At 39.7% G+C, this 68,058-nt stretch overlaps 2 protein-coding genes across 3 annotated transcripts; one reads left to right on the top strand and one right to left on the bottom strand.

The window, feature by feature from the left end:
• Positions 1–8,280: 8,280 nt before the first annotated feature.
• On the bottom strand, positions 8,281–37,963 carry oga.S (O-GlcNAcase S homeolog). Of its 2 annotated transcripts, XM_018227458.2 has the most exons (17): positions 37,476–37,963; positions 32,557–32,608; positions 31,905–32,002; positions 30,802–30,932; positions 29,614–29,785; positions 29,247–29,345; positions 28,047–28,331; positions 27,596–27,754; positions 26,667–27,277; positions 25,748–25,807; positions 25,274–25,448; positions 22,269–22,354; positions 21,381–21,485; positions 14,350–14,438; positions 14,063–14,255; positions 11,079–11,238; positions 8,281–9,620 (listed from the first exon to the last, which is right to left on the bottom strand). In XM_018227458.2, exons 1-17 carry the CDS (start codon positions 37,636–37,638, stop codon positions 9,484–9,486), a joined length of 2,775 nt encoding a protein of 924 aa, XP_018082947.1. In that variant the 5' UTR covers positions 37,639–37,963; the 3' UTR covers positions 8,281–9,483. The 2 variants fall into 2 exon arrangements, with proteins under 2 accessions (XP_018082947.1, XP_018082948.1); XM_018227459.2 differs by lacking the exon at positions 25,748–25,807.
• Positions 37,964–44,768: 6,805 nt separating this feature from the next.
• On the top strand, positions 44,769–50,231 carry npm3.S (nucleophosmin/nucleoplasmin 3 S homeolog). The gene is given in 5 exon segments (NM_001093806.1): positions 44,769–44,881; positions 46,796–46,881; positions 48,288–48,407; positions 48,914–49,007; positions 49,615–50,231. Coding segments are annotated over 5 exon segments (516 nt in total). The 5' UTR covers positions 44,769–44,811; the 3' UTR covers positions 49,761–50,231.
• Positions 50,232–68,058: the final 17,827 nt, after the last annotated feature.

Raw genomic sequence — 68,058 nt, 5'->3', positions numbered from 1 at the left:
CCATTGTTCTTTTGTTTGGCTGCTGGGGGAAAAAGGGAGGGGGTGATATTGCAGTACAGCAGTAAAGAGTGATTGAAGTTTATCAAAGCACAAGTCACATGACTTGGGGCAGCTGGGAAATTGACAATATGTCTAGCATCGAATTTTCACAGCCGATTTGTGAATTTATTCGCCGTAGGCGAATCGCACAAATTTGCCGCAAAATTGCTCCTGGCAAATAAATTCGCCCATCACTAATTGTAACAATATAAGATAACAGGTCTATTGGGAGAAGTTAGACTCACAGCTCAAAGGGCAATTCACCTTCATTAGCAAAACTGTAATAACTGAAAAAAAAACACAGAAATGTGTTCAGACTTTCATAACCTGCCAAATTTTGTAAAATGAACATGGTAATTAGGGGGTGTGATCACAAAAAAGGGAGTGGTCAAAAAACTGCGGGCTCAAACTTTTTTGTCCCTCTTTTTATTTCCAAAATGTTGGGAGGAATGAGCGCTGTTGTCTCAGATTCATTATATCAGCAGTGTAAAAAACTGCTAATATCTACAAACGTAGGGAAAGAAAGCAAAAGTGCTTAAAAGAGCTCAATTTTACACTAATTTGTTTTGAGGTTTCACATTTCCTTTAGAGAAAACCAATCGTTAGTCTTGAACCAATTCAAGTCTCAGGGGGCTAGAAGAAGAGGGTTTCTATGCACGTCTTAATTCTTTCTTTTACTTCTGTTTTTTTAGAAAGTGCAATAATATCCCAACTAGTTTATATTTATTGTGTGTGTGGTGGGATTGGGGTTTTGTTTTTTTTTTTGGGGGGGGGTTGAATAAATGAAGCAAGTGAATAGCATGCTTTAGAACCTCAGGACATTCCTTACTTGAGCCTCTGTATATTGATGACTCCGGGTGCCAGCACTACAAGGAGTCAGAAGAAGTTGAGGTCCAGTGAGCAATATCCCAAGGCTGGAGACGATCAATGAGAACTTTATCAGCCGGCTCTCATGAGATGACAAGGAGGGATGCCTTGTTGTGAATAAGGAATGTCCCCTCTCACAGCATGACCGACATGGACTGAAAGTGTGTATTAACCTCTCATTGATCCGAAGGAGTGTTTCCACCGTATATTCCTTTCAAGTAATTTGGTAACGAATGCCTGTCTCGCCATGAAATATGTAGGTAATACAGCACTGACCTAAAAAGTGACATATACACGCATGAAGCTATTGTATATATCTCACTGCTCCACTGTACTTTCAGCTGTCGTTTGCTAGCCTACCAATAGCTGCATTGCATCTCAAATCTGTATATTTTGTACAAAAAGAAAGAAAAATAAAACCAAGATTGCTATGCACACGTGTCCTGACGGAGTCCTCAGTCAGGGATTTCTCATTTACAGGGGGGGAACCACTGGATTCTTACCCAAATATTCAGCACGTTATTTTTCAGTTTCTCGGTTTGGCAAGAACACCGTCATATACAGAGGCCTTATTCTCACCACTTCTGCTACTGAAAGACACTTAATACATAGATAAATGATGGCTAGAAAATTGATAGGGATTGAAACATATATGATTAATTGATAGATGATGAAGATAGATGTTAGAGATATATAGATGATAGATATATATAGATAGAACTAGATGATTGATATATAATTATATATATAGATGATAGATAGATGATAGACAGAGACTGATATAGATAGGTGATGGATGGATAAATAGAGATAGGTGATATATAGTGTAAAATATAAGGATATTATAAGTTTCATGACCATATAAAACAGGGCCGGAACTAGGGGTAGGCAGAGTAGGCACGTGCCTAGGGCGCAAAGCTGAGGGGGTGCCAGTCTCTCCCTGACTGGCGCTGGTAATTTAAGTTTAAATGCGCTTGCACGCTGGCGTGTAGTTTCGCGCATGCGCAATTGAGCACACCTAGGGCGCCTGGCCAGGTTGGCCCCGCTCTGATATAAAAACAAGAGGCCGAAGGTCATGGAACTCCGAGGTAACTTCTAATATCCTTATATTTTACAACTGGGGGTACTTTATTATAATACAAAAATTTCAGTGAGTCATGTGACAGAAATGACCGTTTATAACTGATGACATCAGAACTCACCGTTTATACGGATATCATTTACAAGATATTCATGGCTTTTGTGTATTATATATAAATATAGATATTTTTTCTTTCATCAATAGATGATTGATAGTCAGATAGCATTAGATAGATGATAAAGAGATTATTTCTTCTTTTTTTTTTCTTTATCAGCAGATGATTGATAGATGACGATAGACAGCTATAGATGACAGATAGATATACATAAATAAATATAGAGGAATAGACAAATAAATAGAGATAGATACAGTATAGCCAAATAGATATAGCTAGATGATTGATTCAAGGTTAATGTTTTATTCATTATTTCTTTATCGATAGATTGATAGATAGATGATAGATAGATAGATAGATAGATAGATAGAGATGATTGATAAATATTTTCTTTTTTTTTTCCTTTCTTTATCAATAGATGATTGATAGATATAGTTAGGTGATAGATGATTGATAGATGACAGATATAGGTAAAAGATTAATTGATGATAGATTAATGATGGATAAATAGTTTTTTTCTTTCTTTACAGTCATGGGGCAGATTAAGGTGGGTTTGTCTGCCTGAGAGTAAAAGTAAATACCAGGGGTGGAATATGAAGTTACAGAGTCAGTGCCCACAAAAATGCCTAAAATGTATCTAATTGAAACAAAATGAATGCATTTAACTTGTGCTTCTCCCCTGGGGGCAGCGCCGCTCACAGGCCTTTTTGTCTGCGCAGTCAGATCCATTTCTGGTGCATTCCAGCTAAATCTATAACCCTATTGAGCAGCCCTTGCACACAGCCAGGCCTTTCTGCTAATGGATCCCATCTTTACCCAGGCAGGTCATGGCTCCCACTAAATTTACTAATAACATATGACTATATCAAATGCCTTAAAATATCGCACAAAATAACACGTTATAAAATACCGCACACAATTCAGCTAAAATGAACGTAAAAATATCACTTCTTAAGTTAGATAAGCAAACTTTTAGGGGCCAACTCACTAACTTCAAGTGAAGTATTCGAAGTAAAAAAAACTTCGAATTTCAAAGTGTTTTTTGGGCTACTTCGACCATCGAATGGGCTACTACGACCTTCGACTACGACTTTGAATCTAACTATTCGAACTAAAAATCGTTCGACTATTCGACCATTCGATAGTCGAAGTACTGTCTCTTTAAGAAAAAACTGCGACCCCCTAGTTCCCCATCTAAAAGCTACCGAACTCAATGTTAGCCTATGGGGAAGGTCCCCATAGGCTTTCCTAAGTTTTTTTGATCGAAGGATATTCCTTCGATCGTTGGATTAAAATCCTTCGATTCGAAGGATTTAATCATTCGATTGAAGGAATAATCCTTCGATCGCACTATTTGCGCTAAAATCCTTCGACTTCGATATTCAAAGTCGAAGGATTTTAATTCCCAGTCGAATATCGAGGGTTAATTAACCCTCGATATTCGACCCTTTGTGAATCGGCCCCATCGTGAATCGATTGTTAATTCTAAAAATATAAGAAGTCATCGTTTTTACGCCATGCTATAAATAACACTCACTTTATCGACCTTTAATGAATCAGCCCCTAGGTGGTTTAATCCCAGGGTGCACATTGCTCTGCCTTTATAAAGTGCTGCTCTACTATCAAATAGTGCACAGGTTGGGAAATACTTATTCTAAAATACTTTTGGTATACAGTATCCATGTGCAGGGTATGAGAATCCCTAGAGTTGTTGCTCCTTTAGAACTTTCCATTACACCCTGTTCAGCTGGGACATGGTGTTGGTGGTGTCGTGTGAACAAGAAGACGTGGGCCTCCCGGCACTCTACGAAATCCACTAGGCCACAGATATAAAAGTAAAAAAACACTTTTATTAGAAATAAATTAAAACATGGACATCTGCAGGGGCCCTACGCATTTCATGCTCAACAAGCACTTAGCCATGAGATCCATGGTGTCAATAGCCAGAAAGGTTTTTGGCACAGACAAAGTGCTTGTTTTTTGTTTTTAAATTTTAAATTGCCCAGGGTTAATGATGATAAGCACTGGGGGTGCCTAATAAACTTGCACCCCCAGTGATACTCCTTTTCTTTCAATGGTGCCCCTGCAACTCATTAGCTTCCTCCAGTTCAGCTTCATCCATTAATTCATGCCTTCCCCCCAAACTGGAACTTTTTAATAGGTTAGTAGGGATTGAGGGACTACATGTGCGAGTTGGATACCTAACTACAGGGGCTGTACATTTCATGATGCGGCAGGGAAAGTGTTCTGGAATCCTGTTATCCAGAAAGTTCTGAATTACAGAATAGCTGTTGCCCATAGACTCCATTTTATCCAAAGTTTTAAAAATGATTTTCCCTGTGATAATAAAACAGTACCTTTTACTTAATCCAAACTAAGATATAATTAATACTTTTTGGAAGAAAATAGCGCTCCTTGAGGGCAAAGCACTGTACAACAAATTAATAAATTAGTAGTAACAAACAAGGGGTCATTGAAATAAAAAGTAACAATAAGTACATTATCAAAAACAAAAACCAGCCTATTGGGTTTATTTAATGTTTACATGATCTTCTAGTAGACGTAAGGTATAGAGATCCAAAATACAGAAAGATCAGTTATCCGGAAAACCTCAGATCCCGAGCATTCTGTATAACAGGTCCCATACTTTGATCCGTTACCCTGGGGCAATCCTACCCAATTTGCCGCCTGAGGCGGCCTATGTTTTTGCCGTCCACGACGCTAGTGCAGAGAGTGCAATTGCGCTCTCTGCACTAGAAGAGCCGAATTTCCAGGTTTAAAACCTGAAATTCGGCTCTTAGTTACCAGGAGCGCCATTTTTGCCACCCCTGGCAAACAGGGGGGTGCTGCCGCCTGAGGCGAGTGCCTGAACCCGCCTCATTGGCGGAGCGCCCCTGCCGCTACCCAACCCGCAACTGCCTTATCCGCAACTCGACCAACAACCCGCCGACCACCATTAAACAGGAAGTGATGTTGCTGCAAATCGGAAGTGACATCATGAAAAGTGGGCGGGACAGAAACAAGTTTTGTAAAACTATAGAAGGAGTAAAATATGGACAATAGTACATAAGATAAGAAATTGAGAGGAGACCCGCACATGAAAATCCTCCCCTCATTCCACAGGGTGCTCGCTTTTTTTTTTTTGCAACCCGACCCACTGCAGGGCTCTACTTTAGAGTATCTATGTAGAATGTAATACTTTAAATTAATACAGAATAGGCAATACTTTAAATGCAAGACTCACTTTAGAAGAATATAGAAAATTCGCTTTCGATTATCTAACATGTAAGACTCACTTTAGGGTAATGTAGAAAATAATACTCACTTTAAATGCAGGACTCCCTTTAGACTGTCTATGTAGAATGCAAGGCTCACTTTAGATCAATACACAATAAGTCAAGCTCACTTTAGAGTATCTATCTGGAATGCAAAACTCACTTTGGATTAATAAAGAATATCCAAGACCCGATTTTAATCATCTTTCTAGAATGTAAGAGTCACTTTGAATTAATGTAAATTAATGAACATGAACATTCTGCTTGCAGAACAAAAGGGCAGACAATATGTTTTGAGAACAGTTTTTATTAAAAAACAGAACTTACATTCTACAAAAGTTTACAAGGAACTTTAACATCAGGGTTTTTTTTGTAATAGTTGATTCTAGCCATATAGTCTTAGACAAATGCATCAATAACACTTTATTGTCCACCTATAAGCTTTGTATGTTTGGTACATTCCAAGTTATCTATCTACTTAACTGCCTATTCTTTAATGGGAAGCCCATGAAATAAAACAATCTGTCATTACAGGAAATAAAACTAACGAACGTCATATCCCCCCCTCCCACCCCAAATGTGGTGTCAACCTCCTTCTGACACATACAAAAAAAAAAAATGTAGTCCCCATTATATTTGTGATGCAAGGCACCACTGAGCTTTATAGCCCCAATTTATCATAAGCAGAAACGAAAATCAACATGTTTCCATATTGGAGATTAAAGGGGTTGTTCACCTTTGAGATAACTGTATGATGTAGAGAGTGATATTCTGAGACATATTGTATTGGTTTTCATGTTTTATTATTTGTGGTTTTTGAAAAATTTAGCATCTCTCCCGTTTTCTAATTTCAGCAATCTGGTTACTAGGGTCCAAATTACCCTAGCAACCATGCACTCATTTGAATAAGAGACTGGAATATGAATTAGTAGAGGCCTGAATAGAAAGATGAGTAATAAAAAGTAACAATAACAATACACCTGTAGCCTTACAGAGCATTTGCTTTTTAGATGGGTTCAGCGACGCCCATTTGAAAGCTGCAAAAAAATCAAAAGGCTATAAAAACTATAAAAAATAATGAAAACCAATTGAACGGTTGCTTAGAATTGGCCATACTATAACAACTAAAAGTAACCTTAAAGGTGAACCACCCCTTTAAGATAAAAAATAACCCTATAATCAGAAGTGCTTATCTGCAGTAACCTACTAAAACTGCTAGAATCCATCCTGCTCTAACAGTTATATATTCAGGACAATGGAAGTCTCCTTACATTTTACTCAACCGACACTTGTGTTGACTTTCATTACAATGGAAAGCAAAAAAAAACATGGCTTCCCTATACCCAGAATCAAGCGCTAGAACAGCACGTTGCCCCTATGACTGAGGCTGTGTAATTTAGGCCTAACATATTGAAGCTGGTATATTGGTTACAAGCAGACATTTTTTGGGAGAATGCAAGATGCCCTTGAAGAAAGAACTAGACCTATTTCTAGATGAATGAGCATTGCACCGGAATTCCTTGGTTGGTAGTACAAGCAGGTATGTGGAACGCTTACAATATAGCCCTTGGTTACCGGAGTAAAGCCAGTCTAGCCAATACACATACTGGATTCATTTCTTCAATGTAAAGAACGGAGATATATTTTTCCTCCATACCGATACCTAACCCATGTCAAATTGGCGTTTTAATCTTGCTCCCCAACCAATGAAATGTTGTATTACAGCTTTTTGTGATCCGTGGTAGCAGATTCGTACTAATAAACCTTTTAAAGCACAATCCACCAAAACTTTGATATCCCAAACCACACAGTAAACAGAAATTCCCAAAACCACTACAAATCTATAGAGATTTTTCCCTTGGTTTAGCATTACTTGTAAGGGAGTAAGGTCCGACACAGAGGAGCTGAGTTGGACCTATAGTAGTGCTGAGTTCTAGGGGCACTGCTGATGTACCGTATAGGCATTTGAAGGAAAGGGTTAAACTGCTGCTGACAACACATGGAGGTGCTAGAGCAGGGGTCCTCAACAGTTTTTTTTACCTGCGAGCCACATTCAAATGTAAAAAGAGTTGGGGAGCAACACAAAAATGAAAATGTCCCTTGGGGTGCCAAAATAAGGACTATATTTGGCCATTTGGTAGCCCTTATGTGCACTGGCATCCTACAAGAGGCTCTACTACTAGTTTTTATTCAATTAAAATTTGCTTTCAAGCCTGGAATTCAAAAATAAGCACCTGCTTTCAGGACCTGAGAGCAACATCCAAGGGGTTGGAGAGCAACATTTTGCTCACGAGCTACTGGTTAGGGATCACTGTGCTAGAGGATAGAAGGTTGGGTTATGATAATAGAATGTAATGTCATGTAGGAGCCATGCCAGACACATAGAAGGTTGCATGTAGAGGCACAGAGCACCACAGGATGGAGGAGAGAATTTTATAATAAAATTTCAAAATCTATTTTTCCATTAAAATTGGCACAGAATAGTTGGAACATCAGAGAACCATAGGTTTGGCGTGTTTCGTGGCTATCCAGACACTTTCTCAAACTTACATCAGTCCATGCACATTACGGTTTAAACCGTAAATAAATTTTGAAATGTTATTATAAAATTCTCTCCTCCATCCTGTGGTGCTCCATGCCTACATGCAGCTTAGACTAAGTTGTCCCGGAGTAACTTTTCCTAACGTGATGCACACAGAGGAAGAGATACACACCGTTGTGCTCCCAGGTAATCAACTTTGTGATTTGTTTCAGACACAAAAAAAGGGCCCATCCTATACTGACAACTGCAGGATTACGCTCGCTGGAGGCTCATACTACAGCCTCTACGAAGGCAAACAGAAGACACTAAAAAGCACAGTAAAAGGATGATTTTGGTATCATTTGGAGTTGTCAGTATAGAAATGGGAGCTGCTATAGGTCCAACATGGCACCTGAAACTCATACCAAACCCTAGTTAGGAATGCAGAAGATACTGAAAGGTAAAGTAAAAGGGGGGTGTTGGAAACATATCTTTAATGCTTCTGAATTGATAATGAAATACCAATTAAATGTTTTGGTGACACTTCCTCTTTAAAAGGTCAACAGCTTCCCCATCCGATGCCCTACCAAGGTCACAGACACAGCAGGCATAACAAAGGTTGTTTTTGTGCGATTTCTCATTAAAATAGTAGATTGTAAAGGATTTGCTATCTAATAAGTACTAGAATTAGGGCTGATACCAGCCTGAAACCATAATGATTGTAGACTCTGAACTGGCTGTACTACCTGAAAACAGGATTTTTTTAATAGCAAAAATGAATCAGAGTTATATCACACCCCAAAAGTCCTTAATCTCTTAAATTCACAGTTTTGACTATTTTCACAATGTATTGTTGGTAGAAGCACGGGAGAAATGAAGGCTTTTCAATGTTGGCTAACCGCTAGAAGAAATACTAAGCCCCAATGCATACAACATCATGACTAGGGGATGAAATGTAAACCAATCAGGGCGGGTGTAACCGTAACACTCACCATCTCGTCTGTAGCGATCGTTCTAAACGACTCATGCTTCACCGAACTCTTTATAAGAAACAAATGAAAAGCACATTGGACTGTACATACAGGTTTTCTACAGTAATATTTACAGGCGCTGTCCCGCGTCATTCTTCGGAGATTCAAGGCATTATGTCTATGATCCATGCTAATCTTGCACTGCCAGAGGATGATGCTCTAGAAATATGTATATGTTTACACCGAGAGGATATGATTAATTAGTCTTAATGATCTCTGTATAAGTGCTGTGTTTGTTTTCAAGCAACTACCATTGGCGTTAACAGAAATAGCTCTTCTTATGCTTATCCGACAGCAGGACGGTTCAGAACGTTAATAAAAAGAGGAGTATTTTTAATGCACGATGAGTAATGCAACATCGGATGATATAAAAGTGTGCAGGAGTTTCATATGTCTTTCACATGAAAAAGCACATGCAAGCCTCCAATAGTGTTTCATATAAGCAAAGATGGTGGTATCTTGAAGCCAGATCTCTCTATCTCTGTGCCAAATACTCTCACCAGGTTTACCTGCTTTCAGTAATTTTTTTTTAGAAAACGTCTTTTTTTATAGCTTCAGAGGGTCCTTCCCAGGATGACTATATCTTTTGGGAATCCTTCCATTTTGGCAATTTCGAAGCAGCCCAGCTTGCTGTAGAAATCCAGGATGCGTTTATCGTCAGGCCTCACTTCACAGAATGCACCACGGGATCCTGTAGCAGAAAGCATACCAAAGTGAGGGATTAGGGATATTACAGAAAATATTTTCAATAAAGGAACAGGCCAGGGCCAACACTTTGAAGAAGGTGATATCCAAAAGCATTGTTCTTGACTGGTGCTGGCCATGCTGCAATCTTACTCCTGGTCTCTGTGATCCTTGATGCTGCTCTGGTTGTTCGCATGTGCAGAAGAGCAAAATGTTTGGAATTCAGGTTAGGAAGCCAAGACAATGGAGATATCTTATAACTGCACCAAGGACCCTGGGATCTGTAGTCAGCAAATATTGATCACACATGCACACACACACTCATACAGTCCCTAGGGTTGTCTCGCCTGAAAGGCCATGTAGCTGCTATAAATTTGATTACAAAGACACGGAGCTATATAAATGATGATAATGCCCCATCCTGGAACGGACTTGCACCAATGGACTCATAGCCTTAAAGGGATACTGTCATGGGAAAAAATGTTTTTTTCAAAATGCATCAGTTAATAGAGCTGTTCCAGCAGAATTCTGCACTGAAATCCATTTCTCAAAAGAGCAAACAGATTGTTTTATATTCAATTTTGAAATCTGACATGGGGCTAGACATTTTGTCAATTTCCCAGCTGCCCCTGGTCATGTGACTTGTGCCTGCACTTTAGGAGAGAAATGCTTTCTGGCAGGCTGCTGTTTTTCCTTCTCAATGTAACTGAATGTGTCTGAGTGGGACATGAGTTTTTACTATTGAGTGTTGTTCTTAGATCTACCAGGCAGCTGTTATCTTGTGTTAGGGAGCTGGTATCTGGTTACCTTCCTATTGTTCTTTTGTTTAGCTGCTGGGGGGGGGGAAGGGAGGGGGTGATATCACTCCAACCCCCAGCAGCCAAACAAAAGAACAATGGGAAGGTAACCAGATAGCAGCTCCCTAACACAAGATAACAGCTGCCTGGTAGATCTAAGATCAACACTCAATAGTAAAAACCCATGTCCCACTGAGACTACTTCAGTTACATTGAGGAGGAAAAACAGCAGCCTGCCAGAAAGCATTTCTCTCCTAAAGTGCAGGCACAAGTCACATGACCAGGGGCAGCTGGGAAATTGACAAAATGTCTAGCCCCATGTCAGATTTCAAAATTGAATATAAAAAAATCTGTTTGCTCTTTTGAGAAATGGATTTCAGTGCAGAATTCTTCTTGAGTAGCACTATTAACTGATGAGTTTTGAAAAAAACATGTTTTCCAATGACAGGATCCCTTTAATAAGGATTGAGATTTCCCTTTTGAAAATAAGCAGCAAGACAACCGGCTTCTACTGTACAGCCTGTTAGCAACAGGTGCTTCGGTATCACCCCTTTCCAGATCCTCTCTCTTCTTAAAGAGGGGAACAGCTATTTCTGTCTGTAATCACTAGATGGCGATAAAAGAACGTTAATATTAAGCGTGTATTTGTTCTGCGCGTAGAAACTCACCATTAGCCTTCAGAGAAGATAGGAGACAGCCCATCATTCCTTTGGCCACACTGGGATCGGTAACCTTTTTGTGAATGTCGACCTTTATTAGTGAAGGGAAGTTTGCGAGGAATGAATCTGGCAGGATTTCTTGCTCTTCGTGAAAACTCAGCATTATTTTCTAATAAAAGAGAATATTGGAATTAGCAGTGGTTACAATGTGCACACACACAACGAGCATCTGCCCAGAGCAGAGATACACACACACGGCCTTGTATAATTTTTACATTCCTTCACTTTAACAATTTACATCAGCATATACCTTCCATGGGTGACTGAATAGAACAGTCACAGGAGCTTGGCACAAAGAGGACAATAATGGTCATTTTGGAACACACTAAAGGGGACATATACCCACCCACACAACTTAATGCTGCACTTACATTACACTTTTCCACACCCCCCCCCATATAATTTTCATATTATCAATTAAACACACTGCTAATATCATGAATGTATAACAGTAGCAACCCCTGCTGTTCTGTCCTGGTGGCATCTCCCAGAACTGCAAAAGCTAAAGATACTGATGCTGGAAGCACTGCCGGATGCTCCTCTGCTCCATTTTATCGATCAATGTAACAGGAGCTATAGAACTGAGAGAGCACAAAGTAATTAAATTGTGCATACCAGCACCATGAAGTCTAACCAGTTTCTCCTGGAGGAGGTCACTGGACTGGGGGTGGCTCAGCCTGACGGCATTCAGACTTTTTGTTGGCTAAAATGTGGGCCTTGACTAAAAGGTGAACCTCCTATGGGAAGCTTAAATTAAAAAAGAACAACCACCACTGGCATAACGCACTTCTAAATAATAAAGGCAGCATAACATAACAAATGAGACATCACTTCAAGGGAGTATTCCCTCAATGACGTCTCTGCCTTGGAAAGAACACAGCAACAAACAAAAACAAAAAAAGAAATCCATTTTTGGCATTTTTGTAAACCGTGTCCTTTTATTTGGCCACATTTTAGAGTGGGAAGCAGTGAATGGATGTAGGGATAGATGGAAATTATTACATCTGTTTTCAGCCCCTTCATCCTGAAACTGGCAGCATACAAAGGGCAAATGCTGTATGCATGGCTATTTGCATACCAAAGATAAAATAAATGCGCCTTCCATAAGTGATCAGCTATAGCAGCACGTATTTCCTAGCGCAGGGTGGAATGAATTGGTTTCCTCTCATGAAAAGGTTTCCTCTCTTGGAAAGTATTCTGTTTCATCTCAGACTTCTACTTGCCAGCTTCATTCATCTTTCAACAGTAGCCTTTGATTCAGGTTGTGCCATCCATGCCGTGCCTGATGGCATCATTCTAGGACAAGCACCACCTAGCAAAACAAACATCTGCCGAACTGAAAAGTCTGAGTCACTGCACTGCAGTCACACTTGGAGCTTTCCCCTCTATCACTTCAGCAGGAGGGGGCGATGCCATAGAGCAGGACTGTCCAACTGGCGGCCTACGAAACCCCCATGTGTGGCCCTCCACATGAAAGTCTGCCTGCTGTTTTCTTACCATGTGTAAACTTTAAAAGGTTTCACTACTAAATTACATGGCCCCTGCATTGATTAAACCTCAAATTCAGACTAATCCCCTGTATTGTTCACACATGTAATCCCCCTTCATTGTTCACACCTGTAACACCTCTATTGTTCACACCCTAAAGGCCTGTACTGTTTACACCTGAGACCCAGACTGATACTGCCCACATTGTTCACGCTCGTGCAGAAGGGGCACCAGCTTTGTGTCACTGTATGTAGTACATCTTAGAGTGGTCCTGATAGGTTTCCCTGTCTCCTGCTCTGTTCTGCCTGCCCTATACTCTGCCTGCGTGTGCCACACTCTGCCTGCACTATGCTGTGTGTGTGCCATACTCTGTCTGCCCTATGCTCCCTGTGTGTGCAATACTCTGCCCGTCCTATGCTCCATGGGTGTGCCATACTGTGCCCGCCCTAAACGGTGTGCCATAATCTGCCTGTGTGTGCACCATACTCTCGTATTTGTTCTGGGGGTTTGAAAATTATTGTTAGGGGCCCTAAGGTGTTTAATCATGTGCTATGGGGGTGCTGTGTTTTCCACGGGAGAGGAGGCGGTATATGATTTAAGGGTATGTCTTAATATGGCAACTTTTTTCACATATGAGTGATGAGTCATATCCATGCATTTTGCACCAACCATTTGTTTTTTTGGTGTGCTACCACCATTAATGTGGACATCGTCTTGTGGTAACATGGGTGTGGTTTAAAGTGGGTGTGGTATAGAAAGTGGCTAACACTGGCTTCCAAGGTTGTTGCAACCATAGCCTGAACTGGTTGGCTTGCTACATTGTAACTGGGTGGGTGGGTGTTTCACTCTCCACTACTTAATGTAGCGGTTTTGCCCTCCACCATGTAGGCCAGAAAAATTCCAGCTCTCTGTACCACAGAAGTTGGACAGCATAGAGCAATGATTTCTAGAACTCCTGTTATAGCAATCTGTTCATAAAACAACCATCCTCTGTGGATATCAGTGAGTGGTCTATCTTATTCCTTTAAAGGGCTACTGAAAGGGCTAATTCTATAATTGCTGGGATATGCTTTACAACATTTCTTTAATAGCATAGTCATCATTTCTGCAAAGACTTTTATCAAAAGACTCATCAATTTGACTGGCACAGCAATAACTGTTACTCATTACCAATCACAGCGATCTAAGTCATTATTTGTTAGACTTCATTGAATTGTAGCATTTCAGGCTCAAACAGCCCCCCCATAGACCCAGTAATTAGAGGTTGTCAATAGGTCTGCATAGCAGCCCCTACGGCATTTCCCAGAATCTACAGGTGGTTAGTGGACCCAACAACAAGTTAAATGGGGACCCAGTGAAAAACCAATGTCCCTTGAATGCATGGCTGCACCCCCTTCCCTGATGTGCCTGACAACACCTCCTACTGGTGGAAAACAAATTGTTACCTCAGCTGCAGAGAGCTCCTTGTCACTTTTGGGTTTGGTATATTTCTCCTGCATGAACGGAATCCAGGAATGTTTGCACTCTTTTACATAGGGGGCAACATCCACTGTGCCCACGGCATATCCACAGATACCATCCTCGTCTTCCAGGACAAAACAATAGTTAAGGCTATGAGACAGAAGTCCACCAACAAGCCTAGATTTGACAGGGGGGGGAATATATATATCTTTATACACGTGACAATTCATATCTGAAATATAAAAATAGTGTTTGAGTTGTCTACACTTACTTGTCTCCAATCAGGTCAGGCTGACTTTCAAAAGGTAGGTCGTCCATTGCATCATCATACATTTCTCTACAAATTTTGTACACGGACGCCTGTAAGTTAGAAAACATTCTGAATCAGTACAGCCCACAATAATACAGAATATTCCTGTTTAACATTTCTCTGATTGAGAAATACTATGAGTGAAACAGCATGAGATGGTGTATATTATACAAATATTTACAATAGTTAGATTTACCTGATAGGACGAATGATTTACCCAACTGTATAAGAAGGGAAAATATTACGGAGTCTGCTGATGCCTGAAACACCAAACCACATCCCTGAGGCTTGCATTCTGCACTAAATAAGGTCTGCTTTTTTTTCAGTGCCCCTGACAAAGAGGCCCAGCTATGAGGGGTCAAAACATGTTGGGGTTTCACATGTAATTCTAATAAAGTATTGTTTTCTTTCTTTATTTGTGTGCCATGCGATTACTTTATGTTAGGACATTTGGGGATCTTAAAGGTGACCCCAGCAGTGAGTACCTCACCATAATGTTATATGGGAGTGATGCCTTTTTTTTTTTAAGAGAGCTGCACATTTTCAGTTAAAAAAACCCAAAACATATCAACTTTTAAAGGAGAACTAAAGTGTAACTAAAAAAGTAGCTAGAAATGTTGTATTATGTTTTGTGCTTCTGTATCAGCCCAAGGCAACCACAGCCCTTTAGCAGTAAAGATCTGTGTCTCCAAAGATGCCCCAGTAGCTCCCCATCTTCTTTTCTGCTGATTCACTGCACATGCTCTGTGCTGCTGTCACTTACTGAGCTTAGGGACCCACTCACAGTAAACAGTACATATATAATTGAAATGTCACAATATAAGGCTGATTAGTAATTAATACAGATAATTACTACATGGCAGCACAGAAACCAGTGCAGATAGCATCAGAATTTATTAAACAGCCCTGTAGCATCATCTTATATTACAGACCAACCTAATCTTCTGATTGATAATTTGTGACGAGCCCTAAGCTTAGCTTCTCAACAGCTGCTCAGAACCCACTGAGCATGTGAGTGTCGCAGACACTTTCCAAGATGGTGACCCCCTGTGACAAGTTTGAAGTCCTGGATCATTGCTGCTATTGACAAGCTGAAACTTTAGGCTGGTGCAATAAGTTCAGTATAAAAACTATGGCCTTTTTAGCCACATTAATTTTTAGGGTTTAGTTCTCCTTTAAATCTTTAGTCAAGGTTTTGACCTTGCTCATGATATACACCAGTCAGGAAGCAACATCGCTGTTGCACTCTATATGCCGCATAAACTGTAAAGGGAATTAAGAAACCGGCTTTATGTTTGATTCAATAAAAGGTCTCAAAAACATATTATATAAACTACATAAAGATCTGAAACATGCACCATGCAAAGACATTGTTAGGGACGACCCATAAGTTGCAAGATTCAACATTAAACAGGGGGTCTGAAATTAAATACTGGGAAAGCATGAAGCGCACTAGGCTTTAAATGCATGGGATTTGTACTGTTTTCAGATTTGTAAAAGTCAAAAATGCTTTTAACCTCATTTTTGTGTTAAATATGCAGTTTACCCATTTTGGTCACTACGGGCACTTTATGCACAATTTTCATAATTACACCAAAGAACCCACTGAAACTGTATTATATGGGAAGTTGCCTCTCCCAATTATTTAAAATACAACACAAACCTGGGTAAACATTTTCGAAATTTTGATTTAAAGTTATGCAGAAGAACTGAACCTCCCAAAGTCTATTAGTCCTGGTTTATTCCTGGGTACCACTGAATAGCGCTAGGGGATTTAGAAGTATTGATGGGTGATAATGACCAATTTTAAAAAAAAGGCAAAAAAATTTGCCAAACAAATTGAAGTCAATCAGTATTTTTTTCACTTATTTTTCTTTACTATACATTAGAGTCTATGGGTGTTTTTTCATGGACTATTTATAAGCCTTCTTATGCTCCATGGGAATAAAACAATTGCAATGCAATGGATGAAATCAGCACCTCCTTCACTGGAAAAGAAATGGATTAAGTCTCAACTGGAACTGTATATATTCATATATAACTAGAGAAGTACCAGCTGTGAAACCTCCATTTTATATTCCCTGGTTGTAAGTGTTCCCACATTTTACATCATTTTTGTGGTGCTACCAGTATATAATGCATTTCCCTGTTTATACACCATTTTTTCTGGTCCTCTCAATAAATAAAATGGGGCTTCTACTGTAAGTTTAAATATGGCTATCAATTCTTACCAGCTGATAATCTATACTGGTTAACTCTTCTTAGTCAAGTCTGCCACATGCTTGTTTGTTCTAAACTTATTTAAATGCAATAAAAAGAAACAATACGGGGCACATTTACTTAGTTCGAGTGAAGGAATAGAATAAAAAAAACTTCAAATTTCGAATGATTTTTTTGGCTACTTCAACCATCGAATTGGCTACTTCGACCACGACTTTGAATCAAACTAAAAATCGTTCGACTATTCGATCATTCGATAGTCGAAGTACTGTCTCTTTAAAAAAAACTTCGACCCCCTACTTCGGCAAGTAAAACCTACCGAGGTGCAATGTTAGCCAATGGGGAAGGTACCCATAGGCTTTCTAAGCTTTTTTTGGTTGTGGAAAAATCGTTCGCTCAATGGATTAAAATCCTTTGAATCGTTCGATTTGAAGGATTTAATCGTTCCATCGAACTAATTGCGGTAAATCCTTCGACTTCGATATTCGAAGTCAAAGGATTTACCTTCGGCAGTCGAGGGTTAATTAACGATATTTGACCCTATGTAAATCTGCCCCTACAAAACTGATTTAAACAAGGTGAATTATTTTTTTGGGGAAATAAAGGGGGATTTACAATGTGATTTAGTTCCTCAGGGAATGAAAAGGTTTAAGACCAATTAATTCATTGGCGTTTTTCTCCAATGCAATCAATCCAAACTTGGTTAATACTTTTTTGTAACTAAGAACTGCACAGAATAGTCTGGATGGGGCCTTACTAGCACTTTGTAGAGGGGAAGAACTACCCACCCTGAGAGTCTGCACTATTTAAAGGGTAAAAACTTGCTCAGGAGCCCCCTGAATTATACTGCCTGCTTTAGGCAAGTATCCACCAGTATTCTTATATCATTTGCCATCAAGATTTGCCTGTCTTGGCATTGTGGTGTGTAATTACTATGTACATTAGATTTATAACCTTAAATTTAAAAGGGTTGTTCACCTTTGAGATTACTTTTAGTATGCTGCAGAGAGTGATATTCTGAGAAAATGTGCAATTGGTTTTAATTTTTTAATATTTGTGGTTTTCCAGATATTTAGCTTTTTATGCAGCAGTTATTCAATTGGCATTTTTAGCAATCTGGTTGCTAGGGTCCAAATTACCCTTGCAACCATGTATCAATCTGAATAAGACACTGGAATATAAATATGAGAGGGCCTGAATAGAAAGAGGAGTAATAAAAATTAAAATAAAATGTGTAGCCTTACAGAGGGGTCAGTGACGCCCATTTGAAAGCTGCAAAGATTCAGAGGAAAAAAAAACTGGAAATTCTACCACATACTAAAGGGCCGATTCACTAACTTCGAGTGAAGGATTCGAAGTTAAAAAACTTCGAATTTCGAAGTATTTTTTGGGCTACTTCGACCTTCGACTACGACTTTGAATCGAAGGATTCGAATTAAAAATCGTTCGACTATTCGACCATTCGATAGTCGAAGTACTGAATCTAAAAAAAACTTCGACCCCCTAGTTCGCCATCTAAAAGCTACCGAAGTCAATGTTAGCCTATGAGGAAGGTCCCCATAGGCTTGGCTAACTTTTTTTGATCGAAGGATATTCCTTTGATCGTTGAATTTAAATCCTTCGAATCGTTCGATTCGAAGGATTTAATCGATCGAAGGAATTATCCTTCGATCGAACTATCTGCGCTAAATCCTTCGACTTCGATATTCGAAGTCGAAAGGTTTTTAATTCCTAGTCGAATATCGAGGGTTAATTAACCCTCGATATTCGACCCTTAGTGAATCGGCCCCTAAAAGTTAACTTAAAAGGTGAACCACCCCTTTAAAGACACTAAATCAATGTTATGTGCCACTTAGTCATCCAGATGGTTCCTAATTCTCACACTGGTTTCAGTGTCCACTGGTTTCAGTGTCCGCATCAGTCATTAATGCAGATACTAAATACAGTTATGTTCAGAATATTAGCAGTGTGTTTAAAAAGTGAATAAAGATCAGAATCCTTATAATGGCTTTTCTTTCCATACATACAAATGCATTGGGAAGACTGCACATTCTATTCCAAGTCAAAATTTCAATACAAATGTAACAAATTTACGTTATTCCTTTACAGAAAGTGAAGAAATTGGAACATTAGGCTGTTCCAAAAATAAGTCTGCATTCTTCTTTACAAACAAACATTCACTGTATAAACTGACAAATGTTTCAAGATTTTGTTTTCCTTTGAATCACTGAACTAATATTTAGTTGTATAAACAGTGTCCACCAACGTCTGGCATCTGTTCCATTACACAATTCTTCTGCATTTCTTGGTTTTGCCTCAGAAACAGCATTTTTGATTTCACCCAAGTTTAATATTGGATTAAGGTCCAGGGATTGGGCTGGCCACTCTATAAAGTCAATCTTGTTGGTCGGAACCAAGATGTTGCTCTTTTACTGGTGTGTTTGGGCTCGTTGTCTTGTTGAAGCACCCATTTCAAGGGCATTTCCTCTTCACCATAAGACAACATGACCTCTTCAAGTATTTTGATGTATTGAATCTGATCCATGATCCCTGGTATGAGATAAATAGGCCCAACATCATAGTATGAGTAACATCCCCATATCATGATGCTTGCTCCACCAGGCTTCATTGGCTTCACAATGTACTGTGACTTGAATTCAGTGTTTGGGGGTCGTCTGACAAACTGTCAAAAAGAACAATCTTGCTTTCATCAGTCCAAAAAATGGTGCGCCATTTCTCTTTAGGCTAGTCGATGTGTTCTTTGGCAAACTGTAACCTCTTCAGCACATGGGTTTTTTTTTCAACAATGGAACTTTGCGGGGGCTTCTTGCTGATATCTTGGCTTCACATAGGCGTCTTCTAATTGTAACAGTATCACAGGTAACTTTACACCTTTTTTTGATCTTCCTGGAGCTGATCACTAGCTGAGTCATTGCCATTTTGGCTATTCTTCTATCCATTCAAATGGCAGTTTTCGGTCTTTCAGGTTTTGGTTGCCATTTGAGATCATTTTAGTTGAGCAGCCTATAATTTTATGCACTTCTTTATATCTTTTTCTCCTCTCCAATCAACTTTTTATTCAAAGTACGCTGTTCATATGAACAATGTCTGGAACCACCCGTTTTACTCAGATTTTAAGAAATGCACTATAACAAGCATGCACATTTGCTCCTTCCTTCCTTCCTTAAAGGAAAACTATACCCCCAAAATGAATACTTAAGCAACAGATAGTTTATATCAAATTGAATGACATATTAAAGAATCTTACCAAACTGGAATATATATTTACATAAATATTGCCCTTTTACATCTCTTGCCTTGAGCCACCATTTCGTGACTGTATCTGTGCTGCCTCAGAGATCACCTGACCAGAAATACTACAACACTAACTGTAACAGGAAGAAGTGAGGAAGCAAAAGGCAGAACTCTGTCTGTTAATTGGCTCATGTGACCTTACATGTGGTTTGTATGTGTACACAGTGAATCTTACGATCCCAGGGGGCGGCCCTTATTTTTTAAAATGGCAATTTTCTATTTATGATTACCCAATGGCACATACTACTAAAAAAGTATATTATTATGATAATGGAGCAGGGTTTTACACATGAGCTGTTTTACTCAGTATCTTTTAATAGAGACCTACATTGTTTGGGGGGTATAGTTTTCCTTTAAATAAGGGCCGTAATTGACACCTGTTTTTTCACAGAATGAATGACCTCACTAATTGAACTCCACACTGCTATTATTTGGAACAAGCTATGATTTTGAACACTGCTATTATTTGGAACAAGCCTCAATTAATGATTCAATGACACAAAATCAGAAGCATGAATGGCATGACTGTTGGGTCTGTTGGTTTTCTATTACTCTACTACACCAACCAGCAAATGATTTGCCATGATTTCTACCAAAAACAGTGATTGATCGTGTTAGTGATGTTCGACTGATTCTGAACTGTAAATGTAAACCCAATACAGAACCCTGTGGCACACTGCTTACAGCCCTAGCCCAATTACTGAATGAACTAATGTCAAGTACTTTTTGCACACAACCATTTTTAAATATTGGAATCACATCATCTTTTTTACAATACCAGATTTAGTCAGAATAAACGGCCTGGCTTAATCTAAACTAAGCACTTGTGTGTATATTTCATCCAGCCCCAGAGCCTTGTTCTCATTTAACTTTTTTTAACTGTTCAAGAATCATGTCCTATATTTAAGTCACTGACAAATTGGTTGGGCTAACCCTTCTGTACTACTACAGTGTGAGTCTTGTTCCAGTGGTTCCTCTACTATACATACTGAGGAAGAGAGTCCACTGTATTTCAATTTTTTAATGGACCCACACTTTCAGTCTGCAATTACTTAATAATAGAACATATATAAATGCTTTGGCATTGATCTTAGCAAGCAATATATTTTTCCTCTTGATTTCTGCTTTACAACAGAATTTTAAAAGGAAATATTAAATCTGTCTTCTCTGAGCTCTATTTTTTTTTTTTTAAATGCTTTCTCCTCCCATCTGTTTAACATCCGATCAAAAGAGTATATTCCATGGACATATACTAAATGGCACTAATGATAACACATAAGGTTAATGCTTTTGTTTTTTGGTTTTAATACTACGCAACACTTATTTTTATATGTGCTGAACTTGGGAACTGAGGTTTCAAACCAAAGAACACCCACTCTAGTAATAAGCATAATTCTGCAGAAACATTGACCTTTTACTAACACTATTTAAAAATGGAAATTATCACCTTTACTCACCTCATCTTTAGGATAGTATGGTCTAATTGTGTAGACTTTCGATGTGGGAGTCAAGGGGGGAGGTTGAAAAAAGAGGTCATTTGCTGCCTCAATTGGAAGCAAACGCTGTGAAAAACAAAAGGAAATTAATCAGATACAGCAAGAACAAAAAATATCGGCAATGTAGAACATCGAAGAAAATAAAACAATGTGACAGGTACAGGGGCAAAAAGGTACATACAAAATTGCGCAGGACAATTTTTTTCTGCTATGGATTAACCTTTACCAATCACCATTACAGGTCACCTTCGGAAAGGAACGACAACACTGCAAATGGTACATGGAGAGGTTTGGTCTGAAGAGGGTTTACTCTGACAAGGGGAGACCTGTCGTCCCAATAGACATTGTAAGGCAACATGCTGCGCGTTTCAGTGCACCTGTGAGGGGGGGGGGGAAATGCATCGCATGAAAATCCATGAACAAAGTTGGCTTTATAAGCAAACAAGTGCAATTCAATTAACTTTACTTGCTACAAGGAGAGTACCCACAGATCATACAGACTTGACAAACCCGTTCCCACCCGTTTGATCATGGAAATTCAGTGAGCAGCCAACCATGCGCATGCTGTGTTCGCCTGCCAGTGCCAAGAATATTGCTGCGCAACCTGCAAAGGAATATGGTGAAATGCAACCCATACCGCTGCGCTACGCAGGCGCTGGGAAACACAGCATCTCCTCTTGCACCTGAAAACAGGATGATAAATTATTTTATAATAGGTCTATGCTTATTAGATAGTGACAGTCGTAGCCTTCAGCAGACCAAGCCTTTCAAAACCTCAGATGCACAGAAATGTTGGTTGAAAATAAAGTGGAAAAATAAAGTCATTCAGTTTTGAATTTATTTCGATACCTGGAACTCTCCTGCTAGACCACCTCTAAAGGCCCAGGGTTCTTGGTCTCCACTTAAGAACTGTGCTGAAGATTGACTACGGCACCCTGTTGAGATCAGATCCAAGCGGAGAACGTTACAAGGGGGTATTCAAGAGCGTCTACATTTCCAGCAAGCTGAGATAATGTGGAAAAGGCTCTCTAACTTCCTTGTTACCCACTGTTCCAAGGCTGTAATAACTCTGTGCCTTTCAAATACCACAGCACACCCCATTACCAGAAAGGATGAAACAGGGAAACCCATTTATAACTCCATGGGGTAAAGAAGCATTCTTTATATACACCTCGCTTGCGGCTACTTTGATCATGCGTATTTCCATCTCTGAAATTAGCATTACAACAGCCCTAAAGAATAACCTGATCTATCTGAAGTCACATTTACAAATTATTTGACTGTAGATATGGAATGGAATGTATACCGCCCCTAAAATGCAGCAATAGCTATTCAGCTGTAAACGAATTCACGTCTTGAATGTAATACAAATGTTGCAGACAAACAGAATATTCATTTGCAGTAAAACATGCGAGTGGTATAGCAAATCAATGTAACCCTAGACCAGCCTGAAAACAAGATACACATACAGTATATCTAAATTAGGTTTATTTTCCTAAATGTTGGAAGGATTACCCAATTCTGGTTCTAGAAACAGGAATAGGATATAAAGGTTGATAAAATGCGTATTGTAAAAGGCTCAAATATTATTAAGCTCAGCTATACAGAAATAATTATAGCAAAAGGGAAAATTTATTTATAGGGTATGCTTTACATGGCCTTTCTTATAGATAATTTTTGTGTTTCTTACCACGAGTTAGAGGTGAATCTGTGCGACCTGGGCTACATAGTCATACAAAATAGAAGGCTAACTACTATACAATCAGAATGGAAAGGCATACCAATTGGTCACCAAATACAGGACTATAAAAATGGTGCTTAATTAATCTGTAATGAAATTATGCCGCAAAGAGAAAATATTTGACCCTAACTACATCATTTGCTCCCATGTGTCATAAAGCCACAGTTTATTACAAGCAAATGCTAGCATAGTGATCCACAAATGCTTTATATTATTTTTACTTATTATTTGAACTTTTATGCAGCTTACAGAAAATCTATACAGTATCCTCCGGATTTTTCTTATTTGAATAAAATGGATACTTTTGCCGATAGCTGCAAGCTGGTCAGGTATCAGATCGGCTGCTCACTGCCCGAATGGTGATTCACTGCATGGTGCAAAGTACAAGTATGGGATCAGGAAACCCATTATCCAGAAAGCTCCGAATTACAGAAAGGCCATCTCCCATAGACTCCATTTTATTAAAATAATCCAAAATGTTGTTTTTTTTCTCTGTAATAATAAAACAGTAAGTTGTACTTAATCCAACTCAAAATATAATTCATCTTTATTGGAAGCAAAACCAGCCTATTGGGTTTATTTAATGTTTACATGATTTTCTAGTAGTCTTAAGGTATGAAGATCCAAATTACCGAAAGATCCATTATCCGGAAAACCCCAGGTCCTGAGCATTCTGGATAACAGGTCCCATACCTGTACTTGGATTTCTGGTTAACATACAAATTGTGTGGCAATGTGTTCAGCTCAATAGGATGCCAGAAATTAGCCCCTTGGTGATGCGAGGAAAAGACTGATATTGCTTAAGTTTTGCACCAGTGCTTACAGTATCTAGTATCAAGTTATTTAGTAATTGTGACTTCAGATTTACAGAGTATGAGTCTGACTATCCTGCCAATCTCATAACAGGCAACATTTAAATGCACTGCAGAAGGCTGCACAGATCTTGTTTTGTCCATCCAATAGCAGAAGAGACTTGTGCAGAGGGTTCGCTCATCTGTGCACATTGAGGAAGACACAATAAAGTCATTAGTAAGTTGGGGAACAGAATAATTGTGTTGTCATAAAGACTGAAAACAAAAAGGGGTGTTCTGAAATCACCTGCAACCTCATTGATGGAATGAGGATGAATTGTTGCATATAAATTGCTTGTTTACTGCAATACAAATGCGTATGGAAATGTTTCTATACACATATAACTCAATCATTAAAAAGCACTGCATTTTGTTATTTTTAATGACAATGCAGACTTTTTCTTTTTGGAAGACTGGAGATAATGAGTCCAGGAAAACCAATGACCTTCACTAGATTAATACCAAGCGAGACTGTTTTCTGATATACAGATAGTTAAGAGATTCCCCAGTATCGCTGCCTGCTGTGTAATTTTAAAGCAAGTTCCCAGACTCCTTCACTAATCGACATTGAAACCTGAAAACAAAATGGAGGCTACCTATGTAGCCCAGGCCATGCTGGTGCATAAATATGGTTCTCAAATGGAACTTCTATATCATTATATATCTATATACAATATATACCTGTGTATATATAAAAAACAGTGAATGCTTGCTATAGCTACATACAATTTATATGTATAAATTGCCAGCTTGTTTTTACATTTTGTGGATAGCATTCAGAGCACCCCACCCACCCCCAAATTAATCCACATAAATCCTTAAGCACCAGAATAGCCTTGCGCCAAAGCTCGCGTGCGCAGAGGGCAGTCTTACTGGTTTCCAGGGTTGTAGCGCTACAAAATTTCTGTTAAAACAGCAATGAATGTTATCGCCACACAGCAAGCAGCAGGTCTACTGGGTTGAAAATCTGAACTACTATGATTTTTGGTGGTCTCGAACAAAGAAGTTTCCTATAGAACTCTACCCATTTGCTTTCAGTCCAGTTCACAAAAATGAAAACAATTACATTTGACACAACTGCAGTAATCCAAGGGGGGGGAAAACAAAATGTACAAATCTTTATGGAGTCTTAAAATACAAGTAAAGTTTTTCTAGTTTCATTAGTATCTTCTAAAAGGATGTTTTCCCCGCCCTGAAATACACACTTTGAGAGCATCAGATCATTATTCACGTGGGCAAATAAATGGCCATGGAGAACCTACCGAGCCACTGCACAAAGGACTTCACCAATGAGATGATGCTCTTTATGTCCCACACATAAGGATATAAGTCATAAAGGATTGTTCGGTTTGGGCAGTTGGAAAGGCGAGTAAACATTGACATCACAACGCTGCACATTTCTTCAAATTTAGCTGCTCTCTCTCTCCATTCTGCAATCTGAAAAATAAGCAGAGACATATTTATGCAACAGCAAAGAGTATGGAGAACACTAATCCACCAAGTCAATTCAGGTTAGATTTGCACTTGTCTTGGGAAGATGCAGCCATGAGAAGAACATTAGCTTTTGACTTTTGACCTATGCACAAAATTCACATCTTCTATTGTGTGACTTCATTAATAACAAATCAACATTCCAATCTCCTGCTAATAAACAAATACAATCTTGGAAAATCATGGCTTAATCATGGGGGTGGGGTCAATCTGTTAGGCAACCCCCAGTGATTAAAACTGCTTACCTCGGACCTCTCTGCTGAAAACTGTCTCACAACTGGGGTTCTTTGCTCAGCCAGAATCTCCTATAATCATAACAAAGGGTTATATTCCTGCTGACTTGTGTTTAGTAGAGTGGAACACTTATGTTGACATTCATATTCCTTGGTTTATAACCAAAGAAAGGGAGTTGTTCCTGATGCTTACATGTTTAGTAGTTTCCATTAAAGCCCAATTTCCATCAACTAAGCCTTCACTTGAACTTATCCCTTTGCCACTAATTCATGCTTTGAAAATCATCAGGTCAGATAGAGTTTGGCTATAAGGTTTGCGAATGTCTACGGCAGCAGGAGAGGGACGAAAGTTGTACATAAGGCAGAAATGACTAAATACATTTGTAACACCCATGCAGAAAGCAACAGACATTATTACATAAAATTATGGGAACCGTTATCCAATGCTCAGGACCTGGGGATTTCCAGATCTTTCCCTAATTCAGAGCTTTCTGGATAACGGGTTTCCGGATACCTGCTCCCATACCTGTATTACCCTCCTAATATTTTCATTTGACAAATACAAAAAATCCTATGTTAATAAAATAAACTTATGTAGCCTTCAAATAATTGATTTATTGGCAGAAACACAATTTAGTCCTAAATGTCATTCTACTTCATTTAACGTAGGATGGAGGCACTGATTTTTTTAGACAAGTCCCTTTTGGTCTTATTTTATCTTTTATGGATTTAGAAATATTTGCCATGCGGAAATAAATATAGCATCCCATAAAAGAATTAGCAGTAGCGGGACCAGTTAAATTCCCAAAATGTCAAACCAATAAGCAGAAAACAAGTGAACATTCCAAATGCACGGTCTGCATTCCTTCACACTAAACCAGCACAAGGGAGCTTTATGACTAAGCAGAAAATAAAAAGACAATGCACTTACTTTATCGGCTTCTTTGCCTCCACAGTTCACACTCACTACACTGCTATTGGCACGTAGCCACTGAAATTCCTTTAGCATCTGAACACCTTTTGGCCCGTGTTCGTAAGGCAGGTAAAATAAATCGGCAAGTAGTTGTAAATCCTCGAGACTCAATGCTTCAGCTGTATAAAGGGGCTTTTCATTTGGACCTGGGACAAATTGTTCCTTGTTTACTTGCTCATCTGTCTGCATAGGAGCAACGTCGCTGCACAAGTCCTCTTGCATGCAGGCTTCAGAAGACTTTGCTTCAACCACAATCTCTTTGTCTGTGTCCATTGGTTTTAACTCTTCCGACATTTTGGTTTCGGAAATATCTGCTAATATGTGGCTAACGTTTTTATTTATGTCTTCTAGCTTTTCTACCACCATATCCATAGGTTCCTCCTCAGGCTGCTTTTTCTCTTCTTCCTTTAACAACATTGGGGGTTCAGCACTTAAAGGAGCCCCTTGGCTCATAATAGGCTGTTGATAAACTGTTGTGACAGTGGTTGCTGAATTGAGGGTTGGTGCAGAAACTAATGGCATCATTCCAATAACACTTGCTTTAGCTCCACTGTGGGCTATTTGGCGACCTGGTAAAAATCAACGCAGAAACCAAAATTCACAAAAATTTGATTAGATAAAAGATAACCTGAGAGTAGCTAATATAACATAAAAAATATTTACATACACCAATTAAGCACAAAAGCCTCTTCACTAAAACTACTTTAATACCACAATGCAACTTGCAACTTTTTAGTTGCACCTCAAAAAACGGTCTTAAATGTCTTAAAGCCCCCATATATTTTGGGGCATTTTAACTCACATGCCCAGGTATTCTGCATTTTGAAGTTTCTAAAAGCAGTGGCTTTGCAATCCCTGCACAAAGTTGCAAAATATAATAAACTTACTGCTATACTGATTTGGAACCCCAAATTCTTGCAGCCATTCTGTTAAAGCCAATTTTAAAGCCATTTGAGGGCTATATAACACATCAGTTTCAATATCTTCATCGCTCCCTTCATTCTCCAGCTTAATCTGAATAGACACGGTGCTATCTTCACTGTCAGCTATAAAGAAATGCAAAAGGTTAGAAAATCTATAATGAGAACATTCAACATTTCTGCTTAGACACAAGCATAAAAATCCTTACTGCTCTACCTGACACTTACTAGTGATGTTAGTCAGGAGTGCAAAAAGACAGAACATTTTTTTTTTTTTTTTTTAAAAAAAAGCAGAAATAATAAGTAAACACATCTATACCTGGCCATACCCAATAAGTGAAAATCTTTACATATTCCCTGCTTTTAGCAATGACAACTATACCAGTGAAAATATACAAAAGCATTAAACCATACTTACTCATAACCACATCTTTTCTAACCCCGTTCATGTTGGACTTATACCAAGTAGCTAAGGTGTGAATTGCAACAAAATTGGATTCAAATTCACAATTTGGGTTAGTTAGGACTCCCCGAAGCCTTGGGATCAGCTCAGTAGAGCGACCTTTGAAAGGGCCAAGAAAGAGTCTCTTTTGATCGTAGTCATTTGCATGTATGTTGTCCCATATAACTGGAGATCTCTTTAGAATCTTGGTGACTTCTTCAATAGACTCCACAGGAATCTCTTGGGAAACCACCTTGGGACCTGTAAAAACCATAAATGTCATGAGCACAAGATTATATATGCAGGGGTGCACGGCCAAATAAAGACTCCCTTAATCATGCATGTATGTATGTGTATATATATATATATATATATATATATATATATATATATATATATATATATATATATATATATATATATATATATATATATATATATATATATATATATATATATACACACACATGATGGGAGTCTTTCCCAAAATGTGTAAGGTGATGTTGTTAAACCTATTGCTGCAATAAACTTCTTCTGTTTTTTCCGGATCCATCTGATCATATTGCTGATTTGACCTATTTGGTTTACTCAAACAGATTATCTGACTCAATTGTGTCCATACAGAATTAATCACTCCTCATTACATTCTGATCAATCACCTAGCATAGTACTTCTGCCTTTCAATATGGTCAAATCAGCTAAAATAAATGTTTTAAAGAAAAGATTGCACATAGTCTTCTAGGGGGTCCTTTATCCTAGATCACTTGTTATTTTGGGGGAGACAATTGATCCCTGATGATAGCATTTGTGTTTGGGCTTAATGGTTCACTTCGATCGGGTTTTGAAAATACCAAAACAAATCAGATGGCTGGCAAACCTACTTTAGATAAGATGTACTAGAAGCCAGCAGTGAACGAATCCTAGAAAAAGCATAGCACAGAAATTTCTTACAGTAAATTTGTTATTTAAATAGGGTGCATTGTATCTCCCCAACCGCCAAAACAATATAGTTCCTTTCTTGGGTTTCTCATGCTGCAAGAGACATTCTAAACTAATACTGCCACAAAGCTGGCACTGTGCATGTTAACTGAATTTAAATAAGCCAACAAAAGAAAGGCCCAAAACAGTAATATTTAGAATTATTCATCAATTCTATATTTGAAACCTTTATTGTACCTGTCCAAAGAACATCTATTCCTGGCAGCAATTTCTCTCCAACAGTATGCAGATAGGAAGACTGAGCAACATTTGGGTAGCAAAATGTCCCACAGTATTCTGAAAAAGGAACAGGTCTTAGCTGATTTTATTAACAATATACATATAAAATTAATTATTTATGCCATACATTTAAAAACAGAAATATAAAAAAAGCACAATTACATAGCGCTATTAAAAACACCTTTATCCTTCAGCTTGATATAGAGGTATTCTGGCACAGCATAATGAAGAGGCTTACTACTACTACTACTACTACTACTACTACTACTATCTTATGAATCATTGATCATAACAGAAAAATAAATGCATTGGCCAAAGTTATTACCTGTTGGACAAAACAAAAATGTCTCTGGCTCACTGAGATACTGAAAAATTTCATTGGTTAGAGCAACCTGTGCATGGGCAAAAGAACTGAAAACCTCTTTGTCTGCCGGGCACATATTGTGATCAATATCATCAAAGAGCAATGCAAATGATCTGCATCCAAACTGAGAGACCTGGAAAAAAAATTAAAGAAAATGTATTATAAAACTGATTTTAAATGTACATTACTACAGCTAAGAATTACTTAATTATGATATTTAAGTACATTTTCATAAGAGCAAGATTCTGTTTTTTTAAAAGCATTTTGTACACAAAGTTGTACTTCTTACCTTTAACAAAACATTGCATTAATGAATCTAGCACAATATATCTGCTAAACATCCATGTACACCAGGGGTCCCAAACCTTTTTTACTCGTTAGCCACATTTAAATGTAAAAAAGAGTTGGGGAGCAACACAAGCATGAAAAAGTCCATGGGGATGTCAATTAAGGGCTGTTACTGGCGGTTTGGTAGCCCCTATATGGACTGGTAGCCTAAAGAGGTTCTTTTTGGCAGTACACCTGGTTTTAATGCAACCAAAACTTGCCTCCAAACCAGGAATTAAAAAATAAGCACCTGCTTTAATGCCACTGCGAGCAACATCCAAGGGGTTGGGGAGCAACATGTTGCTCGTGAGCTACTGGTTGGGGACCACTGGTGTACACCAAAGATAGATCAGTATAAGGGTAGACTTACACGGACGTTTTCGACGCAATCCGACGTGCTGCAACAAATCGCATGCAACGGAAATAAGGTAAGTGAATGCATTGTCGGATGAAGTTGCAGCATTGATCAGACCCGACGGTAGGATGCAGACGCCGAGTCTGCATCAGACAGTCATGTCGCGCCAGATCAATGCTGCGACTTCATCCAACATTTCTATCTTTTAACTTATTTCCGTCGAAAGTGATTTGTCGCAGCGTGTCGGATTGCGCCGAAAACGTCTGTGTAGTCCTACCTTAAGTGTAGAGGTTTACCTTTACCAAACACCTGAGGATACACCAGGATTGAATGGCAGCTATAGGCAAAATCCCCAGTATAGAGATGAAGTTATCCTGTGGGCCATGGTTATAAGGAAACTGAAATAATGACGACTGGGTATTATCCTGAACTACAAAAAGGATTCCAGAATCTTTAGCAAGATTTACCTGATCCAGCTTGCGCTTTAATGTAGACACCTCTTTTTGGTTTGAAAAAGTTATGTCAAGGCCAGGTGATATGGCATAGATAAACTCAATGCCAAATTCTTGTGCTGCGGCTATCAGAGTCATAAGCTGATCTGCAACAAGATAAAAATATGAGTTTAAAAAAACGGTCAAGTCTTCACGTTTGTTTTTGTTGTGTATCACTACAAAAGGTATCACTACAGAGATTAACTGGCCCCTGCATTGTTTAAACCTCAAATTCAGACTAACCCCCTGTATTGTTCACACCTGTGATCCTCCTGCATTGTTCACACATGTGACAGATCTATTGTTTATATCCTAAAGACCTGTCCTGTGTGCCATTCTCTGCTTGCCCTATGCTACCTGTGGGATGTAAGCCTGTTAGGGGATTGTTCTTGGGGTTTGTTAGCATTTGGAAATTGTCTTTAAGGGCCCCTAAAGTGTTTAATCGTGTGTTGGGGGGTTGTTGTATTATCCACATGGGAGGATGAGGCATATGGATTTAAGGGTATGTTTTAACATGACTTCAATTTTTCACATATGAGTGATGAGGTATTTTCCTGCGGTGAGCACCAACCATTTGGTTTTTTGGTGTGCTACCACCGTTAATGTGGATATGATCTTAAAAGTTCTTGTGGTAACATGGGTGTGGTTTACAGTAGGTGTGGTTTAAAAGGGGGAGTGGCCAACACTGACTTCTATTATCGGCCCTCCACCACATAGGCCAGTAAAATTTTGGCCCTCGGTACCACAGAAGTTGGACAGCACTGATCTAGAACATTTCTCTCTCATTTTGGCCAAGGGATCTGGGCCTGCCTGAACTAGTATGGCATAAAGCCAGGTTGTTTCTCTTTTCTACGCAAATACACCTCTAGAGTCGGATTCAGTTCGGTATTCGGCCGAATCTTTCACCAAGGATTCAGGGATTTGGCCGAATCCCAAATAGTAGATTCGGTGCATCCCTAATATACTTGCTGTTGTTGCGTTTTGCAAAATAACAGGTGTCTTTGCTCATTCTGGCATAGGAAACCTACCTACATCATTAAATAAATGACCAACACAGCCTTAAATAATTGTGTATTTACCCGCTTCTTCCACAGAGTACATTTCTCTCCAAAACATTCTGTGCTTGTAATCGTCTTTTGGAGCATATAGGTATGTGTTAATACCCCACTTCTGAAGCCTGTAGTAAACATGAAAATAAAAGTGATAATCAGTCAGGAATGGAAGTGTATAAGCACTATAATGACTTATTTATTCTACTTTACTGAGCATTAGCCCCACTTAAAAGCCTGAGAAGCCTGAAAAGTTGCCTGTTTTTTCTGACCGAATAAACACAACTTTTCACTTTTGCAACAAAGAGGTGCTGCAGCGATATTTTTTCTAGTTTAATTATGGCATTGGCATGCTCCTATATTATGCAATGCAGCTCATGTATTTTAATTAATGATTTTTTACTTTAATACTATGCTACATTTAAAGGACAAAACCATTTTTGTTCCACCACTATACAAGAAAAACAAGTACGCAGGGGTGATTTTTCTTCGTGTGTGTTTGTACAGCAGCACTGACTTTTGTGATTTTGGGTGCTCTAGAACCTTGTATACCACAGAGACCAGCATGGTTCAAATTCCTCTTGCAGAACACCACTGGCCCATTTGTTGCAAGACCCTGTAGGCACAGTGTCTTCAGGGGTAAAAAAATTAAAAGAACATGTATCTCCATGTCATTACTTACCTTCTAAAAAGCTCCTTCCGTTGCTCCATGGTCCATGGCCTTCCATAGAAACCTGATAAAAGAGATAATCATTACAATAACATACAAACTGCTGCAGTAAAGTCAATATTATCCAACATTATAATTCAGATGATAAAAAATGAATGACTCAGCCAAAAAAAACTCCAAACATCAAAACTTAAAACATCATCCAAGGTTGAATCACTTCAACTCCCACACAGGAGTTTGCCTTAATTTTATATGCTAAACAAGGCACTTTCCCTTTAAAACACCATGGTAAATTTAATGTAAATAGACAGAGGTCTTACACACATTCTGAAAAGCTTCCGTGGTGGCTTACAGTTGATTTTAGAGAAATTCAAAAGAGAGAATGCTGTCCAGTGTTTGAGCAATTTGTGAGAAATTCAGCAAAAGGTAAATTTGCTGTGGTTTAGTAGAAAATCTTCTGCAGTGACAATTACATAGAATATTTTCATGTTTAGGCTACAATTTTCCAACAGTCCCTAATTAAAGATGCAAGATCAAATGGTCCCCCGTGGAAAATTGATTTGCACAAAATCTCTGTGCGATTGGATAGTGGCATTTGGGCATGTGGTTCAATGGAACAGTACAGAGCTATTTTATACAGTTAGCTTCTTTCAACACTTGAATTTTATTAACTTTGTAGGCAACAGCTTGAGAGGCTCATAAAACGATCCAATTGATTGCACTTGCTTGGTAAATGTGAACACAAATTGAATTACAATGATTGGTGAGGCTGGGCCAACAGGTCAGCAGTTATATATCATTATGGAGACCCTTATGGGGAGTCATCTATGGATTAGCACCCTGTAATTCGATTTAAAAGGGTGTGCGCCTTCTCTTTCTATTTTTGGGCCAACAGGTCAGGGCTGTACTGCTTTCTAAAAAAAAATCTCGGAACAAGTGTCTGTAGACCCCAAAGCTGTAGGTTAGCTCTATTGGGACAGGTGTCAGGTAATGAGCTTGAATGCACCTTTATTTCAATACTTTCCCCCAGCAACTCTTACAAAAACATATATTGCATATATGCTCAAAGAAACATCTTTATTTCTTGCCAGTAGCAAACTAATACAAAGCTAAAAATGTCTTCTATGTTTAATCATTGAAATTAATATTATATACATAATGGAGTTAGATGTAGTTTCTGCATTTGCAGTGTATTGCAAAGATCTCTGGACAATGCTGCAAAATGGAGGGAGATTAAAGGGGTTGTTCAGTTGGTTTCAGATAGATCACTAGAAAAAGACATTTTCCAGTAACTTTCTATTTGTGACCGTTTTTCTAATGCTGAATTGTAAAGCGTCATTTCTCACCTTCTAAAGCAGCTCTGGGAGGGGGGGGGGTCATTGACTCTTTAACTAGTGATGTGCCGATACCCACTGGTCAGCTGGTTCAAACTGACCTCACTGCCCCATTTGCATTCTTCTGACTTACTGTTTTGTAGGCGTGTGCCGCCCACCTAGCCCCTTCTGTGATGTCACTGGCGGGGCGGCACAGGTCTATATTAGGAAGTCGGGTTCTGGTGGGAGCGGATTGAGACAAGCGGATCGCGACACGCGGGACCTGACCGGGCACAGGTAGAGTTTTTCTCACCCCGCACATTACTACTTTAACTGTTCTAAATTGATACATTTAGTTGATGCATTGTTATCTTTGTCCCTGCTGAGCAGAATCTCTGGGTTTCATTACAGGTAGCTGGTAGAATTGATACAATAGTTGCTAATACTCCACAGATACTGCTGAGAAATGTATCAACTAAATGTAGCAAATTTTAACAGTTCGGATTCTGCACCTGGATCACTGAGCTGCCAGACCGAAACCCCGTTGACAGAAAAACATTCAACTTTAAAGGGGTTCTTCACCTTCAAACACTTTTTTTTAGTTTAGTTGTTTTCAGATTGTTCCCCAGAAAGAAATACTTTTTTTAAATGACTTTCCATTATTTATTTTTTACTATTTTTCCAAAATCTAAGTTTAAAGTCCCTGTCTCTGGTGTTTCACTCTGGCAGCTCCGTAATTCAGGCACAGACTTCAAACTGTTGCAATTTTGCAACATTTAGTTGATAAATTTCTCAGCAGCATCTTTGGAATATTAGCAACTATTGTATCAATTACAACAGTTGCCTGTAATGAAGTCCAGAGATTCTGCTCAGCAGGGACAAAGATAAGAAATGTATCAACTAAATGTATCAATTTAGAACAGTTTACATGGTCGGCGACCCCCCTGCACTACACTTAAGGGAGCTAGCACACGGGCAGATTTGGGGAGATTTAGTTGCCTGGCGACTAATTGCCTCTTCTGCGGGGCGACAATCTCCCCGAACTGCCTTCCCCCTGCATTCCGCCTGCTATAATGAGAAAACGCAAACGCCAATGCACTTGTGGTGCTTCGATTTCTGAAATCGCCCGAAGTTTCCTCGTGAGGCATTATAGCAGGCGGAAGGCAGTTTAAGGAGGAAGGCGACTAAATCTCCCTGAATCTGCCTGTGTGCTAAAGCCCTAAATATTAGAAAAATGGTGACACATAGAAAATAGAAAGTAATTGGAAAAAGTCCTTATTTCAGGTGATCTATCTGAAAACAACTAGTTGTTTGAAGGTGAACAACCTCTTCAAGCTTAAATTTTAGGAAACAAGGTAAAAAATAAAAATTGGAAAGCGACTGAAAAAAGTCATTGTTTATGGTTAACAATCTGAAAACAACTGTATTCAAAACGTGTTTGGATGGTGAACTACCCCTTTAAGCAAAGAGAAGAGTAAAACGCTGAACCTGTGCTATGTTTTAGCTTGCACCAGGCTCTGGTCTCTGCTTGGAGAGAGAGAGAGAGAGAGAGAGAGAGAGAGAGGGCTGTTACAAAGATAATATGGAGCCATGAGAAATACATGTTATGAGGGGGATCATTTTGGATTGTGGAGAAATTATTAAAAATGAAAAAAAATGCAGTTACTGTCACAAAGCTGTGTAGCAAACTTAGGACAAGTAAGCGTGAACTGAGAACTGCTTAGAGAAACTGATGCCTGTGCGTGCCACACAAGAAAGAAAGCAGCGAGACAGTTTTACATGAATAATTAGCATGTTATAGTATTTCACAGCATGCTGCATTCATGTACCCTTTGGGATATAGCCCAGTTGAGAGAAAACTAAACCCAAAACACATCAGGTACTTTAAAGGAGAACAAAATGTATTATCACTGGGTGGAGGAAAGGTGTTAGACACCTAATTATTAAGCCTAGTCCCTTAGGGCAATGATATATGTGTCATATTGCCCCCTGCATTCATTTGTGGTGACGAAAGTGACGAGTAGGTGCTGAAAATCAATGAGAGTATAACACTCACGGGGTATCATGATATGTACATTTTTGGGTGACTGAGATTTCAGTGTTTTACCTGCAGCGATTTTCTGCAGCCACCATGCCAAGGAATTTTCAGGCGATTAGTTGTGACAAAATGCCAAGTGTCATCTGTCCACGGCACTTTCTACTGAACGCGGTGTCACCACATTTCCCTGTGCCGACCAGAGATGGTGCATGCACTGGGCAGAATTGCTTTGACACATGGACCCAACTTCAAAAGAAATGCTAAATCACTCAGGGTGCCGATATCTTAGGCATTTTATTTATTTATTTATTTTATAACCCCTTGCCAGTGCTCCTTTTTCAGAAACAAATACAAAGTTGGAGTGAAGAACAATAAAGGAACAAAGGTAAAGGTCTGATACGAAAGGCAAGATATACTAGTATTGCTCCCCTGAGGTCACACCCTATGTAAGTGAAACATGGACGTGTACCAGAATACAAGCTGCAAATGTATTTACTGCCTGTTGAGAACTCTGCTGATGTCAATGCCTTTGTTTATTCTACAAACGAAGGTTGTGGAAAGATGACTTATTTTCTACATAGGCTATGGTAATGGAGGAAGCAATGGAGGTGCACACCATCAGTTGTTAATCTTTGATTAGAAGCCTGTTAGTATGTAATTCCCCTGGATACTCCGTCCTGATATTCATAAATCATGTAACTGTGTCAGAGAAGATGGGAAAACATACAGCAGCAGAATAACTGCTAATAAGCTTTTATTTTGTGTCCACACGACATGTTTCGGGCTGCAAAGGCCCTTTCTCAGGCAGCCATGACCCGTCACTCGCATAATGAAAAGCTGCCCCAAATTGCTCATTATACATATGCACGTGACGTCACATACACGTTATGCACATGCAAATGACTGGACATGGCTGCTTGCACCAGGAGCTCCATTGGGTGCAAGTAACGCATGCAGAGGGCATTTAAAAAAAAAAAAACGACGGTTATCCCCAGCCGGAATGCAGGCTTTATTAGCCCGTACCTTTGGTTGGGGATAACATTTTTAACCAACAGGTGCCCTTTAAGCAGTCTCACATTTTCTGGTGACTTTCCTTAGACAGTTTTGGGACAAAAATCTGCTGGCCACCAAAATGACTAGATGTTGACCTGTCGCACTAATATTTATTGAAATTCTATATATATATTTTTTTAGGGCCTCATGGGTAGGGACGCACCGAATCCACTATTTTGGATTCGGCCGAATCCATCTTGGAAGATTCAGCCGAATACCGAACCGAATCCTAATTCGCATATGCAAATAAGTGGCTGGAAGGGTAAAAAGTTTTGTAACAATAAGTCACGTGAAATCCCGCCCTCCCCACAATTTGATTATGCAAATTAGGATTTGGATTCGGTTCGGCCAGGCACAAGGATTCGGCCGAATCCTGCAGAAAAAGGCAGAATCTTGGCCGAATCCTGAAACGATCGGTGCATCCCTACTCATGGGGCCCTTATACCTTCTACCTTCTGGGTCCCCCCTCTGTAGTCTGGTAACCCTGCCCACACACAAATCCCTAAGACTCCAGGCCTCCCACATACCCTCCACTACTCCGCACAGGAACCTCCGGGGACAAGACGTCTCTGTCTCGGTGTCCTCGCCCGCCGCGGTTGGGGGAGTCATTTCAGGGGCCAGGGTGGCGGGTCTGGGTTCCTTTTCTGCTTCTGATAAGGCAGCCGACGTCTGACCGTCCTTCTGTACCATCCTCGGAGCTGCCACCAAATGACCCGTCAAGGGACTGGGTTGGGGGTACAATCGCCTCTCTCGGCTCTTCCTTTTGGGTGGAGGGGCTCAGTGCGCAGGCGCCAGGAACCGGATGGAACCGGTCGCCGATGCTCTCTCCGTTACAATGCCGAATCCAAGACGATATTCGGTATCTACGGAGAACGACTATGATGCGATTTAGCGCACTGCGCTGCGCGGACACCGGGCCAACTATGGTCTTTGGAACAGTCCGAGAACCAGACGCTGCGGACAAGACGTCAAGTTTCTGTTTATGTCGCACTGCGCCTGCGCAGATACTAGCGTGACGTCGGTGGGCGGCCATCCCTTTAACTCCTTTCTTTACAGAGGGAAGTGAATGTCCGCCAGCAACTGGTTGCTAAGCAATATACTTCCGTGTTTAACAGCATACGAGCGGCTAAAGGGAAATGTGCACTATCAATGCGTGTGGATTATCGTTTTTTCTAAATAAATATACTTCTATTAGTTGTCACATATTAGGATTTTAAACATATTGATTGTAAAGGTGGAAGCTGTCCTACGTTACATCCAACTATCCCATTTTTAGAGGGACAGTCCCTCTTCTGACAGCTCAGTCCCTCATTTGTACTGGAAAGTCTCGTTTTTCTTTGCACTGAACAACCAGAAAAAGAAACAAAGTTTCTATCTTAATTGGCTTTTGGAAGAGAGCCCAGAACAGTCACAGCAGCTGATAAGATACTTTTGTAACAATTTCATGATAAGCAAATAAGTACTTGTAACAATACAAGATAATAGGTCCCTTGGGAAATGTTTTACAGCTTTAGGGTCTGGCCACACGGGCAGATTCGGGGAGATTAGTGGCCAGGTGACAAATTTCTCCTTTTTCGCATCAACTATTCTCCATGATCTTCCTTTCCCTGCCTTCCGCCAGCTAAAATGTAAATCGCCTGGGGGCGAAGTTGCCCCGTAATTGCCTCACGAGGAAACTTTGGGTGACTTTGGAAAATGAAGCGCTCCGTGTGCCTGCCCCCAGGCGATTTACGTTTTAGCCGGCGGAAGGCAGGGGAAGGCAGGGGAAGTCAGATCAGGGAGATTAGTCGCAGTGAAGAAGAGGAGATTTGTCACCTGGCGACTAATCTCCCTGAATCTGTTTGATTTGCACAGTTGATTGTCTTGGCGTCAACTTGAACATCTAGGAACATTTTACTTAGCTGGAGTGAAGGATTAGAACAAAAAAAGTATTTTTTTGGCTACTTCGACCATCGAATTGGCTACTTTGACCTTCAACTACAACTTAAAATTGTTCGACTATTCAACCATTCGATAGTCGAAGTACTGTCTCTTTAAAAAAAAACTTTGACCACCTACTTCGCCACCTATAACCTACCGAGCACCAATGTTAGCCTATGGGGAAGGTCCCCATAGGCTTTCTAGGCAATTTGGGATCAAAGGAAAATCGTTCGATCGATGGATTAAAATCCTTTGAATCCTTCGATTCGAAGGATTTAATCGAACAATTTTTCCTTCGATCGTTCGATTTTTCCTTCGAAGTCGAAGGATTTAACTTTGAGGGTCGAATATCGAGGGTTAATTAACCCTCGATATTCAACCAATAGTAAATGTGCCCCTTAGTGTCAGCTAGAAACATCAATGACTGGATTGACTGTCAAGCAGATCTTTACCCAATATGCCCACCAACGGCAGGGCGATATCGGGTTAGTTGGAATTACAACAAAAAGAATGGTAGCCGACGGGTCGTAGGAACGTGTCAACTAGCCGATGCAGTCCTCGATCGCAGGAAAAATCAAACCTGCGAGATCAGCATCAGGCCCATTCTTGGCCTGATATAGATTGGGGAGACCCATTGGATGCCCCCACACACGGGCAGATAAGATGCCGAATCAGTCTAAAGGACTGATATAGCCACTTGTGCTGCCTTCCAGTTGATCATAATTCCTTCTAGTCTCAGTAGGGATATTAAGTGTATATTGTCCATACAAAGGTATCCATCAGCATTTCTTGTTAACACAGCAACACATTACTGCTCAAATGCAACACAGTTTATTTCCTATTCCACTTTAGGGGCATTACAATACCTTTCCTTTTATAACCATTTGGGCATTAGTCATTTAGACATTTCTTAATTAGCCCTCTTTATATTGTATTACTGAAGCATCTAAAACAGAATTCTAGACTTTGGTTTGGCAAACACCTCTTTAGGGATGCACCAAATGCATCATTTTTTTTAATTCAGCCAAAAACTGAATCCTTCAAAAAAGTTTTGTCTGAATACAGTATCAAATCCAAACCTAATTTGCTTATTAACAATCGATAACTTCTAAACACACATTCTGTTGCCAGTGCTCTTATGTGACATTACAGGTATGGATTTGGTTCAGCCATGCACTCAGAATTCGGATGATTCATGTAAAAACACCCCAATACTATACAAACTCACACCAAAATGTGCCTTCTTCCCACACTTGTACACCTGGGGATCACCGTGCCAATATCAGTCAAGACTCCAGCCCTCCAACAGAGCTAGTCTTACATATCTGATGAAGCTATACAACTCTCCAGATAAGAGATCTTTCCATAATTTGTATCTCCATACCTCAAGTCTGCTAAAAATTATGTAAACCTAAAATAACCCCAATGTGATTGTTTAGCCACCTATAAGGCATTCATGCAAATAATAATATGGCATTATTACAAAGCAAATGGAAATCGTTTTTATAAATTAGAAAGATTTGCTTAATATTGACTCTATAGCAGATGGGTATCCTGTAAGTTGGAGCTTTCTGACTAATGGATTTATGTAAAAGAAACTGTTTAAAGGGTTGGTTCACCTTTCATGTTATAGAATAGCCAATTCTAGGCAACTTTTCAATCGACTTTCATTTTTTTCTGTTCTATAGTTAATTTCTACTTCTGACTCTTTCCAGCTTTTAAATATGGGTCACCGTCCCCATCTAAAAAACAAATGCTCTGTAAAGCTACAAATGTATTGTTATTATTATATTCATTACTATTTTTTCTATTGCAGGCCTCTCCTATTCATATTCCAGTCTTTTATCCAATCAATACATGATTGCTAGGTTAATTTGGACCCTAGCAACCAGGTGGCTGAAATTGCGAACTGGAGAGCTGCTGAATAAAAAGCCAAATAACTCAAAAAACACAAATAAAATGCAAATTGTCTCAGAATATCACTCCTTACATTATAATAAAGGTTAACAAATCCTTTAAGATACCCATCGGTCCAGTCATTCCACCCTAATCCATTCTCCAACCATAAACAGCTACACTGGTTTCCAGCCAAATTGGGCTACTAATTTAAAATCCAGGCAGGTTTTGAAAGTACAAACTAGCCAAGGTACACATTTGGGCTACTTTTTGGGCCTTTGGCTGGTTTTTACTTTGGAAATCAGCCAAAGTTTTTTTTTGCCCCAAAATCAGCCAAAGTTTTTTTTAGTGCCAAGCCTGCGTCTCCCGATGCATGTTGGGTAATGTAGTTTTTGTTGAACAATTTGCCGAATAGTCAATCCTTATGTAACACAATATGCCTCTTATGTACGAGACACTGGGGATTTCATACAAAAAATAAGCGAAGTTAACCATTTACCTCCTGGGACTCTCTTGGTCACGCTTGACATTGAGAGTCTCTACACCTCCATCCCACATGATGGGGGTGTCGATGGATGAGATGCAATCTAAATTCTCTGACAGAGGTTATCCGGATTCATTATTGGTCCAACAGCGTTCGGAAGTTGAACTCTCTAGTCGAGAGAATATGTTACAGGGACGTCCTCGTAAGTCGATGGATCGTATACCGTTTGTCACTACATATAACAGTATAAGCCCACAGATAGCCAATTTTCTACGTAAACATTGGTGGGTATTGAGGGACGGGATTCCAAATATCCAGAGCTTTAAATCACCCCCTATGTTGTCGTATAAAAAGGGCCGTACAATTTGGTCATCTTTGGTGCAATCTGACATTGGTGGTAAAAAGGATATTCAGTTGCTACTACATTCTAAAAAACATGGAACTTTTCCTTGTTTGAGTTGCAACTGTTGCACGAATTGCCTTAAAGGCCCCCATGTTTACCACCCCCGAAAAGGTACCCCGATTAATATTAATGGGTATTATACCTGCCTCACTATGTTTGCTGTCTATGTAATAAAATGCCCATGTGGATTTCTGTATGTAGGACAGACCACTCGCCAGGTCAGAGATAGAATTAGAGAGCATAAATCTGCTATAAAAACAAAAAAGGTTGATCAAGCTGTTGCGGGCCATTTTGTGGAGATGGGACATGGGATACACCAGCTTAAATTTCAAGTTGTGGACCATGTCCCCCCATTAGGACCTGGGGGTGACAGAGCGAAAAGGCTACTCAAGAAGGAAGCCTTTTGGATTCGTCGCCTTGAAACCCTCACGCCTAATGGCCTAAATTGAGAGTATGAGTTACATACTATTTTATGAAAAAAGATATTCAGTTGGTTTTTATAGTATTTTTTATTGTTGTGTTTTTACAGGTAATTGACCCCAGCACATTCTATTGAAGAAAAGCTGAATAGCATTTTTGCCAAGTGGCTACATTTAAAATGGATACAAGTATGCTTTATATTATATACAAATTGCTGTTACTTTGTTGCTACTAAGTCAATAGATGGCGCTGTTTTTACTTGCTTATAAGGAAATCTTTGTGACCAGGTGTGTTAGCTTGATAAAGAGCCAGAGATGGCTGGAAACGTTGCTACTATTGGTCTGTGCCATGTTTGAATAAAGGCCTTTTTATCATATTAAGAAGGTGCTGTTCTCGTTTATACTGAACAATTTAACGAATGTCAAGTTTAATGTAAGACTACAATATCCAGCATGCAATGGGACTGACTTGTGTAGAAGTTGGCAGGGCCGGATTTACATAGCGGGCGCCCCTAGGCCCACTGCCGTTTCTCCCCCCTGTCCCCTACCCTTTATTCATGCAAATTTTCATGGGGATTGTATCTCCTGCGCATCCCCAGTGTTTTTGAACCAATGTGGGTGTGGTTGGGCAGCATGCCGCCCCCCTAAAATCCTGCCACCCTAGGCCCGGGCCTAGGTGGCCTTCCCACAAATCCGGGCCTGGAAGTTGGGAGTTACCAAATTTTGGGCTCTTTATTCTCGTATTTTCCGGTGACTTTCCTCAATTTCAGACAATTTTGGGGCAAAAATCTGCCGGCCACCAAAATGTCTAGAGGTTGAATTGTTTTACTAATATTTATTGAAATTGTATATGTATTCGGGCCTCATGGGGCCCCTATACCTCCTCAGCCCCCCTCTGTAGTTATGCCCCTGGTGAAGGGGGTGAATCTTTCCCATTCTGCTTAATGGAAAAATGTGCAAATCAGTGAAAATTGAAAAAGGCGTATTTTTACATTATATATTAATTTATTTTTAAGACTTTTTTTCACTGCACATGTGTTCTTTTGGGTTACTTTTGAAGTGCCTCTAGGCTAGTTTTGGGCTGGTTTTGTAGCTGACTTTGGCTGGTTTTGAGAATTAGCGACAAATAAAGAATTGAAGAAGCCATGCTGTTTACAAACGGGGTACCCTTGGTACCTCAAAATTTTAATGGTGTGGAATTAATCCACCATTAAAATTTGGAGGTACATCGTACACCGTTTGTAAACAGCATCTATTTCTGTTTGATATTGCAGGTTTTGAAAATTAGACCTGGCAACCCTGCACTGGTCCCATGCCCAGCTCAATCACACCAGCACCTCACCCCCTTGCACAGAAGCTGCTATTCCATACCTCTCAACTATCCCATTTTTTAGAGGGACAGTCCCTCTTTTGACAGCTCAACCTGCAGTCCCTCATTTGTACTATAAAGTCCAGTTTTTTCTCTGCACTGAACAACCAGAAAAAGAAACAAAGTTTCTAACTTAATTGGCTTTTGGCAGAGAGTCCAGAACAGCCACAACAGAAGATAAGATACATTTGTAACAATTCAAATGTATCTAGAGAAGCAATCTAGATAAGCAAATGAGTAATTGTAAAAATATAAGAGAACAGGTCCCTTGGGAAGAGTTAAACACAGCTTAAGGGCAAGGCCAGACGTGGCATTTTTACGCTGCGTTTTTAAAAAAACTCCGCCAGGCGTAAATACGCATAAACTGCACTACCACTGAAACTAATGAAAAAAGGAACAATGGCAATTCACACAGGACGCTTGCAAGCCGAAATCCGCCACTGGACGCCAGTATTGGCGTTTTTAAGTAGAAACGCCAATACGTCAAGAAACTACCAAATCAATAGGCTCTATAGGATCTGCACGTTTGAAACCACACTTTGCATAAATACGCAGTGTATTTTAAATATGGCGTCCAAATTCTCAATGAGAACAATGAGAAGTGCATGTTGGGAAAAGAATCCTACGTGCTGAAAAACACATGTTGACAGTCGCGCGTAGTTTCAATGGCATATTGACGCCCGGCGTTTCTTTTTTAAAAACGCCACGTCTGGCATTGCCCTAAAGGGCAATTCACCCTCATTAGCAAAACTGTAATAACTGGAAAAATAAACCACAGAAATCTGTTCAAACTTTTATAACCTGCAAAATTTTGTAAAATGAACATGGTAATTAGGGGTGTGGCCACAAAAACGGGCGTGGTCACGGGCCCAGCAACTTTTTGGTCGCTTTTTTTTTTTATTTCCAAAATGTTGGGAGGTAACCCTATCCCATTTGACCCTGCTCCAAGTAACAAACTATGCAAGAACAGAGGTGGAAATGATGTGCACTAAACAGTTTGTGTAGTAACCATGTGACCAAGGCAGGAAAGAGAAGTGGCCCTTACAGCTTTAAAGAAATAAAGTAACAATGACGAGAGCCTCCTGCTGTCTGACCACAACTCCCATCACTCTCTATCATGGTCTGGAACATGGCTACAGCTTAGCTTGCCGTGGTTACACATTCCCCCGGGATTCTGAGAACTCAGTGTATTAATGAAAAGCGATACACAGCTAGCACTACACCGCAGCTCACTAACAGAGCCACATTAGTTTCAGAGCTCCTCCCTTTCCGCCACTTCCGCCCCGCCCATAGCGGAAGAGATTGATGTGCTGGTAGCCGGGAACACGTGGGTATTAGTACAGACTGTAGCACAAGGCTGATCGGTGTTAAAATGAGCGGGTTTATATCAAGTACATCGGAGGAAGGGCCCTCGAGTCCAGCTGTGGAGTCCTATTTATTTGGTAAGGGGGCAGCGCTGTGGGGAAACGATGGGGCGCACGTGGGTACCATGCTTTGGTGGGTAGAGGGGAGACATGCTTTTATCAGGGGTCGTTCGCACGGGGCCCTCCAGCTTTACTCGAATGATAGTTTCCAGCTTATGATGCTGGTAGATGTTTTAAGCTTGATCAGCTACAGCAGGGTTGCCGGTCTAGTTTTCAAAATCCGCTACAAAACCAGCCAGCCAAGAGGCACTTCAAAAGTAGCCCAAAAATAGCGCAATATGTGCAGTGAAGAAAAAAAAATATGAATTAATGTGAAAATATGCCTTTTTCATATTTTTCCTGATTTGCCCATATACATATAGAATTTCAATAAATATTGGTATAACGGGTCAACCTCTAGACATTTTGTTGGCCAGCAGATTTTTGCCGCTAAATTGTCTGAAATTGAGAAAAGTCATCAGAAAACGTGAGAATGCTTCAGAGGGATGGGAGTCGTGGGTACAGAGCCCAAAATCTGGTAACTACCGACTTCTACACAACTCAGTCCCATTGCATGCTGGTTATTGTAGTCGTACATTAAACTTGGCAGTCTGCAAATTGTTAAACAAAAACTACATTACCCAACATGCATTGGGAGTAGGAATGCACCGAATCCACTTTTTTAGATTTGGCCGAACCCCCAAATCCTTCACGAAAGATTTGGCCGAATACCGAACCCAAACCCTAATTTGCATATGCAAATTAGGGGTGGGAAATTGAAAACATTTTTTACTTCCTTGTTTTCTGGCAAAAAGTCACGCAATTTCCCTTCCCGCCCCTAATTTGCATTTGCAAATTTGGATTCGGCTGGGCAGAAGGATTAGTCCGAATCCTGCTGAAAAAGGCCGAATCCCGAACCGAATCCTGGATTCGGTGCATCCCTAATTGGGAGACACAGACGGTGCATTAGGGCAACAAAAAAACTTAGCCTGGTTTCCAAAGTAGGCCCAAAAAGTAGCCCAAATCTGTACCTTGGCTAGCTTTTACTTTCAAAACCCACATGGGCTTTAAATTAGTAGCCCAATATGGCTGGAAACCCTCCAACCTGGCAACCCTGAGCTACAGTGCCAGGATCTCTGCAAATATACCTGAAAGGCACACATTTAGGTGTGTCCAATTGACATCAAAGAGGTGCTGTCACTTTTATTCTCCATCATCTTATCCTCCTAACTGTTGAAAAATGAATGTGCATTGGCCATGGTGCTTTCTATTAAAACACTATAAGCTGTGTGATTTAGGCACAGGAATCATCTGGATACCAGGAATGGACCCACTCCCCTCTGCTCCACACTGTACTTGGAATAGATTCCCTTGGCATCTGTTCAGGCAAATTAGTCATTCATAAATGATTCCTTTTCCCCCCACATCTCCTAATTTTAGCCTGATGTTTGGTAAAGAGGTCAGCACCTCTCAACTTTAGACTACATTACAATACTTTACCAAACACACGAAAGCAGATGAAGCGTGTTTATTTCACGTCAGTGATGTAACGTTTCGGGGGCCAACCCCTTTGTCAGACATGTCTGAAACGTTACATGACTGATGTGAAATAAACACGCAGGGGTTCCCCTGCTTCACCTGCTTTTGTGTGTTTGGTAAAGTATTGTAATTTACAGGCAAATTACAGTGCCAGTCTGATTGTGGCCAGCTTCTGTCAGCTGCACGCCTCTTGCGTAACTTAGGACTTCTGTCCGTGGGAACTGGCACAGCCACCTTTAGTAATTAGGCGCCTTTGAGTAGCATCTTCATAGTAGCAGAAACACTTAACCTTTGTTCCACTAGACTAGAGCATGAGAAGCCGATCTCTTTCTGATTCTGTCCTGAATTATAAGGAACCAATCATTTTGGAATGCTTAAATGTTCTAAGTCTATTTTATTTTTTTTCCAATTCAGGCTGTGAATTGTCATCAAAAATAAAACAATACACTTTCCAGGTAAATGAAGAGGATGATGCTGCGCATTATGTGTGTTTACAGACTGTAAGTATGGTTTTCATTTATTCTTTACAGGGAAGTGGGGAGTTTGCCAATGGCACACCTAATGTTTCTCTGCTGACATCTGTGCACCCCAGTTTCCACTGTACCATCTTTCACCTAATTTAATGGAAACTGTTTCCATGAATCTAAATGACAGGTGGCAAAGAAAGATATTGGGCATCTGTCCTCCAACCACAGTGGAGGAGAAACACTTGCCATTGTCCTAAACCAAACGTTTCAAAGTATGGCAAATTTGACATGATGGTATCAAGAAAAGAACTGTAAATGCAAGATGTTTTGCGCCATAAGTTCGATTTCTGTGCCTCTCCAGCAAGCAAGGTAGAAGGCCTTCCACCTCATAGTCATCCTCATCGTTAATTAAATTAGTTGCCAAATGAACAGCAAATAAATGCTGAAAAACAGGAATCTGAACAGAATTGAAAATGTAGTTGAAAAGTATTGGACGAGCACTCCGTATCCATCCATTAAGGGTAAAAAGTTAACTTTATTTCAAACATGTTAAAACCATCTATACATATGACTACATATTGGCTGATACGAAATGCGCCAGGGAATAGATCGTTTTAACATGTTTGAAATAAAGTTAACTTTTTACCCTTAATGGATGGATAACGGAGTGCTCATCCAATACTTTTCAACTAACGTGACTCACCCATAGCTACGGGATTGGGGCGATGATCCCGGCCCACCCGCTAGATCTGGTGAGTTCCTTCTGTCGTTTTACCCTGGATACTGTTTAAGACATCAGTGAACCCAAGCGCTGGACCGGGGGGGTTTTACACCCGAGTCACCTTCACTTTCGGGTGAGCTTTACTAATGTGACATGGATATATTGGCCGCCAATTTATTAAGGGCACTTCATAGCAAAGCTTTCTCTGTATATGCATTTTTAGTGACTAAATTAGCGGCGTTCACTTTTTTAGATATTTAGTGAACGGAACTAAATTTAGCAAACACTCAATTTACTGAATACATAGAATTGAAAATGTAACCAAGCTTTAAAGAAAAAAAAAAAAACACCTATGCAGAATCATGCGTTTTGTCCCATTATTTTACCCTGTCATTGGCTCATCACTTGAGCAGATCATCTCTACTGCACTTGTGCCATTTTAGTTTAAAGAACAGGCTCACCACCCAGGGAGATCTGTTTCACAAATGTGATGATAGAGGAAGGGTGTCTTACTAATTGGCACCCCAAGATTTTACAGTTGTCCTTTACTTTCTGGTTCTTACATTTATGTTCAGCCTGCCACCTTTATTTTCTTTATTATGGTATTTTTTGCAGCACAGTACAATATTGGACAGATACAAGAAGTGATTTTTAAGCACCACTGTTCTTTCCACTGTTATTTACAAACTTCTATGTTTTTTTTCTCCTTTACATTCAGATTAGTCTTGGGGCAGAAGCTAAGGATGAACACAACGTAGTGGAAGTGACTGCATCTAATTATCAAAATAAGGAAGTTACTGTGCCTTTGGCGAACCTTAAACTTTCATGTCAACCAATGGTAAGTGAAATAAAAATCTTGATTTGATGTCTGAGGGCAGGACAGGCTTCCAAGAATATTCAACGGTTGCAGTCTCCTATGACTACCAATCTATAAGAGCCTATAATGTAATAATAATAAATGCTTTTTTAGAGTTCTACTTATGGGATTGCAGTTTTCTAGTTCATAGAGTGGAGAATGATTAAGTGAAAGTGCAAATCACTGCAGTGCCATTTTCGCTTGTTTTAAAAAGCATAGACCTGAGCTGTCACATGCCTCAAAGTTGTTGTTTTTTATTGATCTTCACCAATACTAATTTATGTATCAGCTTCATTCAGCACAGGCGAGATTCACAGAGCGAAATTAAGATGTGAGTTGCCGATTCTGGCAAAGCTTAGCCTTATTGCACACAAAGCGAGAGAATCTACATTTGTATGGGAACTTTACAGTGCATTTAGAGACTGCTGACAGTTATAATCCCCCAGAAGTTTATTGTTAAGTATTTTTTTTTTTTTTTTACTTGCCAGGTAAATATGGGATCTTTTGAGATTGAGGCACCCGTGACCTTTCGTTTAACATCTGGTTCTGGTCCAGTTTTTATCTCCGGCCGGCATTATATTGGTAAGATTCTATGCTGGCATTTTGAAGTGTTTTTACAAAAAACAATGAAATCTTAATCTTAGCATACAGTTTCTAAAGTATATTTTTATTTTGTGCATTGCCAGATTTATTTTAAAATGTATATTTCAGGCATTCCCCGTGTATGCTCAACCTTTTTCAACTCATTATTTTGCATTAAAGTTGCCATCAAGTCCCATATGCCTGCTTGTCCACACTCTGGGTGTACCCCAATTCTACCCTTTTAGCAGGACACCTGGCCCTTTTGTTGCAGTTTAGGACAGTTTGGGTTGGGTCTCTAACAGGACTCCTGCCTGTCCTCCCAGTGGCATCCCTGGATGGAATTGAGCCTAACTTCCCAGTGCTACAAGGCATGCAAAATCACTTTGATAATAATACTTGCCGGCAAATCTCTGGGGGACTGTTTTGGGCACTTTGACCCCAAGTTTTGGGCTCCATAAAACTGCTCAGATTACCCAAAAACACCATTGGCCTTATGTGATTTGACTTTAAAAGCACAACTATTGCCAAGGTATCCACATGGCTTGTATGCAAGCATTGATAAAGCAGTGTTCAGTATCAAGGAATAATCTATTTCCCTTTATTGCAGTAATCGATGATGATGTAGACCAGTCAGGTTCAGAGGAGGAGGATGATGATGATGAGGAGGAGGAGGAGGATGAAGATGATGATGAAGACATTACTCCAATAAAACCAGCTAAGAAAAGCCTGAAAACTCTATCACATACATTATAATCGAGCCTTACTGTGGGGGGCATTACTCCAGTGTGTTCTCTACATTACAAGGTTTTAGGCATTCCAGGCAAAGCAATGCTGTATCAGGCTTTATATGAGAATGCAGGCTGCTCTTAAATCAAGTTTACATGGAAGATATAGACTAATGAAAGTGCCTTCTTTAACATCTCTATGTTTTGTATATGACCGTTATTTAAGAAAGTTTTTTTTTAATTCCAAAATTTTGACTTCAGACCGCATTATCCATGTGCTCTACGGTAGTCGTTTAGCTGTTCATTGTTACTGTTTTATTGATAAAGTGTGTACAATGGGCTGGATTTGTTTTAGGATTCCAACACCAGCTTTTATTACAATTTTATCCTTATTGACATTACAAGTCACTCAACGGCCCAGTGCAAGGTTCATATTTAGGACTTCATAATCTGCTGTTCATACTGTGAATGGAGTGGGTATGATTATTATTTTTGACAAGATTAGGCAGGGGCACAGCCTGTGACAGTGTTAAATAGTTTTGACCAGCAATGTATATGATTTATAAAAAGCATAAGTGAAATTTGAATGGATGAGAGGTCTGCAGTGCAACTATTTTTATTATTAGGCCTGCCTCTTTTCCTGGCTTTAACAGGATAAAATATATCTATAGTATTTATACAGCCATGTTCTGAATTTGTTTATTGCTGATTTATATAGAAATTGTTTGCAAAGCACTGACTAATTTAGTCTCGGGTTAGAGAACAGGATTATTCCACCAAGGTACCTATTTACATACTGGTTTTATTTCATATTTTTTAAAAGGATTGGCCATACCCTCAAAGCCTACATTGTCTGGTGGCACTCATTAACATAAATTTTCAAAATTTTTATGTGCCAAATCTTCTGTATTCAATGTGGTTATTAAAGATGAATTTAGTCACGTACAGTATGTACTTGTTTAAAAAATAATAAAATAAAATAAATTTTTGCACTGCCTTGCGAATATAGTCATTTTTCTGACTGATATAATTCCATTCTCTATTCCCCTTCTTTAAAGCAACGAGGGTCTTAAAAAGCCTGTATAGCATTAAGGGCCTTATTTATCAAAAAAATAAAAATCAGACCAAACTCGAATCCACGATTTGCCCTTATTTATTATAGTTTTTTCCTGAATTCCTTTTTTTTTTATTTTTATTTTTTTTGAGGATTTTTGCCCAAAAAGTCTGAAATAGTTGGATTTTGAGCTAATTCCAGCGCAGACCACAGAGACTTCCAAATAGGATAGGGACCTATCCCATTGACTTATATACAACCATTCTGATCCAAAACTCAACTATTATTGACTTAAAGGAAAACTATACCCCCAAAATGAACACTTAAGCAACAGATAGTTTATATCAAATTGAATGACATATTAAAGAATCTTACCAAACTGGAATATATATTTACATAAATATTGCCCTTTTACATCTCTTGCCTTGAACCACCATTTGGTGACTATCTGTGCTGCCTCAGAGATCACCTGACCAGAAATACTACAACACTAACTGTAACAGGAAGAAGTGTGGAAGCAAAAGGCAGAACTCTGTCTGTTAATTGGCTCATGTGACCTTACATGTGGTTTGTATGTGTGCACAGTGAATCTTACGATCTCAGGGGGCGGCCCTTATTTTTTAAAATGGCAATTTTCAATTTATGATTACCCAATGGCACATACTACTAAAAAAGAATATTATTATGATAATGGTTCATTTACATGAAGCAGGGTTTTACACATGAGCTGTTTTACTCAGTATCTTTTAATAGAGACAGACATTGTTTGGGGGGTATAGTGACTGCCCTGAACCTGATGTTATATACTCTGGAAGATGGAGTCCCAGGTGAAGGTGGAGCAGAAGCAGAAAGGATAACCTGGCCCTTGTGCAGCAGGTGGAAAGTCTCTTAACCCACAGCTATGCTCACTGTCTGCTGATGTTGTGTACCTGTGCTAGATGGAAGCACGTTGTTATTATTGGCTGGATTACACATGTGCCTATATACATCCAAGCCCCTCTTGAACAGAATCAGCCATCACAACATCACCCGGCAGTGCATTCCACAACCTCATTGTCCTGACTGTGAAGAATCCCCTATGTTGCTTCACATGAAAGTTCCTTTCCTCTAGTCTGAAGGGGAGGCCTCTGGTACGGTCATCCACTTTATGGGTAAAAAGGTCCCCTGTAGTGATGGACGAATTTGGGTCGCTTTGCAGAAAAATGTGCGAATTTCCAGCGAAATTTGCAAAACAGCAAATTTGCAAAACGGCACTGGCGTCTCGTTTTTGACGCCGGCGTCTGTTTTTTACGCTGCCGGCATACAATTTTTTTGGACACCGGCGAATTTTCGCATCGGTTTCGTGAATTTATTCGCCTGCGGTGAATTATGGGAATTTGCAGCGAATAAATTCACCCATCACTAGTCCCCTGCTATTTGTCTATAATGTTCTCTAATATACTTGTAAAGTGTAATCATGTCCCCTCGCAAGCGCCTTTTTTTCCAGAAAATATAGTCATTTTTTTAAGTAAATGAAATACATTTAAACAGACAATCACAAGCATAAAAAAGGTGTATTATATATATAGTTTATTGAATGAGAGTAGTGTTGAAAGATTCTGATACACATTTATTAATTTCAGTTTGCTGCTTTTATATTTTTCAGCAAATTACCAAAACTGGAATGCTATTAGATTGTAAGCTCTGTTGAGCAGGACATGCCTCTTATATCGGCCAGTTTATGTATGGAATGTGTATGTTTGATGTATACACCCTTCTATTGCACAGCTTTGTCGGAAAATGTTGATGCTTAGTAATGCTGTGTTAATAATATAATGATGATAGCATCCCTTCATCTTGAATCCATTTATGCACGCTCTCCTGTTACACAGCTTACAGGTATACAGAAAGCTATGAATTATGGGAAGACCATATCCTTTAGACTCCACTTTATCCAAATGATTCAAATAAAACAGTACCTTGTACTTAATCCAAACTAAGATACAATTAATATTTACTGAAGACAAAACAAGCCTAATGGGTTTATATTAGGGATGCACCGAATCCACTTTTTTGGATTCGGCCGAACCCCCGAATCCTTCGTGGAAGATTCAGCCGAATACCGAACCGAATCGGAACCCTAATTTACATATGCAAATCAGCGAGGGGGAGGAAAAAATAGTGGTGCGTGGCAAAAAAAATGTATGTTTTGTGACGAAAGTCACATGATTTTAAGGATTCGGATTCGGTTCGGCCAGGCTCAAGGATTCGGCTGAATCCGAATCCTGCTGAAAATGGCCGAATCCTGCCCAAATCCTGAACTGAATCCTGGATTCGGTGCAATCCTAGTTTATTAAATGTTTAAATGATTTTTTAGCAGACAGTGTATGAAGATCTGTTATCCAGGAAACCCCAGGTCCCAAGTATTCTGGATAACAGGTCCCATACCTGTATTAGAAGTTGGAAATATAGAGGAACATAAGTAGAATACAATATATTATTTAAATGTCACACATATTGTGGAGTATTTGTAAGCATATATATCTGTGCTCTGGGCCAGTTAAAAAAATGTCAAATTCAACATTATAATTGCTGTGTCTGTGCACATTTATTGTGTGGCCTTGAAGGAAAAACACAAAGCAGTTATACAAAACCTCCACCGGATGGCAATATTGAACCACACAAACGTTGTAAGGTGCTGTAGCCTTAAATAGTGAGAAAAGCCTGTGAAACCAGTGAAGAATTCCTGTATTGATGAAATTATGGAGCTCACAGCTGTAAAAACCTTTCAGGCACAATGAAGAATTGCAAAGTTTAAATAGCAGCTCTGCACAATATCACAGGGTAAAGGTATGTATCCACTCGAAGCAGGGGTGTCATATGAGACCCATGGGTCCTCATTTGTGTCTTAATAACATGTATGTCTTGGAAAGGTGGCCTTCTCCATCAAGAAACTTCCCAAAACAGAATAAAAAGTATTACTTAGTCTGCATGATAAGTTGTTAATTGGTCATGTGCCACATTCTGAAAAAGAAGTAATTTTTTGCTATAGTCCAGGTCCAGACAGGAATTCAGACTAGGCTCTGACATTCCAAGTACACAGAGGCCCAAACAACCTCTCACAGGCCCAATGAACAGTGACTCCATATGGCATCTTACAGCAGCCCTTCTGGCATTGGCATAACTAGTGTGTGCTGTGCCCACCTGCAAAAATCTTTGGAGAGGTCTGACAATTGGCGATTCCTACTTGGCCCCCAGCCCGCCCTCTCCCTGCACCAGAGTCTCCCACCCACCAGCGGCCCCCTTCTCCGCCTGCAGGTAGGAAAGCAACTGGGGAAGGGGGTATATTTTCAACTATTAAGGAAGCAGACCCCATAGTCCGGGCCCCCTACAACCACATGGTCTGCTTCCTCCACTCCACTGCCCTCTGTCAGAATCCACAGATTGCCATTCTGGTCCTGGTAGTCTAAATAGAACGTGCTCATAGTACTCTAGTAGCAAATGATCCCATAACGGGATAATTACATTTTTGGTTATCTAAAACATATTGTAAGTTGGTATTTTTTCTTAGCATCACAATGGCTAGCTGGGTGCAAGACTCACAGTTCCTAGTAAATAAACAATGCCTGAATTTTAAGTTTGAGTAAAATACAAAATAATGCTGGGGTCCTGCATTAAGTTCCGACAGGCCCGGTTTTGCGGCAAGGCCACAAAGGCTCCAGGGCTAGATTTACATAGTGTGCACCCGAAGGCCTACTGCCATTCAGTGCCCCCTCCAAATTTTTGTCATTGGGACTGGAGCAATGGGTATTGGCGCACAGGAAATTTAAAAAACGATCATAATTCCTGCGCATCCCCAGCAAAATGAAGGACCCTCCTGGCAGTCCCCGAGGGCCCCTCCTGACCTTCAAACACTGTGCGCATGCGCAGAAAACAGCTGGGAAGCCAGAGGAGAAGGGGCCCAGTCTGACCCTGCACAGTGAGGGGAAAGGGGAATGGGAGTGAGATGTGGAAGGGGAAAGAGACAGGGGGGAAGGTGGGGTCACTAGCAGAAGAAGCCGAGGGCACCCGGTTTGTAAATCTGGGCCTGGTTCCAATCTGGGCACCATCTGCAAGAAGTTAGTTCAGGTTAAAGGGGCAGTGCTCAATTCATTTAGGTACTTGCGTTGGTTGCCAATTATATCAACCAGTCAAATTCTAACAGTTTAGTAATTGGTGAAATAGTTTGCAGACCTTAATGCTCATTTGTGATGTTTGGTGTCCCACTGCATGGGGCATTGTGTAAATAGTTGCAGGCAGCACTGTGTTTTGGTCCAGTGCCACCCTAGACGGCAGACCTCAGCGCACCCATCCCCAAGCACCAATGCGCATGCATGGTAGGAAGTGACATTATATGCAACGGTCTTCTAGGTCACCCCATTCTTCCTCCTTTGCCTCTGGATTTAGTGGGCAAATATCCGGAGGCTGCAGAATTTCCTTTTTAAATTTGCTATTTGTATTATATTTTTTAGCATATTGGCACACAAAGGCCTCTCCCTTAAAGCTGCTACCCTAGGCACAAACCTATATGCTAAATACGGAATATGCCGCAGGCCTCTTAGTGCTCTTGTGCTTGTGCCACCTTGGGGTCATGAATGACTCCTCTTATATGAGAGAGGGAAATGTAACAAATCCGTTTTTAAAACCTAAAATTTTGAAAAATGATTAAAAAAGGGGGAAATAGAAAGCAGCTAAAAAAAAGTATTTGTTGGAGATATACTATTTCAAAATGATAAATATTAGGAAAATAAAACGTTCCTTTAATTGGCTCTTTATAGAACTATACAGTAGCAGTCAGTGTGCCCCTACCTCCCGCTAGTCGCCCAAAACCTTATTTAATGGAAAGCACTCTGGCTGATCTGGAGGAAACAGCACTGTTTTCCTGTGGATGGCAGTAGTGGACAATAGGTCCCATGTGCCATTAGCCTAACAGCCATATTTCTGTTTTTTTAACTGGAATTTCTGCTTCTTTAATACAGGACACTGCTTTTGGGCTTTCTGCCCCAGCGATCCCACCTCTTGACCTGGTCTGAGCCCAGGAGTGGTAAATAGTAGGGTGACATTGGGTCAGTCACCTCTAGATTGATGCTCCATGTGGGCAGGGACTAATAAAAAAGCACAATGAAATGTGTTGGCAATATATAGATAAATCTGATAATATTAGCAGTATTTGTATTAAAAACAGCTATGCATGCTAAGATACGCACTTACCAAAGTTCTTAAGAAAGTGGTACAGGTGTGGGACCTGTCATCCAAAATGCTCAGGACCTGGGGTTTTCTTTATTAGATAAGAGATCTTTATCTAATTTTGATCTCCATATTTTAAATCTACTAAAAAAGACATTTAAATATTAAAAAAACAACAATTATTCTTATTAATAAATATTATATATTAGTTGGGATCAAAAAAATTCTGTTTTATTATTAGAGAGAAAAATAATTTTGTAATAAATGTATTATTGGATTAATGTAAAATGCAGAATAATCCTCTATCAAGAATTAAAATTATGTTAAATAAGGCCTATATAAAAGCATCTTTTGTGGGGTAGGGGCTTATGAGTGCTTAGAACCACCCCAACCCCCAAGACCCCTCCCCCCACCGCCCTGCAAGTCAGAACCAACTTTGGGGAAGTTAAAATAATGTAACATAGGGCATCATCTGACATACCAGAAACAGCAAGCAGATGGCGCTGTGTGCCTGTTCCATTTGCAACACTCTGTAGACCAGTTCTTTGTAGGCTGTTCCAGAAAAGAAAATATTACTGTGTTTATTGCAAGAAGTACCCATCAAATCCTCAGCATTCTGCCTATATGAATCCATAAACCAGGAATAAATGCAGCATGGGGCTAGTGATCTAGAATGTTTGTGTAGGGCTAATGATCTAGAACAGTGATCCCCAACCAGTGGCCCGTGAGCAACAAGTTGCTCACCAACCTCTTGGATGTTGCTCTTAGTGGCTTCAAAGAAGGTTCTTATTTTTTTTTATCCCCATTTATTGCCAGCTTATATATGAATGGCTTGACCCAGTGTTGGATTAATGAGATGTAAGACAAATAAAAATAAATAATTATTTAAGAAAAGACTTGATGGCCACTGATCACACTGGACCACTAGGCTATAGCCTAGATAAGCCTACGCATTAATCTGCCCCTGGCTTGACCAGTGCCAAATCCTCTTGTTCCACAGACACATCATTTCTAGTTGAGAGCAGAGAGACAATTGGATCAGACCATGGTGACTCATCAACCATCTTGCTCTATGTGTGGCTAAATCTGGGTTTCTCAGATGACTGACAAGTTGTTGGTTTATGAAACTGTATAAATATAATCTTACATATTATGATGATAATTTAGTTTTGTGGTGATGATAGGTGGCGTTTATCAACAGGCCTGGGTAAGAATATTTCTCTATTTTTAATTGCTCACTTTCATATATAGAAGCCACAAAAATTTTTGGGCCCCTAAACTTTTGACATGAGCCAATTTTTCTTATACTCAGTGCCCAACTGGGTCCCCTATTCCTGGGTCCTGTGTCAGTTGCATGGCATGCTTCCCCTATATTAATGTCCCTGCCTTCACTTGCTAAAAAATAGCACCTTGCCTTTAAGTTTTTTAAAAGCTTTTTTGACATTTTGACTATTATTCTATATATCCTTGTCCACTCTCTACAGCAATGATCCCCAATCCAGTGGCACGTGAGCAATATGTTGCTCTCCAACCCCTTGGATGTTGCTCACAGTGGCCTCAAAGCAGGTGCTTATTTTTGAATTCCAGGTTTGTAGGCAAGTTTTAGTTGCATAAAAAACATGTGTACTGACAATCAGAGCCTCCTGTAAGCTGCCAGGGTAAAAAAAGTTTGGGGACCCTGCTCTAAAGCATTATGTTTTCCTCTTCAAATAGGTGTCTCACTTAAAATCAGTCAAGTAAAAAGATGGTTAAACCTTCTCTGATACATTTTGGTTATAGACTTCAGCAGAAATGAATTGCTTCATTAAAATGCCATATATCAGTCAAGAATCTCACTGGAGACCAGGGTGCCTCTGTCTGGCTGCACCATGCTTCCCTGGCCATGTGATATTTGTTTTCAATAAATTGTCTGAACGGCAAATTCTGAAAAAGTGATTTTTCCAGCAGCTTTCTCTTTTTGTATGTGTCTTTTGTGCTTTCTAACACTGTAATCCATTGTGTTGTTGGATTCCCTCAATTGAGGCCTAAATCTGGGGTGTGCATTAATTTAGAAAACATCTGAGCTATTATCCTTTAATAAATCAGCATTTCATTGTAGCGAGAAGGACTAAACGGAGACTTCTTTTTTTTTCTTTAAGGAGTTTTATTTTTGACTTATTCCGGGTAAGTTATCTTGGCTTTCAAGTGAATTGATTATCTAACCTTAAAGGACTTTATCAAAAAAACAATATAGTTTAGTTTGTGCCTCTGTATTGCTACTGTCCAACAGAATAGTGCCCTGTTAGAAAGGAGCTGGAGGGGGGAAATCTGTTTTTTTAATACAGAATACATTTGACTTTTCTACTTGCTTTTAGTTTGAAAAGGACATTGGCCATTTGTAGAAAGGGCATTGTGTGGCTCCCCTACTTTCTATATTTTGGAATGGCTCACAACTAAAAAATAAAATGTCAAAGACTTCTATTTAATTCCATTTAATTTAACAGGCAATCAAGAGTTTTGCATGCAAACTGGAATACATTATTGAGCAAATATCCCACCAGCAGTCTTGTTAAGAGCAGTGCTCTATTCTGTAGGGCTGTTATCCCCAACCAGTGGCTCCTAAGCAAAACCAACAAACTCCTCAATGGCCTCAAATCAGGTGCATATCTTTGAATTCCAGTCTTGGAGGCAAGTTTAAATTGAATAAAAACAGTCAAACAGAGCCTCCTGTAGGCTTTCAGTCCACATAGGGGCTATCCAATAACCAACCACAGCCCTCATTTTGCACCCCCAAAGACTTTTTGCCTGGTATATCTTATCTCACTTAGGATAGTTGCAAATATACTAGGCATTGAGTACTAATGATACCAGGAAGGTAGAGGCTTATCAGTATTCCCTTTGGCATAGTCGAACTGGGCAGACCCGCACCAGTTTGCTGGCCGCACTGGCCCCTGATCTTCCCCCCAAACCCGATTGTGAGAACAGGTATGCATGGGGGGGGGTGGAGGGGGTTGCAGCTGAGGCAAGGGGGCCTAGAGGGGGAGTAGGGGCCCCTGTGTTGGAAGCCCTGGTGGGCCTTGGACCCTCCAATCCGACACTGCCTTTTGGCCACTTTGCCTGAGTAGGGTCAGTTTTAGGCTACTGCCAGATGTAGTGGATCTTGGCCTGCGGAGAAAGTTTATTGAAAGTTCGCATTTTCAAATTGAAATCTACCACGTCTGCCTGCACCCATGCTAAAGCAATGTATCCGGGTGCAAGCATATCAAACAGCAGAGGAGCTGTGAAGGAGAACATTCTCTGCCTGTATTTCTTCACAGGCCAATATCTGCTATATCTGGCACTAGCCTTAAGATGGCCATAGAGGCAAAGATTTGATAGTACGCGTCTCCGTTTTGTACGATATTTGGGCCGTGTGTGGAGTGTCCCGACATTTTTCGTGCCATGGCGATCTGTCGTTCAGTTGATCGGACAGGTTAGAAAATGTCTGTGCAATTGCAGTGCAACTATTGTTTAATAAGTAATATTACACTCGGAAGTGTCGATTTTCTTCTCGAACCTTGAGAATTCTCAAACCCGTTATATATAACACTCCACCGTAGCCTTTAGTGAATTCTACAGCAATGTTTTGTCCATTGAGTGTGAAACAGCGATGCCTCCTAGTCCTAGACAATTGCTACTGTATGAGGAACACCCTGATGTGTTAAGCACATCATTAGCAAGTGCTAGTTGATACTTAAACATGTTCTGCATTTGTTAGTATCTAACTTTTTAAATGAACGGGAACTTCTCCTTCTGGCCTCTCCAGGGTGCAGGGAATCTTTCATGTTCTTGGAATAATTATTATTTTCATTTGGATGATAGATATTGTCCTGCTCCTTGGACACATGGTAGATGTTGAACAAGTCTTGGAACAGCTTGGTTTAGGCATAAAATGCATTCCTAAATTTAATAAGATTTTCGGGGGGGGGGGAGGCTCATTACATTTAAGATTTAGATCGTGTCTATTTTAATATGCATTGTTTAAAAGGTTTCTGGCTTAACTTTGGACCCAAAAGTATTTTACTCCTGCTAAGGTTAATTAATTTCCAATGTTAAAGGGACGGATTTTTTTTTTACATCTGATTCTCAGTTTCGGGTACTTCCTATCCAAGAACATTCCTGCACCCTGAAACAATGTTCATATTTTCTGAAACGACAACTAAATTTAGACTGTGGCGGTTTCTGCACCTCGGCTATGCGCATATGGCACCTTTTAAGACAGTTGCTGACTACAAGAGCACCTCGCTCCCCATGTAATCTGAAGATTAGCACCCATTAGTGTGTTACTTAACATCTTGTTAAAAACAAAGTCAGATATTTTACAGTTCTTGGCTGGGAATGCACTGACTGATTGATGACATCCTGTGGAAACATTTCAACAGTAAAATCCACTTCTCAATTAGCAGCGACTTTCCTGCAAATCTCAATCGCATTCGATGACCCACTGGATGAAAATTAACATGCTGCTGAAACTGGGGCGAGTTAGCATATTAGCACCGTGCCACTCAGTATCGCTCTCATCACGTCAGGGTATCACATGGAACAAAAAGGGGTGATTAATGTCCATAACAGGTTTGTGGAGTTACAGAACACATACGTCCATAAGTAAATACAAAGCGTAACTTCTTTCTGATGATTTTATTGGTTTAAAACTCCCAGCATGTATTGAGCATTCTTAGAGGGTGAAGTAATCATTTCAATAATAAACTCTTGGTATTGAAATACTATTTTTTCTATCCACGCTCCCATGCTGGTTTAATTAAGCTAGATCTAAATCATGTGCCTTTTAAATTACTTTATAAATTGATTTGTTAATTTTCTATCTTGGCATGACCCGCCTGTGAGGTCTGATGCTTACTGGCATCCCCAATTTTGAACTGGACGGGATACAAAAGTAGAAGACTTACCGTATGTGTCTCTCATGCTCTGGAGAGAACATCCAGTTGGAAAGCTGGCTTTATACTGCAGCCACATTACATTGTATTTAGATTGTTTGAATGTATAGTTTTAATTTTATAGCACTACTGTACAGCAGAACAATAAATTAATAGAAAATGGGTCATTACATTAATAAATACAAATAGTTACAAAGATAAAAGAGCTTAAAGGGATACTGTCATGGGAAAAAACATTTTTTTCAAAATGAATCGGTTAATAGTACTGCTCCAGCAGAATTTTGCGCTGAAATCCATTTCTCAAAAGAGCAAACAGATTTTTTTATATTCAATTTTGAAATCTGACATGGGGCTAGACAAATTGTCAATTTCCCAGCTGCCCCAAATCATGTGACGTGTGCTCTGATAAACTTCAATCACTCTTTACTGCTTTACTGCAAGTTGGAGTGATATCACCCCCTCCCTTCCCCCCCCCAGCATCCAAACAAAATAACAATGGAAAGATAACCAGATAACAGCTCCCTAACACAAGATAACAGCTGCCTGGTAGATCTAAGACCCATGTCCCACTGAGACACATTCAGTTACATTGAGAATGAAAAACAGCAGCCTGCCAGAAAGCATTTCTCTCCTAAAGTGCAGGCACAAGTCACATGACCAGGGGCAGCTGGGAAATTGACAAAATGTCTAGCCCCATGTCAGATTTCAAAATTGAATATATTATATATTATATATTATAATATAATAATTGGCAAATGTTTGCAGCAGCGAAAAAATGTGTAGATGCGGAAATGCTAAATTTCACTGCAAATCCGGGCCTGGTGAAAATATTCACTCATCACTATGTAACATTATATGAACTCTCACATATGGCAACAAAAAGCTTTTATGATACATAATCATATCTTCCAACAGTGGTTCCCAAACTGTGGGGCTGGCAGGAAGGTTATGGATAGATTTGGCAAAATCTCTCCTAATTGATTTCCTAGATATACAAGGCTGCATTTACGTAGTGAGCACCCCTAGGCCCACTGCCGTTCATCGCCCCTGTTCCCTCCCCTTTATTCGTACACATTTTCATCACCTGGACTGGAGCAATGAGATTGGCACACGGGAAATTTAAAAAATGATTGTATATCCAGAGCATCCCCTGTGTTTTTGAACCAATGTGAGTGTGGTTGGGCAGCATACCTCCCCCTAAATTCCTGCTGCCCTAGGCCCGAGCCTAGGTGGCCTTTCCACAAATCCAGGCCTGTATATACCTGAAAGCCCAGCTTGAAGGTGGGTGAAGAGTTTTGGGGTGAAAAAATATTCTATTCCAGATATTCTAGTAACAGCTGAATGACTGACACACCAATATTGTTCCTTTATATTCTATCTATCTATCTATCTATCTATCTATCTATCTATCTATCTATCTATCTATCTATCATCTATCTATCTATCTATCTATCTATCTATCTATCTATCTATCTATCATCTATCTATCTATCTATCTATCTATCTATCTATCTATCTATCATCTATCATCTATCTATCTATTATCTATGTATCTATCATAGTAACATAGTAAGTAAGGTTGATAAAAGACACATGTCCATCGAGTTCAACCTTTATCTGCTAGTTGATCCAGAGGAAGGCAAAAAACCCATCTGAAGCCTCTCCACTTTGCCTTAGAGGGGGAAAAATTCCTGACTCCAAAATGGCAATCGGACTAGTCCCTGGATCAACTTGGACTATGAGCTATTACCCATAACCCTCTAATCTCTTACTTGCTAAAAAGCTATCCAACCCCTTCTTAAAGCTATCTAATGTATCAGCCTGTACAACTGATTCAGGGAGAGAATTCCACATCTTCTCAGCTCTCACTGTAAAAAAAACCCTTAAGCGCCTCTTCTCCAGCGTGGTAGCTAAGATTTTCAATACCTTTTACCGGTTTAGTTGCCCTTCTCTGTACCCTCTCTAATACAATAGTGTCCTGTTTGAGTGATGGAGATCAAAACTGTACGGCATATTCTAGATGGGGCCTTACAAGTGCTCTATACAGTGGAAGAATGACCCCCTCCTCCCGTGACTCTATGCCCCTTTTAATACAGCTCAAGACCTTATTTGCCCTTGATGCTGCTGACTGGCATTGCTTGCTACAGTCAAGTTTATCATCTACAAGGACTCCAAGGTCCTTTTCCATAATGGATTTGCCTAGTGCAGTCCCATTAAGGGTATAAGTGGCTTGGATATTTTTACAGGTGCATGACTTTACATTTATTAACATTGAATCTCATTTGCCACTTAGCTGCCCAGATTGCCAGTTTGTCAAGATCGTGTTACAAGGATGCCACATCCTGGATGGAATTAATTGGGCTGGATAATTTTGTGTCATCTGCAAACACTGATACATTACTTACAACACCCTCCCCTAAGTCATTAATGAACAAGTTAAATAAAAGTGGACCCAATACTGAGCCCTGGGGGACCCCACTAAGAACCTTACTCCAAGTAGATGTTAATGTCCCATTAACAACCACCCTCTGTACCTGATCCTGTAGCCAGTTTCCTATCCACGTGCAAACGACTTCATTAAGCCCAACAGACCTTAATTTAGAAAGCAGTCGTTTGTGGGGCACAGTATCAAACGCTTTGGCAAAATCCAAATAGATCACATCTACTGCCCCCCCACTGTCCAGAATCTTACTTACCACACCATAAAATGCAATCAAATTGGTCTGACATGACCTATCCTTCATAAAGCCATGCTGATTGTTGCTCATAATGCCATTCATTAGGACAACATTTTGAATGTGATCCCTTAACAAGCCTTCAAATTATTTGCCCACCACAGATGTCAAGCTTACTGGCCTATAATCGCCAGGCTGAGATCGTAATCCCTTTTTAAATATTGGAATAACATCAGCTTTTCTCCAATCCATAGGCACCATACCAGATGACAGTGAATCTGAGAAAATAAGAAATAAGGGCTGGTCTAAAACTGAACTAAGCTCTCTTAGAACCCGGGGGTGTATGCCATCAGGCCCTGGAGCCTTGTTTATATTAATTTGTATTAAAGATTTTTGAATCATATCCTGAGTCAGCCACTGACTAGATTGAGCTGAACCATTCGTGCAGTTATACAGTGAGCCTGTGAACCCAGACTATCATCTATCTATCTATTATATATCTATCTATATATCTATCTATCTATTATCTATAAATGTATCTATCTATCTATCTATCTATCTATCTATCTATCTATCTATGTGTCTGTCTGTCTGTCTGTCTATCAATCTATCATCTATCTATTATCTATCTATCTATTATCTATGTATCTATCATCTATCTATCTATCTATCTATCTATCTATCTATCTGTCTGTCTACTATCTATCTATCTATCTATCTATCTATCTGTCTATCATCTATCTATCTATCTATCTATCTATCTATCTATCTATCTATCTATCTATTATCTATAAATCTATCTATCTATCTATCTATCTATCTATCTATCTATCTATCTATCTATCATCTATCTATCTATCTATCATCTATCTATCTATCTATCTATCTATCTATCTATCTATCTATCTATCATCTATCTATCTATCTATCTATCTATCTATCTATCTATCTATCTATCTATCTATCTATCTATCTTCTATCTAGAACAAGGCACCTACAGTTGAATTAGAACAGTGATTGTTAACATAAATGTGTCTGTACCCAAAAATGAGTGCTCATGCTATTTAGGGTTGACCTTTTTATGCATAAGCAGTGACAAAGTTGACTCACCCAATTTAGTTTTGGTTTCTAGATTAAAATGATTTTACAGATAGAGTGTTCAAAACAGAGCACCTTGGGGGTCCGGCATCCCAAAATGATTTGGCAGTCACCATTTAACCATACGTTGCTGAACTTTTAACTTGAATAAAAGTTCACTAAGTTCTATATCAGTATAATTGTTAGCTTTGTTTATATTTTCTTAGTATCTTATTATCATATTGCCTTAAATGGTCAGTTGGGGTTACTATATTAAGCATGATTAAGCATGATATAGATGTACCAGTCAACATAAAGTTATATTGAAGATAAATATAAGATAAATAATGTATATCTATGTATGTCTATAGGAGAGCTGTGAGTGAACAAAAACAGCGGCAAAACAGATATTCCCTTTTTAAATGATAAGCCTTGGTGAGGCAGATTTGGGAACAGTAATCACATTTATGCAGTACAGTAAATTATCAGCAACTAATATTCTTTTTTTGTAGCGTGGTCATATTCTAAGTGATTTACAGTTTATGCATCAAAAACAAGAACACCAAAAAAATCAATTATTTAGTAGAATCTAGGAGTCCAACTAATTGATTTTTCTGGTGTTCCGGAATGGTGCCTGCTCGTCATTTAAGGTGTTTGCGTGTAACTCCCCTTTGCTGAGGGTTTAGGGCATGAGCACCCAGAGGCCTAGTCATTATAGAGTGATTTAGGTTTTGTTACTGAAATGTCCCGACTTTCTCTTTGATCTCCTGCACTGAACAGCCAGGAAAAGATATAATGTTTCTATCTTAATTGGCTTTTGTCAGTGAGCCCAGAATAGGTACTTAGATACTTTTTTAACAAGTTAAGATAAGCAGGTCTCTTGAGAGAATAGAGACTAGCAGCTTAAAGGGCAATTCACCTTCATTAGCAAAACTGTAATAACACATAAAAACCACAGAAATGTGTTCAAACTTTTATAACATGCCAAATTTTGTAAAATGGACTTGGAAATTAGGGGGTTTGGCCACAAAGATAATCCAAAGAAGAAGCAGGGCTGTCCTGCACTCAAACGGCTCCACAGGACCAAAATATTTTAGTTAAAAGAATATATCTTTGTTAGATAAAGTAAAAAAATATATATTTGCATCTCCATCTGCCCTACGCATTTCATATCCACAAGGGCACTTAATCATGGGTTATGATTAAGTGCCCTCGTGGGTACGAAACGCATAGGGCGGACGGAATTAGCGGCAAGTACATGGCTGCAAATTTGATTTAATTTGTTGTCCTATATGCTAAATATTAAAAAATATATTTTAATATTGGTGGCAGAACTACCGTGGGAGTTCACCCGCATCTGAATCTGCCGCGAACATTACTTTTGGAGAGGGTGGGAGGACCCACTGCACAGCCTGTGCCAGGGCCTTGCACCGGTTAGTTACGTTACTACCCGGATTCAAGTTAGTTAGCACTGGAGACACACAGACCAGTCTCAGTTGCTCTTGTAGCTGCTCCCTCCAATACATCCTGAACTTAGAGGAACTGTAAATATTGATGTTCTTCTCTGAGTGAAAATATGTAGAAAGTAAAAAGAGCATGTTGGCACAGGGATCCCTGTATAAAGATAAAGCTCTATCAGTTTTTGTCTCATTACATTGACAAGTGGAGAGAGAAAGACAGAAGGCGGTCTCACTGTACATATCCCTCCCAGTCCAACGGGTAAGACATCTGACTGATCATTTCAGAATAGCCATCCATCATGGCTTCCTGTCTGGCCCGAGATTTCTCCTCCGTGCACAATTCCAAACAGTCCATCTTGAAAAGTTTAAAAAATAGAAGCAACGGGAGAGAGCAGAGCGTCGTGGGGAGTTTTCCAAACATGTTTATACCTTCTCAGTAGGCGGGAATGGAATAGGTCAGCTCCGAGGTATCCTGGCTGGAAAATAACACAAGTTCCAATAAAGAAGTTCATATGAGGCAGCTGGGAAATGGCAGACAAAGGGAAACGAATTCACAATTACCTGAAACATAGCAGCCAAGTGAAAAGCTCCTCTGGGCGACCATAAAGCTAAAGAAAAGTTGTGAATAAGAATATCGGTCACTCGCCCACCCTTTTAACCTTGCCCTTTCATGCTGAGAAATGTGCTGCTGTTTACCCAGACAATTTTCATCTGTTTACTAATTGCCCCCATCTACCTTCCCCCTTTTATTTTGTGACTGGATATTAAATGCTCCATTTTATTTATTGGCCCTTTGCAGAAAGCGGGATGAAACAAATCAGGGTTTTGCTTTGTATCTATCACCTTTTGACCTTCACCTCGGAAAAAAGGGCAATTCTTCTCTTTTAATTCACACCTATGTACCAAGTGTTTATGGTGATATTTCTGCTCAAAGCAAAGAATGGCAGGCACACAGCTTCTCGCCTGGTGGCTTTATTATGGAGGGTTTTGTACAAAGTCAGGACACATTGTCCCACAACTACACAAGGCCCGGGGACTATGTGTGACAGATTGAAACTTTTAAGTTATTTTTTAATGTGTTGTAGAATAACTAATTCTAAGCAATTTTTCAGTTGGTCCTCATACTTCTTTTTTTTTTTTTTACTTTAAATTATTTGACTCTTTCGAGCTTTCAAATGGGGGTCACTGACAAATGTATGGTTATTGCTATTTTGTATTACTCGCTTTTCATTCAGCCCTCTCCGATTCATATTAAAGTCCCTTTTTCATACCACTGCATGGTTGCTAGGGTCATTTGGACCCTAGCTGAAATGGCAAACTTGAGAGCTGCTGAATAAATAGCTAAATAACTCAAAAACCACAAATAATAAAAAATGTAGAAGATAAAGAAGCAGGGCTGACCGGCACTCAAACGGATCCACAAGACCAGAGATACATTTATTGGTAGAAAAATATAGCTTCATCTCCATCCACCCTATTTATTTCTACCAATAAATTTATCTTTTAACTGAGCATCTCTGGTCTTGTGGATCCGTTTGAGTGCCGGTCAGCCCTCCTTCTTTATCTTCTGCTGTACCGCTCCCCGAAGCTGGGGGTCTGGGGCTGGTGCACCCAGACCACTTTCACTGTTTGGTGAGTAACTATGTAACTAATTCTGGAGCACCTTGTCGTCCTCTAACCATTTGAATAAAAAATGTAACCCAACTGCAAATTGGCTCAGAATATTACTCTCTACATCATGCTAAAAGTGTCTGAACCTTGAAGAGGTCATCATAACTGACATCTACTATGTTAACTGTTGACTCTTACAGTGGTCATTTACTAAGGGCAATGCTGGGTGAAGAGTGCAAAAAGCTAGTGTACATCTCTATGCCTTTTGCACTTTGAGCCCTGCACTGCATTAAAAGAATTCTGATGTTCCTCCCATTGATGCAACCCTGCC

The sequence above is a fragment of the Xenopus laevis genome, chromosome 7S (genome assembly GCF_017654675.1).
Source record: "Xenopus laevis strain J_2021 chromosome 7S, Xenopus_laevis_v10.1, whole genome shotgun sequence".
Lineage (NCBI taxonomy): Eukaryota > Metazoa > Chordata > Amphibia > Anura > Pipidae > Xenopus > Xenopus laevis.
The sequence above is the reverse complement of the archived record's forward strand: the minus strand, read 5'-3'. Positions and strand labels throughout refer to the sequence as shown.

What these genes read in the sequence shown, in the direction of transcription:
- oga.S (XM_018227458.2), bottom strand. Translation starts at nt 37,638, where the DNA reads ATGGTACAGAAGGACGGTCAGACGTCGGCTGCCTTATCAGAAGCAGAA. An exon ending in GTCCTTTGTGCAGTGGCTCG is followed by an intron (nt 22,355 to 25,273) that starts GTAGGTTCTCCA and finishes TGATCTCAACAG; the next exon opens with GGTGCCGTAGTCAATCTTCA. An exon ending in GTCTAGCAGGAGAGTTCCAG is followed by an intron (nt 21,486 to 22,268) that starts GTATCGAAATAA and finishes TGTTTTTCACAG; the next exon opens with CGTTTGCTTCCAATTGAGGC.